General features: G+C 59.7%; 1 protein-coding gene across 1 annotated transcript; it reads right to left on the bottom strand.

Moving 5' to 3' along the window:
- Positions 1 to 489: 489 nt before the first annotated feature.
- On the bottom strand, positions 490 to 35,384 carry INTS1 (integrator complex subunit 1). Its single transcript, XM_055262631.2, has 48 exons — positions 35,300 to 35,384; positions 34,880 to 34,978; positions 33,890 to 34,180; positions 30,613 to 30,809; positions 30,327 to 30,464; positions 29,916 to 30,075; positions 29,699 to 29,804; positions 29,415 to 29,601; positions 29,125 to 29,270; positions 28,729 to 28,870; positions 27,449 to 27,625; positions 26,597 to 26,705; positions 25,875 to 25,995; positions 25,227 to 25,304; positions 24,163 to 24,320; positions 23,447 to 23,543; positions 20,081 to 20,172; positions 19,838 to 19,898; positions 18,286 to 18,483; positions 17,846 to 17,975; positions 17,449 to 17,628; positions 17,152 to 17,301; positions 15,823 to 16,002; positions 15,631 to 15,735; positions 14,575 to 14,742; positions 14,365 to 14,476; positions 13,158 to 13,319; positions 12,097 to 12,243; positions 11,596 to 11,694; positions 10,834 to 10,958; positions 9,997 to 10,251; positions 9,279 to 9,438; positions 8,918 to 9,058; positions 8,068 to 8,251; positions 7,866 to 7,989; positions 7,106 to 7,230; positions 6,881 to 6,968; positions 6,561 to 6,787; positions 6,280 to 6,403; positions 5,044 to 5,177; positions 4,493 to 4,685; positions 3,891 to 4,018; positions 3,436 to 3,548; positions 2,661 to 2,774; positions 1,949 to 2,019; positions 1,372 to 1,463; positions 1,083 to 1,192; positions 490 to 929 (listed from the first exon to the last, which is right to left on the bottom strand). Exons 2-48 carry the CDS (start codon positions 34,935 to 34,937, stop codon positions 814 to 816), a joined length of 6,573 nt encoding a protein of 2,190 aa, XP_055118606.1. The 5' UTR covers positions 34,938 to 34,978; positions 35,300 to 35,384; the 3' UTR covers positions 490 to 813.
- Positions 35,385 to 60,948: the final 25,564 nt, after the last annotated feature.

The raw sequence follows: 60,948 nt of genomic DNA, 5'->3' as shown, positions 1-60,948 counted from the left end.
CCCTCCCCTATGAGCGGGTGCTGGCAAACGCAGGACGAGCAGCACCACCAGCTACTTGGACTCTTCTGGAATGAGACCCCCACACAGCTCCCACAGGGGGACGCCCACAGTTGAGGCTCTCAGGGCCTTGTTGATCCTTTTAGTGCAGGAGAGACCAGTCAGCCGGGCCAGGCCCCCACACAGCCTGACAAGGCTGGACTCACTCAACAGAGGCCGACCCCGTAGGCAGAGGACTCGAGGCCAGGCAGGGCCCAGGGCCGGCACTTGACGGGGAGACCGTGACAGGGTGGGGGGCGGCCAAGCGGGCAGCGTCCCCCGACCCTCGACACCTGCGAGAACTGCTAGCCCAAGGGAGAGCCCGGCCTGGCCTTGGTCTCCGCCTCCCAGGACCCTGCCCAACTCCCTGTGCTGTGGGGCTGGGGAGCCAAGGCCAGGGTCCTCGAGGCTCTCACTGGCCAGAGGGCGACACGGGACACCAGAGAGTACACAGAGAATTCAGATCGTTTCATTGAAAACCAGCCCAGGCCATGCCCGGTGGGATCCTGCACACGCTGGGCCACATCGCCCAACGCTCTGCAGCAGGGCTGTAGCCCAGAAGGTGAATGAGGGCTTCGCAGACGGCCCCCGATGCCAGCAGCCGGCCTGGAGCCACCCCAGGGCTCCAAGTATCGCTCCTGGGCCTGCCTGGCCTCAGGGCTCGGCACCCTCACCTCCTCGGACACACCAGCAACGCCCACGCTTCCTGGGCTTCGCCTCGAGGATCCCCGGGGCCGGGCCGGGCCGGGGCTTGGAGGGAGGTCGGCTGCCACAGGCTCACATCACGGCCTCCATATGCAGCATCCTCAGGGCCTCGGAGATCTGTGCGCTGGGGTCCATCTGGCCGTACATGCCCACCAGGAAGGCCCGGTGCAGCAGCACAGCCGCGTGCTCTGTGGGGGAGACAGGGCCCTGCATATCACACTGGCCACAACACCCTGGTCGCAGTGACCAGACCTCGGGACTCCTAAGAGCCAGCTCTCGGGGGACGCGCCTCTGGACTCCCCGAGGGCTGCCAGGGCCCCGGGCGGGGAACCAGTCCTCACCTTGGCACAGGAGAGTGTACTCGGGCAGGTTCCTGAGGGCCGTCTGCACCACCTCAAAGTCCTGGCTGCCCAGGCAGTACATGAACGTGGGCAGGAAATCTGCTGCGATGCTGAAAGAGCCACGCGCTTCAGTGGGAACCTCCGCCCTGTGCCCACGCCAGACCCCTCCCCGCCAACAGGGGAGCTGAGCCGCCTGGAAGCCTGGTCTGGCCACCAGGCGGGTCAAGCGGTGACCTGGGTTAGCAGGGCCCGGCGGTGGCAGCGGGACAGAGGCCGGCGGTGGCCTCACCTGGGGCTGTTCTGGATGGCGCGCAGGGCCAGGCTGAAGGCGAGGTTGCGGCAACACTCCTCGGCCGAGCTCATCAGCCGCTGCAGGTTGGTCTGATGTGGGGAATGGTGGGAGTTGTGTGACCAGGGAGTCCAGCCCCCATCTAGGCCCCTTCACCTCTTGGTCTTGTGATGGTTGGTGGCAATGGCAGGGACCCTAGGCTTCTATCCAGAAGGCAGGACGCATGTGCCATTGGCCAGTCCCAGCCCAGGGCTGAAGGTGGGCCTGCCCTGGCTCGACTGTGAATACCTGGGCTGGGGCCCCACCCAAAGCCCAGCCTCAGAGGACTCCCTGGGGCTCAGCGCGGGCACCCCGTGTTGGGGCAGCCTCGGAGGACTCCCTGGGGCTCAGCGCGGGCACCCCGTGTTGGGGCAGCCTCGGAGGACTCCCTGGGGCTCAGCGCGGGCACCCCGTGTTGGGGCAGCCTCGGAGGACTCCCTGGGGCTCAGCGCGGGCACCCCATGTTGAGGCGGTGGCCCTGCGGGGTTCTCCACGGGAGCAGCTCCTCCCAGCTCTCCCTCAGCCGCATCCAGCTCACCGAGAAGCAGCCCAGGACCTCGGGTCTCCGCCGGGACATCTCGTCTATGTCACTCAGAGCCTCCAGCAGATCTGACACAGAGACGGCCAGGCCAGAGCTGAAGGGCCAGGCAGATCTCTGCCCACCCCACCCCAGCCACCCAGAGGGAGCAAGGCCCGAGCACCACAGGGCAGAAAGCACTGGAAAGCATGAACCCAGGGACGCCCTGGGCAGCCACCTGCCCCAAGCTCCGCAAATGCCCGGCCCTGCCCCTACCAGTGGCCTCCAAGTAGAGAGAGGGGTTGACCCCTCATGGCAGCCCCAAATCCAGGGTGCTCTCAGCAGCAAGTGTCCCCACGGCCCGACTCCATCCAGGCCGCCCAGCCTTGGCTGTCCTCTGACGATGGCCACCGGTCCTGCCCACCCTCTGGTCCTGCCCACCCACCTGACCTCTTCCTGCCGCCCCCCCCACCACCTTAGGGGGCTGCCCTGCTTTTTGCTGTGTCTGAAGCAGAGCAGCCACCTCCAGCTCCCCTGGGCCCCTGAGTTTCTAAGGCCCTCTCTGGGGGTGCTCCCCACTGTGAGGAATGGCCCACCCACCCACAGCCCAGCATGGGCTGGGCTCACGCCAAAGTCAGTGCCCAGATGGCTGCTGGCTGCTGCCCGCAGCCCCATGGGACCCAGGGCGCCAACCTGGAGCTGACCTCGATGGGTGAAGCAGGGCCTGACTCACCCTCCACCGTTTGGCCCCGGGAAAGCCGCTTCATGTAGGGTGCCATCTCGGCCGCGGTCAGAGGGGTGAACAGGGAGACGCTGACCAGGGGTAGAGAGCCGGCTGAGCTCTCCTCTGGAAGACAGCGGCAGTGCTGCAGGAGGGCAGGAGGGGCAGGACGTGCCACACAGAGGCACCAGGGCCTGCCCTCCCGAGAGCACAGCGGCCACTGCCCAGGCTCCCAAGGTGCCCGCACACAGCAACCCTCCACAAATGGGGTGGAACCAGGAGCCGGGAGCTGCCTTTGGATCCAGCCATGCACCTCTGCGAGTCTCTCCCTGCTGGGTTTCTCGCAATGTGGGCCAGGACCCACTGGGCACAAGACAGGATGGACCCTTGGGACCCGGGCCTAGCACTCTTCCGACGGCACAGGAGAGGCATGCTGCGGTGCCATGTCACCTCAGGCAGGGAAAAACCAAGGACAAGCCCTGCCCAGTAGGACCAGGGGAGGCTTCCTGGGGAGGGACATCTGGTGGATGGTGGATGTGCTGGGGGCGGGGGGGTGGGGAGGGCCATGTGCCGGGGCAGGGCGATGTGCCGGGGGCGGGTGTGCTGATGCTCTGTCAGGCACCAGCCAGCGCTTCGTCCCCGTGAGGTGGGCCAGGAGCCAGCCAGCAAGGTCCCAGGCTCACAAAGCCCCCATCGGGACGCCTCAGACGGCCCAGGGCTGGTTGTGCAGCCGGGAAAACCAGGCCCTGTAGGACTGCTTCCAGCAGCCGCCGCCAGCCCCACTCACCCTCGCCCTCTTCGTCCAGGCCTCGGTCAGTCCTGTCATCCCTGCTGGGCAGGCTGAGCCCTGCAAGGAGGGATTTCAGCATCACCAGGTCACTGTTGTCGAAGGACAGGTCGCTGGGGAGAGAAGATGCTTTCACCTGGGAGGAAGACACTGGCAGGCAAAAGGCTGGGTCAGGGGTCAAACTAGGGCAGCATGGGAGGGCGTGGACACAGGCACGCAGGAGAGGCCAGGACGCTCAGGGGGAGGGCCGGGCGGGGAGGCCACGTGTGCATGGAACGGGACAGAGAGCTGCAGGGGTGGGTTCAGACAGCTCTCGCACAGGGTGGGGCGGCCTCTGCGCCCTGGGATGAGCACCACATTCAGCAGCCCTCCCCCGCCTTCCCAGGAACACCCTCCAGACCCCGCTGGACCCTCGCCGGAGGCCCGAGGCTTCCCTGCAGCCCGTGGACACTCACTGGAGCGGGTCGGCGTGCTTCTGCAGGAAGGAGATGGCTGCTGGGGCATTGTAGGTAATGTACTTATGGATGAACTGCACAAACTTGTTGATGAAGGCAGCCAGGTGGCGGGAGGACTTCCTGTAATTCTGCAAAGCAGAAGCGGCACCCTCGAGCTGCTCTGCCCCGTGGGGCCAAAACAGACCCTGTGCTCCCATCTGCTCCCAGAGCCTCAGGGCACAGACCCCACCGCCAACGAGCCCCCTCTGCCAACCACTGGGGCGTCACGGGCACGAGGGTGGCTGGCATGGCCTGTCAGGGTGTGGACACAGCCGTCTGGGGCACGTGCCCAGATGGATGAGGGGCTCGAGGTGGCACAAGCAACACGCAGAGAGCAGCACGGAGGGTCTGGGCTAGGATTCTGAAGGACATAGGCCCCCCAGGCACATGAGGGGCAGCAGGCAGGGACTTCCCAGGCGGGGAGCGGGTCCCCAGGCCAGGTGGCCTGGCCTGGGCCCTGGCTGCAGAGGTCCTCCCAGTCCCTCCCCGGGTGGATGAGGCAGGCCCAGGCCAGGGCGGAGGGAGTGGAAGGGAGCGCCAGGGCGGGCGGCGGGAGCACACACCAGCAGCAGGCGGATGAAGGACAGCAGGCAGTCCCACAGCGCCCCCTGGTGCTCGCTGCGGAACACGTGCGGCTGCAGCAGCTCCAGCAGGCCCAGCACGTGCAGGAAGCAGCTCAGGTGGTTCTGCTGCCGGAACTCCTGGAAGTTAAGGTGGGTGCGGCCGTGCAGGAGCGCCCCGATCATGGGCAGATGCCTGTGGGCGCAGTGAGGGCCCAGTCAGCCCTGGCCAGCCGGCTCACCTGGCGCACGTCCCCAGGAAGGCCCCACTGCCAGCCCCGGGAGCCAGACCCCGTGCTGCCCCCCAACACTACCCCCTGCCCTAGGAGGTGGGGATGAGATCGCCCCTTTCTGAGGCCCACCCAGCTCCTCCCACCTGAGGCCCAGTTCAGGCCTCTGACTTCCCTCAGTCAACTTCAGCCCATGGGAACATGCTTTTTTTTTTGTCGTTTTTTGTTTGAAACGGAGTTTCGCTCTTGTTGCCCAGGCTGGAGAGCTGCAGACACCCCTGGTTAAACTAGCGTCTGGCGAAGACAGGGCTTCTGGGACAGCACCTGAGCAGCAGCAGCGGGTGCGCCACCGCCAGCTTCCGGCAGGCCATGCTGGCATCCGCCCCTCGGTTCTCCGATGCCCGGGAGTCGCTGGTGTCCGCGAGGAGCGTGATGAAGCGGTGGATGAGACCGTCCAGCTGCAGGGAGGGGCGCTCTGAGGCTGGGGCTGCTGCCTCCCCTCACTTGCCCGCCCATACTCAGCCTGTGGCCACCAGCTGTGGCCGCGATCCACCACGTGGCACGCCATGAGCAGACGAACTGGCTCCTTATGGCTCCCATGAGCACCTCGGGAGGGCAGGCAGGCCACAGCCAGCCTCTGGGAAAACCCCACACAGAATAAAAGCAAAGCTCAAAAACGATACGATGAGCAGGAAACAAGCCGAAACTACACATCAGCCAGGCGGGCGTGGTGGCTCACGCCTGTCATCCCAGCACTCTGTGAGGCCGAAGCAGGAAGATCACCAGAGCCCAGGAGTTCAAGACTAGCCTGGGCAACATGGCAAGACCCCATCTCTATTTTTAAAAATACAAAAAGGTTAACTGGGTGTGGTGGCACGTGCCTGTGGTCCCAGCTACTCAGGAGGCTGAGGTGGGAGGATCACTTGAGCACAGGAGGTTGAGGCTGCAGTGAGCTATGATGGTGCCGCTGCACTCCAGCCTTGGCAACAGACACCCTGCCTCAAAAAACCCCCCGCAAAACTGCACATCAAGTGTGATTTCAATGAATAAAATGACATATAAGTGAAAAAAGCCGCAAGCAAAAATGATTAGAAAAAGTCAGCTGCCCTCTGTGGTACCAGCAGAAGACAGGCTGCAGGTTCCGGCCAGCAGTGGGGAAGCGGGTATGGGAGGCCCAGCCCTCCCCACCAGGGTCACTGGAGAGGAGCAGACGCAGCCGTCCACCAAGACCCATGCACAAGTCCCCAGCAGCTGTCACTGCCCCAAACCGAACGTGACCCCATGTCCACCAGCAGGTGAACAGATAAACTAACGGCCGATCCACACAATGGCAGGACACTGGGTGCCCACACCACCACGACTCTCCAGACTGTGAACAGAGCACCCGCAGGCTCCCTCGGTATAAAACTCAATGCAGACAAACCCACAGGGCGGCGCGGACCGGGAAGGGGCAAGAGGGGAAGCCGGCGATGGCCATGCACACTGTGGCCTCCGCCCTCCCTCCCTGCCTGGCCAGGGCACCTGGGACGGCGGCGGGGAGCAGCAGAGTTGTGCCCTCACCTTGCAGACGCTGCTGCTGGCGGCCCCTTCGCTGTGCAGTAGGACCTCAGGCACGGGCACCCGCAGCTCCGGCCGCTGTAGGTAGAGCTGCAGGAGGAGGTCTCGGCAGCGCCTGCCCAGCACACTGAAAGAGACGGAGCAGGGCTCACCAGGCGGACGGGGCCCCAGTGACAGGGGTGGGCGGACAGGACCAGGCGTGATGGGAACCCACTCAGGGCTGGGCCTCGACCCCCTCCATGGCTCACTCTCAGGCGGCATTTGGGGCCGGGGGGCCTGAGCACCTGTCTCCCCACTGCTGGATGCAGCCTGACAGGTGCTCCGTCACCTTCCTGACACTCTCATCGTCCCCACGGCAGCAGCTGAGCAGCAGGGGCAGCCGGGCCTGGATGAGGCTGCAGGCGGCTGCGTCCCCGTCCTGGCTCCGTGTCTCCGCCTCGGCCAGGATCAGCTCCACCAGGCTGATGAGCTCTGGGCCCTGGACCCGCAGCACCAGCTCCTCCCGCCGCTTCTGTAACGGGTGCCTGCATCAGCCCTGGAGCACCACCCCCTCTCCCCGATGGGCTATCCCCTCTCCCGGATGGGCCACCCTCCCAAGACCTGCCTGTGGGGTGCGCTGGTCCCGCCCCTGCCAGATTCGAGGAACGTGGATGCAGGCCCAGAGGAAGTCCAGAGAGGCGGAGGGGTCGAACCTGTGGGGAGGCACGGGTTCCACTGAGTATGAGGTGTCTCGTCTTAGCATGGGAGATACCAGTCAGAGCTGGCGCTGGGAGAGTTCTGGTGAAGGCCAGCGTGCCGCGGTCCAGGTTGGGGACAGGGAGGCGCCCACCTCTGCTCCCGGCTCTTGCCCAGCAGGACTCGGATGCACTGGTGTAGCGTGGGCCAGCTGGACTGATGCGTGAAGAGGGTCAGAAGGTAGGGGCGGAACGAGGGCACCTGGGCCTGACCTTTGCCCTGGGGAGGGAGGAAGAAGCCCGGTTGGCCTCACCTGGGCCAATGGCAGGCTCTGCTGAGGTCAGCTGACAGCTTTCCCAATGAGCCACTCAGAGAGCCGAGACTTGGGGTGCTGCCGCTGACACCGGCCCCGTCATGTGGTGCTGGAGGGCCCCTCCTGGTGGCCGCGCAGCATCTCCCCACCTCTTTCCATGGGAGCCATGCCGCAGAGCGGAGGTGCCCGGGGCTCCATGCAGCCTCTCTGGTGAGGCCATCCCTCCCCTGCGGGGGACCTGGGGAGCCCAGCACCTGCCCTCCCTTCTCCTGGCCACAGCCCCATTCCCTTCAGGAAGATGGAGGCCCCTACATGATCTACAGGATTTGGCAGGGCCAACCCCACCCCATCCACCCACCCCGTCCCCACATCTGGCTGGTCACAGTGCTGGTCCACAGGTGACTGTGACCCTGGCCTGGGTTCTGCTAGGGCCAATGGGGGACCTGCCCTTCCTCTGGGTTGCTACAGGGACACATGCCTGAGAACAGGAGGGCTGCTGGGGCCCCTGCAAGGCTCGCCCAGGCCAAGGCCGCTGCACTTCAGGTCAGGAAGAGCCTTTACCCTGGGGTGGGGCCCCGTGCTGAAGCTGGGTGCCACCCACCTTCCTCCGGGAGAACAGCAGCCTGTGCTGCAGGTCGGGGCAGCTGCTGACCACCTCAGGGTCCAGCATCTCCAGCCAGTCCACCAGGAGGCCTGACGAGGGCCCCAGCCGCACGGCCTCCAGGCTGCAGGGAGAAGGTGGCTCAGGGAGGGGCAGTGCCGCCCACCCACCCGCCCCGGCCGTGTGCAGCACCCCAGCTCACCTGCCGCCGTCCGCACCCAGCTTTCCCCCAGCCAGGGGCTCCTCCTCCTGCAGCAGCAGGGAGCTCACCACCACAACGGGCTTACAAGCTGGAAATGGGGAGGCAGCGTCCGCAGTGGCAGAGAAGAGCGCAGTCAGCAGCTCCTCCAGGTGGGGGGACCTCACCTCGATCAGCCCCTGGAGGACTGCGCAAGGGACAGAGAAACATGTGGGTCACTCCCAGGTCGGGGGGGGGCTGCTGAGTGGATATGGGCTAGCAGGACTGCGCAAGGGACAGAGAAACATGTGGGTCACTCCCAGGTCGGGGGGGGCTGCTGAGTGGATATGGGCTAGCCATGGGGGGGTGTGGGGTGAGCGTGTGTGGGACACAAGAGCAGAGCCCAGCTGGGGCCAGAGAGTGCGGCCGGGAACGGAGAGTGCAGCAGGGGCAGGAGAGTGCGGCCGGGAACGGAGAGTGCGGCCGGGAACGGAGAGTGCAGCAGGGGCAGGAGAGTGCGGCCGGGAACGGAGAGTGCAGCAGGGGCAGGAGAGTGCGGCCGGGAACGGAGAGTGCAGCAGGGGCAGGAGAGTGCGGCCGGGAACGGAGAGTGCAGCAGGGGCAGGAGAGTGCGGCCGGGGCCAGGGCTCACTTTGCTGGGTGCAGCAGTGATTGGGGGCCCCCCAAGGAGAAAGCTCCAACTCATTCTCAAGAGGCCCCGCCCTGGGCCATCTGGGAGGGGATCTCTGTGGGCACTTTCCGGGGACAGTGCTGAGCGGCCACTGTCCGCCCCCCACTGGTCAGCAAGAAGGAGCCTCAGGTTTGGGTCTTCCCAGGGCCCCAGTGGCCCAAGGGGACGGGGCCAGGACGGTACCTTTGCTGATCAGCTCCGGCTCCACGCTGCACTGCTCCCCAGACCTTAGGGTGGCGATGACAGCACGGACGGTGGAGCTGACCGCCTCCAGGTCCTGACGGAAGGCCAGGGCCTCGGCCAGGCGCAGGAGCCCCCCTCGCACTGTGGGAGGTCTGTGTGAGTGCCCTGTGGCTGCAGCCCTCACCCCTATCGGTGTACCCCATCCAGGGAGGCCCCACGGTAGAAGGGCTCCCCTGGGTCCACGTGGGTACCCACCCCCCAAGCCACTCCCCGGGCCTCGGGGTGCCAGGCAGCTTGGCCACTCCATGTGAGCCCCCATCCAGTGCCCCCCAGCCATCTGCCAGCCTGGCGCAGTCCTCACCGTCGCTGAGCCTGCGCCCGGCCGAGGCCTGGCTGGCAAGCATCTTGAGCTGTGACCGCAGGGGCCCACCCTCCACGCCGGGGCTGTCCAGCCACTGCAGCATCTGCAGGAGCACCTTCAGGAAGAGCGAGGAGAAGCCGGTGTCCTGCGGCACACAGCGCTGCGGGGACAAAGTGGCACGTGGCTACCCTGGCAGACACACGACACACGGGGACCCGGCACCCGAGGCCCAGAGCAGGGGCCATGAGGCTGCTGAGACCTGCCGCGACCAGCACTTGGGGCCTGGGCCAACCTCATCCCACCTCCTGCCTGAAATGGTGCCTCCTCTGCACAGGCCCAGACGACCTCACAGACACCCTTTCAAAACCCCCCCAGCTGGTGAGGGCTCCCATGCGGTTCAAAGCAAAAAATATACACAAACACACAAGTAAAACACAGTCCCAGGCACCAGCAGGTGGGGAAAGCAAGGCAGGAGCGCCGAGCCTGGGTGGTGCGAACAGGCGGATGCCGCACCGCCCCCACCTCCCGTCCCGGGAGAATGTTCACTGAAAAAAAGGGACCCTGCCGCCGCTCCCTGGGACACTGTCCTTTCTCACTTAGAAACTGAGACCCAAGACCCACAGAGGAGCAGTCACAGGACACCCGGGCCATCGTGCGGGAGGCAGAGCCCTCAATGCCCTCCTCCCTCCGCCCACCCGAGAGGCCCACGCCCGGGCACCTGGTACTGGCAGAGCTGGCGCAGCAGCGGACAGGCCAGGAAGTGGCTGCGGTGCATGGACATCACCAGGGCGCCGCCGTGTGGGGAGCTGAGCAGGGTGGCGAGGGCCTGCAGGACACGCACCGTGATGCCTGGCACCTCGGGGTTGCCCTGGACGATGCGGGCCAGCTCCTGGCCCAGGGCCTGCTGCAGGGCAAGGGCCACGGGTCGGGGACTGGAACTCTGCCACCGAGGGTCCGGGCTGAGCGGGAAGATCTGGAACAGGGAAGGCCAGTGTCAGGAGGAAGCGGAGGAGGAGGAGGAGGAGCGCAGTGGAGAAGCTAAGCGCCTGGTGCAGCTCTGTGCCAGAACCGCGTCCCATCATGTCCCTGTTCATTTGTAGCCCCCACCTTGTGGCCTGAGGGGCCCAGGGCCCTTGAGACCTGTGATGGGGAGCGGTGAGGGACCCCAACACCCAGGAGCTGCCCCAGAGGACGAAGGTGTCCAGAGCCTGCCCAGGGACCACCAGGCTCTCCATCAGGAGGCAGTGAGGCCTGCGGGATTCCCAGCTCCAACAGCCAGACCTTAGGCGAGACCTGCAACCTCAGCTTCTGTACACATCAAACCAGGTGCCCCGTGCAGAGGGGTGTGCAAGGATGGCAGGGAGAGTGCAGGGCGACCCCTTCCCCAATGTTGGCCTGAGCCTCCATCTGAGAGCATGGGAATGTGACGTGAAAGCAGCGTGCCAGGGTCAGGCGGTCATGCGTGTAAAGGCCGCTGTACATGCGAGGCAGCAGGGGAGGCTGCACACAGGAAGACGGGCAGCAGGTGGAGCCCCACGTGCAGCGGCATCGCTACCTGGAGGAATATGCCAGCCAGGTCGTCCTCAGGGCCCAGCACCCGGAGCTGGGTCCCCGCCCGCATCCGGCCCTGGCCTGCGGGCTGCTCCGGGCTGCTCTTCGGTTTGGGTGCCTCTGTGCTGTCTGCAGAGACAGGAGAACCGTCAGTGGCTGGACACTTTCTGACGTGCTGCCAGCGGTGGGAACTGTGCAAGCCGTGGCGAGTCCTGCCCGGGGACTGTCACCCAGGAGGAAGAGCTCAGACCTGGGCTCTGTGCTCCCCAAGGACCCCAGGTCTCGCTCAGGACCACAGGGATCTCAAGACTCTGAACAGGAACCTGCATGCTGGCCGGAGGCAAACGCTGCCCAAAGACCGGCCAAGAGCCTCTGTGGGGGCCCCTTTCAGGTGGCATCAGCAAGTGTGCACTGCCCCGTGTGGCTGTGCAGGCCCTGTCCCCCTCCCCAGGCTGGGTCTGTGCAGGCCCCACCCCTCCCCAGGCTGGGTCTCTGTGCAGGCCCCGTCCCCCTCCCCCTCCCCAGGCTGGGTCTGTGCAGGCCCCGTCCCCCTCCCCAGGCTGGGTCTCTGTGCGGGCCCCACCCCTCCCCAGGCTGGGTCTCTGTGCGGGCCCATCCCCTCCCCAGGCTGGGTCTCTGTGTTGGCCCCAGCCCCCCACAGGCTGGGTCTGCGAGCTGGCCCCACCCCTCCGCAGGCTGAGTCTCTGTGCTGGCCCCAGCCCCCCACAGGCTGGGTCTGCGTGCGGTCCCATCCCCTCCCCAGTACCTCGGCGGGGTGGCAGGGAGGCTGTGAGCAGGGAGTGGAAAGTCTGGCCTCCGCAGGCGCCTCGCTCATGCTGGACCTCCACCAGGTGGGCCATGTAATCTGCAAACAGTAGCAGGGTCACGCCTGGGCGTGGCCAGGGGCCAGGGAGCAGGTCCTTCCCTCTCCACAGAAACCAGAATTGGGAATGCCCCCACGGTCACCAATGCTTCCCAAGGACTTCAGAAGCTGGGTGGGCTCAGTCAGCACTGAGGCCCCAACAGCTCCCTCCAAGCTCAAAACACGGCCCGAGCGGGTGCCTGGCCCCAGGGTTGGGGCAGGCCCAGGCTCCCTCCTGACTGTGCCAGCCTCACCAACCCACAGCTCTAAGCCTGCCCTCGAGTGCCACCCACACTCACCCGACCTCGGATCACCCACCCGCTCGCACCCAGGCCCCAAAAGCCTGGCCGGGCTGGGGTTCGGTCGGCGTGTGTGAACCCACTCCGCAGGTCCCCAGCATCTTACTCTTGTCCATGATGTTCTGCTCCAGCGTCTGCGGGTCGTGGGCCACTGCCTGGTCCAGGAACTGTAGGAGTTTGCTCATGCTGGACACGGGGATGCCAAACGACTGCACGAACAGCAGCAGCTGCTGCGGCTCCAGGTCCTGCAGGGCTGAGGGTGCACGCGCTCCGTAACGCCACCCGCAAACCTGGGCAATACGCACTCGGGATCCCACCCGAGACCTGGGGCTGCCTGTGCGCAGTGACCCCACCCACCTGAGACCCTGGGCCGTGTGGGCTCGATGACCCCACCCAAGACCTGGGGCAGTGCACACTCGGCAGCCCCACCCGAGACCTGGGGCCGCACAAAGGGGCAGCAGCCCGGGACCGCCTTGCACCCTGAATGGCAGCTGTGTGGGCCCCGTCTCCGGGGGTGGGTGGGCGCTCCAGAGGGCCTATGGTGGCACGGCACGGTACACTTCCCAAGCTGCACGCAGGCCGCTGTGACTATCTCCTCTCAGCGCTCAGGGCAGCGCTCTTGCCCTGAAGCCATCGGTGGCTCCCAGGGGCACACAACAGCCTAGATCCCTTGGCAGTCATGGATTTCCAGAGCCAGCCCCACTCACTCACCAAGCTGCCCCCCATGTCTCCTCACTGTGAGCAGGCACCAGCCCTACTGACCTACGTGGGCCCAGGCCCCTTGCTCAGCCCTTGCTGGGGTCCCCGGCGGCAGCTCCAACCCCCAAATCCTTCAGGGACTCACCCAGAGGCCCTACCACTTCCCCTCCTCCTCTCCAACCCCAGACCACTTTCTCTTCTTTCTCTCCAGGACCTGTCTTTCACTCTAGACCCTTAAGCCTGACAGTAAGACCCTCTCGGACGGGGCCAGCACAGGCTACTCTAGGTCTCCTAGGGTCCAGCACAGCCTGTTGTGGCCAGGACATAGGATATGCAGGATCCTCCGAGGCTGCCCGGCCAGTCTTCTCCTCTGCCACAGCCAGAGGCCGCCCAGGCCCACGAGGAGCAGGCGAGGGGCCCGGGACCCCCGCGCTGGCAGCCCCCGCCCGAGCCCAGCCTGGGCCGTACCGGCGTCCACCAGGCGGAGCACCTCAGAACGGATCATGCGCAGCTTCAGCCAGTCAGGAAGCAGCAGCGCCTCCTCCGACGTGTCCACCAGGAAGGCGGTGGGCAGTGGCTTCTCCTCCGGAAACCAGATGTCCAGCAGTGCCTGGAACTCGCTGTCGTCGGCTTCAGGAAGGACAACAGGTGAGCAGCCTTCAGACCCACCGGGAGCCCAGCCCCAAGCACAGCTGCTGCCAAGGCTAGAGGCACCTCCTCTCCCAACAGGGAAACTGAGGCTTGGGAGGAGCACGGGGCTCCCGTGCTAGGTGAGCACTTGCTACGTGCGGATGCTTTGCGTAGGTGCACGCATTTGATCCTCACAGACGCCGCAGGAAGGCAAGCAGCATCACTGCTATTTTGTCTTGGCCAAGGGGACGTGTGCGTGTCCCTGTCCAGCCCTCGCCCTTGGGGCTTTGCTTGGCTGAACCAGGTCCCATCCAGCTCTCTGGCTCCACAAAGCCAACGGGAAACCCCACAGGCCCAGGCCCACGTGGGGCCAGCTTCCCCTGCTGCCCTTCCCAAGGGCGACACCTGTGACTGTATCTGCCTCCCAACAGGGGTCACCACCCTGGCACAGCCCACCCACGTCCACCCGAACCCCAGCAAGAGGGTTCTGCCCCCTTCCCTCACTGACAGACACGATGGGGTGAACGTGCGAGCAGCTCCTGGTGTCAGCCAGGAGTAAAGAGGAAGGCTGTGGCCACAGAGGGCGTGGCTGGGTAGGCGCCAGGTTCCAAACACTGTGCTGGCCGGAGTGTCCTCAGGGTCACACGCCTGGGCGCCGGGGAGAGGACCCGCTTGCCTGGCAGCCTCATGTCGCACCTCCACACAGTGAAATCCCGAGTTTGCCACCTCCCAGGCACCGCAGGCCTGCATGGTTAGGCTGGGGCAGCGAGGGCTCTGACCCCAGGCTGTACCAGGCCCTCCAGCTCAGGACTCTACAGGCTGGGAGGTCCCACCACGCAGGGATCTCCCACGCGTCCACCAAGTGCTCAGAGACACGCGGGGCGGACTGCAGCCTCCTCTTCAGGAGAGAAGCCAGGACATAGGGTGCAAGGGCCAGGGGGCTTCCCGCCCAGAAGCAAGGCAAGGACGCGGAAGCCGCTGGGTGTGGTCAGGGCCGTGGCCCGCCTGGCACGAAGCTGCCCCTCTGGCGCCTGTGGCGGCTCACCTCGCGGCGGGCCCAGCGTCAGCAGGATCACCATGGCATGGACCACGAGGATGTGCATGGTGGCTGTCTCCCCACTGCTCCAGCGTAAGAAGACCTGGTCCTGAGACTCCGACTGCAGGAAAGGAGGTGGGGTCAGGGCCGTAAGGTTCGGGGACCCTGGGCCAGCGCCAAGGGCACCAAGCCAGCACCAAGCGCGCCACGCGGCCTCACCCAGCTGTAGACCTCCTCCCCCTCCTTGCTCTGCCGCATGCGCCTCACGTAGCGTGAGAAGATGGACAGCAGAGCGCTCAGCACGGCGTCCGACGCGGCACTCGGGGAGAGCTTCGAGAAGAGGTGGGACATGATGGTGGAGCGCTCCACGACCAGCCGGGCCACGTCCTGGCATGTGGACAGGGGGGCGTCAGAGGCTCTGAGGCAGCTCTGCTCTCCGGCCAGCTGGGGCGGCCTCGTCGCAGGCACACCCTCACTGGGATCTTTAGCAGGGCCCGCGGCACCGCAGACCCTCACTCAGCCACAGGCCGCCAGGGGAGACAACCAGAGCTGGGTCGGACTCTCCAGGGGGGAAGGAGGACACGACCCTCACGGCCAGGGACAATGACCAGGCCCTGAAAGCGGATGCTCCTGCCCTCTGCCCGGCAGCCACCATCTGTTCACCTATCGCTCATTCCCTAAGGACTCGGGCCATGAACTTTCACTAGGTCACAGTGCAGGTTGTGGACAAGAGAACAGTAGTGCAAAGTCAGAAGAAGCCCAGTGGAGAAGGATAGCACCCAGGAGAGAAGTTGGGAGTCAGCGCCACATGTGTGAGCTAGAGATGCTGAGGACAGCGGGCAGGTGCCCAGTGACCTGGGCCCGCAGCCCAAACCCTCCTGGCATCGGGGAGAGGGCTAATGGCTCAGATTCCACCCTGCTGTGAACAAGGCACCCACACCCTCGTGGCTTCGCATACTCAGGGTCTGGGGAGAAAGGCTCCAGGGAGTGAGTGGTGACTAAGGGACACAGGTGGCCACGGGGTCATAGAGGCCCCAGCACAGCAGCCGTGACGACCCTCCCACCCTCAATTCCTCCCTGCAGCCCAAGAAGCCGCCAGCCCAGGGCACTGCACCACTGACCCCATACCCTCCCCAGGGTGGGGTCTCTGTGCTGACCCCGTCCCCTCCCCAGGGCCACACAGCTGGCTGGCCCCGTCCCCTCCCCAGGGCCACACTGCTGGCTGGCCCTGCTGCCTCCCCAGGGCCACACTGCTGGCTGGCCCCGCTGCCTCACCAGGGCCAGGTCGCTGTGCTGGGCCTGCTCCTCCACAGGCGTGTGCTGGGACAGGTAGATCAGGTAGGCGCTGATGGTCTGGGGGTCAGTCTCCATGTGGATTGCCTGGAGGGGAGGGTGGTCTGAGCGGCACCAGGGCAAGGGTGTGGCCCTCTCATCCCTCCCTGCCACGGCCCCGGTCAGTGCCCTCACCTGCTGCAGGGCCAGGGCTGTGGTGCTCCTGACGCTGTCGAACAGAGGCAGGCGGGGCAGGTCCCGCAGCAGCCACTGATAGCCCTGCAGCACATCTGTGTCCCCCGCGTCCTCCTCCGTGGGGGGCTCCTTCTCCTCCCCGTCCCGCAGGCTGCCCTCCGAAAGCACCAGCGACAAACCCTGTGGTGGATACCAGTGAGCTGGGCCAGCTTTCAGGAGCGCGGGCAGGGTCTCACCCTGGCCCCAGGAGCACACGCATGGTGCCCTCAGAGCCCCGAGGAGAATGTGGCGCTTGCTTCCCAGGGCAGATGCCGCAGGTTAAAGGGAAAAACGAGACTGAGCTCTTTCTGTTAAATGCTTCTGTTCAAGTTCCTGAAGCCACTCTGGACCCTCCCATCACCAGCAGGAAAGGAACACCGGGCAGGCAGCAGGGTCCACCTTCACGTTTCACTAGCGCATCCCTCCTACGTGGGGAATGAACTTAAAATACAGTCGGGGTGAACTGAACACTCATTTTATTTTTACTTTTCCTTTTTAAGACAGGGTCTCATTCTGTTGCCCAGGCTGGAGTGCAGGTGTGATCACAGCTCACTGCAGCCTCAAGTGATTCTCCCATCTCAGCCTCCCAAGCGGCTGGGACCAGGCTGCACGCCGCCACACCCAGCTCATGTTTCTCATCTTTTATTTTTTGTAGAGATGGGTCTATGTTGCCCAGGCTGGTCTCAAACTCCTGGGCTCAAGTGATCCTCCTGCCTCAGCTTCCCGAGCAGCTAGGAACACAGGCACACACTACCACACCCAGCCAATGTTTTCAGTTTTTGTAGAGATGGGATCTCCCTGTGTTGCCCAGGCTGGTCTCAAACTCCTGGACTCAAGTGATGCTCCCACCTTGGCCTCCCAAAGTGCTGGGATGACAAGAGCAAGCCACTGCACCAGGCCTACTCATTTTACTTCTTTATTTTTCATTTATTTATTTATTTTTTTTGAGATGGAGTTTCACTCTTGTTGCCCAGGCTGGAGTACAATGGCACAATCTTGGCTCACCTCAACCTCCGCCTCCCAGGTACAAGCGAGTCTCCTGCCTCGGCCTCCAGAGTACCTGGGATTACAGGCCCCTGCCACCACACCCAGCGAATTTTTTGTATTTTTAGTAGAGATGGGGTTTCACCATGTTGGCCGGGCTGGTCTCCAACTCCTGACCTCAGGTAATCCACCTGCCTTGGCCTCCCAAAGTGCTGGGATTACAGGCGTGAGCCACTGTGCCGGGTCCCCAGCCTACTCATTTTAAACACGAAGAGCGTGCGCAGGAAGACCCGCCCACCACCTCACCTTCATGGCCAGCACGCGGGAGGCCACCTGGGAGGAGCCGAGGCGCCGCAGGAAGTAGTCCAGCACCTCACACGTGGTCTGCTCATCTGCCTTCGGGCCCAGGAGCAGGTCCTGCAGGCGGCCCAGCAGCTGCCGCTGCTTCTGCTGCCTCTGCGGGGAAGAGGGGGCTCTCAGGGGTGCAGGTGACGGGCCAGGCGGGTAGGACGTGGGGTGCACGGTGGGTGGGCTCAGGGACGGGCGGCCCTGACAGGGGTGCAGGGTGAGAGGCAGGGGGGCTGAGGGGTGGGCGGCCCTGACCTGCCGCTTCTTCGCCTTCTGCTCCTTGCTCTCGCCCTCGTCGTCCTCCTCCCCGGAGGCAGCATCGTCCACAGCATCGTGCAGCAGGAACTCGCACAGACACTGCACGGGCAGCACGTCCAGGGAGCCCTCGCTGGACTGCACCAGGTCCGCCAGCCAGGGCATGGACTGCGAGGAGGCCTGGGCAGGCGACAGCGGCCCCGCTCAGCGCCTTCCGGGCCCAACACCTGCCGCCAGCCCCCCGGGTGCCCGCGGAGCCGGAAAGGGCGACATGCAGCAGCCAGCTCACGGGCCCCGCATCCAGGTGTGTTGTGCCCGCTTCTGGCCACCAAAGCCTCCGGAAGGTTCCGGGCCTCCCGAGACCACCATCTGTACCTCCTGGAGCCTCAGCACTCACCTGCCGCTGGATGATGTGGAGGAGGAAGTCGGGGTTTCGGCTGCGGCACAAGAGGTGCCCAAGGCGGAGGGACTGGTTGAGGCTTTTCACTTGATCCAGGATGTGAGGGGGAGGCCTCCGAGGGGGCCCTCTGAGGGTCACAGGGGACATGGTGCGTCAGCACGCCCTGAGCGGATCACCCCCAGAACCCCTCCTCCTCCCATCCCTGCTTCAAGGGGCAGCCGACAGCCCGAGAAGGGCAACCCATCCTGACCTGGGATGTCCCCAAGGCCTGGCCCCACAGCAGTAAGCCAGGGATGCAGGGACGGGGCTCAACGGGCCTTTCAGGGTCTGCCGCAGTACAGTCGGCTCCGCCTGCGCCTTCAGCCTCTGTCCCGCCCACACCAACCACCCACAGGTCCTGACGGCAGGCGCGGGGCGGGGCTGTGCGGGCTGCGTACTGGGGGTCCAGGCTAGTGAGCTGCGACAGGAGGAGGCTGCTGCTCTCAGTGATGGTCTGCTTGGTGGACGCGGCTGCCAGGTGCCCCTCGAAGGCCAGAATCTCCTGCTTCTCCCGCTGGGCGGTCTGCAGCTCACGGTTCATCATCTCCGTCCGGGTCTCCTCATCCGTCAGGGTGCATGGCGGGTAGGAGTAGTTGCTAGGGCCAGACGGGGGAGCATGTCACCCTGCCCCCCATGAAGTGGGCTCACTCCCAGTGGACCACGCTCAGGGTCAAGGAGGGTAAAACCCCTATGGCTGCTGCTGCCTGCTGCATAGCAGTCAGGAGCACAGGGAGCCCAGGAGCATCCACAGGGCTGTCAGAGCTGAGACCACGGCGAGAAGCCACGGTGCTGCCCAGAGGCGCGGTCCAGCCACTGCCTCGTCCTCCACAGGCAGCACGCCTGCCCTCACCAGAGCCAACACCGGCAGCATCAGAACCTGGCCTCCTCCCGGGCCACCTCCCCTTCCACGCCACCTATGCTGGGAGCACAGCCTAGTTTGACAGCCACGCAGGCTCCGCCCGCCCCATCCAGGGACAGACCTGCAGGGCAGGGACTCTCTGCCTACAGAGGCACACGTGGCTTCGGTGTGTTCCAAAACCCAACTTCCCATGGCTGCTCTAATCTGAGCTCAGTCCCCAAGGCCCCAAAGTCAGTCTGCTCCTTCACAGGTGGGGGGAAGCAGCTGTGCCTCCCACCTCAGGACACACACGCGCCCACTCCCCACAACGCACAGGCAGACACACACCCAGTCCCCACAAAACCACGGGCAGACACATGCCCAGTCCTCACAGTGCAACAGCCCCACACGTACCCGATCCCAACACCACAGACACACACACCTGGTCCCCACAATAGCAGGGCCACACACACTCCCCGTCCCTATGATGCCACAGCCTCAGGCGCCCCTTCACCTTGGCCACTGCCCTTGGTGTGGTGCCCTCACTGGTGAGATAGGATGCTGGACCCAGAGCTCATCGGCCCTTGCCCTATGTGGGCACCAATGCTGCCAGGCACAGCTGGTGGTCAGCCCTGGGCGTCTCCTAGGCAGGCTGCGCTGACTCTCATCCCACCTGCACTGAACTGTCCTTGAGGCTCACCCACGGCTGATCCCACACAGGGTCACACCTGGCCCACTGGGCCTGGCTCCATCCTGTCTAACCCATCTCTGGCCGGATTCTCTTGCCATGTCCTCCAGCGTCGCACCACCCCCAGCCTGCCCGGTCCCCACTCCTGTCGGCAGCATAAGCGCTGCCCAGGAGGAGCTGGGGGGGTCCTGCAGACCTCCCCGCTGGCCTCCGTGATGCCACCTCAATCCACACCCCCTCTCCCCACAAGGGAAAGAGAAAAGAACAAAGTGCACCAAGCTTAGATCCAGAAGCTCAGGTCCATGAGTCAACAGAAGATGCAGATGCAGCACGGCCCAGGAGACAGCAGGGAACACAGCCCCAGTGGAACAAGACCAGGCCCTGCTCCCCGCCCTGGGCCCGCCGAGGGGACATGCAGACTCACTTGGTCATCACCATCTCCATGAGCATCTTCAGGGTCGGGTACTCCTCCCACGCGGCCAGGCCTAGGGAACCGGAGGGTGCGGAGCTAGCCAGGCTCCCCTGAGCACCAGGCGTGTGACCGCACCCTCTCCCAGCTCCTCCTCTCATCCCCAGCTGGGCTCATCCAAAGTCCCAACAAACTGCCCCAAAGGAATAAGGACCAGCAGGGCCACGTGCGCGCGTGGGGCGGCCAGCAGAGGCTCACCGATGTTCTCCGGGTTGAATGCAGCGACGACCAGCAGGAGGGGCCAGGCCTTCCAGTAGAGGGTAGAGATGGCGAGGTTCGGAGGCTGGTACCTGGAAGGCAGGGGCGCCCTGACTCAGGCCCAGCACACCAAGCTCAGTGCCAAGGATCGGCCGGGCCAGGTGGCAAAGCTGGGGCAGGGACGGTACTGGCTCCGAGCTCCTCCTGGGACTGCCCTCCAGTGACACCTGTCCAAGCATGTGCGTGAGCCTGGCTCTGGGCTCCCTGTCCAGGCCCGACTCCAGCTCTGTCCTTAGCTTTCTAAGTCTCTGTTTCTCATCTACAAAACGGGAGCGGTGGTGGATACATAATAAATGTTCATTAAGTGTCAATAAGTTTTGTCCTCTACATGAGATAAAAGACACCACCCCAGGAACCATTGAGATGAAATTGTAACGATACAATTAAATCAACGCACGGGCCCCTCAGGTGAGGAAACGGATCCTAGCTACGAGACAGATGTGAATCGAGGCACTGCCTGGAGCCACACGCGGAGGCTGCCGAGTGGGAAAGACCACACCAGAAAGCAGAGTGGGCAGCAGCTGCCGACGCAGAGAGAGGCAGGAGAACCTCCACTGCAGCATCAGAGAGCACGTGAGGCTCAGGTGCAGCGCGGGATTCCGAAGTGGGTCCGACCAAAACTCCAAACTCTACTGAAAGGGTGTCAGCTCTGCATAAAGGGACACCCCTGAAAGGGTGTCGGCTCCGGATACACGGGAACCCCTGAAAGGGTGTCGGCTCCGGATACACGGGAACCCCTGAAAGGGTGTCGGCTCCGGATACACGGGAACCCCTGAAAGGGTGTCGGCTCCGGATACACGGGAACCCCTGAAAGGGTGTCGGCTCCGGATAAATGGAAACCCGCCCACGTGCACAGATCGCAGGGCATGGCCTCGCTGACATGGTGGCACTCCCCAGACTGACCCACGGATTCCACACTGTCTCCCTCAAAATCCCAGTCATCTGTTTTGCAGAAATTGACAAGCTCACCCTGAAATTCACATGGAAATGAACGGACCTAGAACAGCCAAAACAATCCTGGGAAAGAACAAAGTTGGAAAACGCACTTCCCAATTGTAAAACTCAGCCCTTATAGAGGATGGACACATAGACAGACAGAACAGACGTGCAGACAGACAGAATGGAGCTGACTCGAGAGGTCAACCCTCTCACCTACATGCAACAAGAGTCCAGAGATCAACCCTCATACTTAGGCACAACAGACCACCGACAGGGCACCAAGACAGCCCAAGGCGCAGGAACAGCCCTCTCAACAGTGCTGTGACAACCAGAACCAACCAACAGAATGAAGCGGGGCCCCACCAAACACCATACACCACATGGATGACAGACTCCGGAGACTGAGCGCCAAACTATAACATTCCTGGGAGAAAACGGGAGGAAGGCTTCGGGAGCGTGGGGCAGCCCCAGCATCCTAGGTACAACGTCAAAGCACACACACCAGCAGCAGCATGAAGATGATCGGGCCTCCCCAAAGGTGAGCTCTCTGCTGCCCGTGTGGGTCCACAGGACGGAAGTGAAGTCCAGGAATAACCCACATGGGTGCGACTTCCGACACGGAGCCAAGAGAACCTCATCAGGGAAAGAAAGGCTTTCAACAGTGGTGCCGGGACAGCTGGATGGCCACACACAGAGGAATGACGCCAGACCCCTGCCTCACACCATAACAACTATGTCACAGCGGCTCAAAGACCTGAATGTAACAGCTGGGACTATAAAACCCTTGACAGAAAATACAGAATTAAATCTCCATGACCCTGGACTAGGCAATAGTTTCTTAGACATGACACAAAAGCACAGAAACCAAAGAAAAATAGATAAAATTGGATTTGCTCAAAATTGAAAACTTCTGGCCAGGCGCAGTGTGGCTCATCACACCTGTAACCCCAACACTTTAGGTGGTCAAGGCAGGAGAACTGCTTGAGCCCAGGGGTTTGAAAACAGCCTGGGCAATAAAGTGAGGCCCCATCTCTGCAAACGCTAAAATTAGCTGGGCATGGTGGCACATGCCTATAGTCCTAGCTACACAGGAGGCCAAGGCGGGAGGACCGCTTGAGCCAGGGAGGTTAAGGCTGCAGTGAACCGTTGATTGTGCCACTGCACTCCAGCCTGGGTGACAGACAGAGCAAGACTGTTCCCTACAAAAAACAGAAAATGCAAACCGAAACCAACGTGAGATACCGTCTCACCCGGGCAGGATGGCTCTGCTGAGAAACATAGGCCATGAGTGCGGGTGAGGATGGAGACCGGGAACCCTCAGGCAGCGCTGGCGGGGACGCGAGCGGGAACTCAAGGTGGGGCAGCCGCTGGGGAGGGTCTGACAGAGCCTCAGTTAAACACATGGCCCAGCAACCCCCACTCCTAGCCATCTGCTCAAGAGAACTGAAGACACGTCCACACAGACTTGTCCACACACGCTCACAGCAGCACTGTCCGTCAGCAAGGGAGCGGAAGCAGCAGACATGGTCTGTCCACACAGTGGGGTGCCCTCAGCCACGAGGAGGGCTTTGACACTGCCTCATGCTACAGCACAGGCGACCCCGGAAACAGCATACCCGGGGAAGGAAGCTGGTCACAAGATCATGCACTGTAGGATGCCATTTACAGAAAACACCCAAAAGGGCCACTCTACAGAGGTGACGGCATGTGAGCAGCTGCTGTGGGCTGAGCTGGGAGGAATGAGGAGTGACAGCTGGTGGGAATGGGGTTCTCTTGGGGGAACCAAAGAAGATTCTACAATTAAATTATAATGAAGGTTGTACAACCTGTGAACATCCTGAAAACATGGAATTGCACACTTTAGATGACACGTCCATGAATTGTCTCTCGATAAAGCCGTGAAATATAGAGCATAAACTCCTTGTTGTGTAAAAAATAACACACACACGTTAAACATAGGAGAAAAAAGCATGACTGAGCTGCAGACATGGGGTAAGAACGGGGAAACAGCCCACTCGAACCCAGGTAATGGCTGGACTCAGGCTGAGCAGGTCAAGGCCCATAGTGGCCTCACTGGTCTCTGGGAACAGGCCATGAGCAGACCCGTGGGGAGTGGGGCGCGGGCTTACCTGGGCGGGAGTGGGGAGCAGGGTGCAGGCTTACCCCGGCGGGAGTGGGGAGCGGGGTGCGGGCTTACCCTGGTGGGAGTGAGGAGCTGGGAGCCGGTTTACCCCAGCGGGAGTGAGGAGCTGGGAGCCGGTTTACCCCGGCGGGAGTGGGGAGTGGGGCACGGGCTTACCCCGGTGGGAGTGGGGAGCAGGGTACGGGCTTACCCCGGCGGGAATGGGGAGCGGGGCGTGGGCTTACCCCGGCGGGAGCTGGATATTTTCGGGGTGATGGTAGGTGCACAGGTTCAGAACGGCGTCGATCAGCTGGGTCCTCCCCACCTTCAGCACCTCCACATCTAAGACAAAGAGCCACACATGGGTTCTGGGGCCGCTCACAGACCATCAGGCACAGGCAGCAAGGGGACCGACCCTGCTGGGGCCGAGTCGGGGTGGGGTGGGGCATGCCGCAGGGTGGGGCGCAGGCCTGAGCAAGAGAGCTGGGGGAAGCTTGGCTTCTCACTGGGAAACGGGGCACTTTGCTCTCAGGGACACCTGGGCTGGGTCTAGAGAGCAGGACGGGGGCGTGGCCGGCAGGGTGGGGACCCGCAAGCCCTCGGGGCAGAGCCATGGACGAGGCGCGAGCTGGATTTACAATCATTCTACCTGTCTCCTAAAGGAGGTGACAGACAGGAAATCCGGCTGTGGCCAAATCACACTGAGAATGTGCCAATTCCAAAAAATGTGCAAATTCCAAAAAACGGGGCAGTGACTGCATCACTGCCAAACACACGTACGCTTCTGAATTCCCAATGGGCAGATGTGGAGAAGGCAGGTCCCCGAGCCTCCCGGGGACCCAGGACCCAGCTGAAGCGCAGCTTTGTGGGGCGCCCCAGAGGTGCGTGCCAGAGCCGGGGTTTCTGCAGGGACGAGGGGAGCAGAGCCCAGCACAGGCACCATCCCCTACAGAAGCCATACCATCCGCCTGCACAGCAGCCGCACGCTTCACCAGGTGGTCGGCGAGCTCCATGGCGTCCGCGGGCCCCAGCGGGAGCTCCCGGGACAGCCCGATGACCAGGATGCGCATCAGCGTGTCCTCCAGGATGGGCACCTCCGAGCACAAGCGCAGGAAGAAGCTACGGGGGCGGGGGAGGCGTGACTTGGTGTGGGCTGCCCACACCTGCCAGACCTGAGGGGCCGAAGACAGGCCAGCCTCTCCCTCACAGCCCATAGGCTGGCGGCAGAGGGCTGCTGCTGCCTCCCACGAGCCTGTCCCCTCCAACCTGAGCCTCCCTTTGCAGGACAGGAGCCCTGGCTCTAAGTCTCGCCTGGGCAGGGGGAGAAGGGGAGGCTACCCCCACCCCAAGGCCTTTGGGGCTACACGCACAGTCACTGGTCCCTACAGTCACCACAGGGAGGCTCTGCCACCCCACAGAGGCCTCGAGAGGGTTCTTGCCCTCAAGGAGCTGAGAGCCAGGTGGCAGAGATAACCCCTACACCTCCAAAGCCTAACAGGGAAGGCTGCAGTGAAGGTGAGCAGAGTGCCCAGGGCACAAGGTGGGGGTAGGGTGAACCAGCAGGAGCCCCAGACGGGGGTGGAGGGGAGTGTGGGCCAAGAACCCATGGGGTCACCCACGGGGCTTGAAGGGGGACAGAGCTATGAGGCCAGCCAGCTGGGGAAGGACAGTGTGCGGCTGTTGGGACAGAAGCAGGGGCAGACAGCGCGTCTGGGAGTGCGTGGAGGGCAGCGTGCCCGTGGATGCCCTGGAAGCAACTGGAAGGCGGGAGTTTGGGGGAGGCTGCGGCTGGGGCTTGGAGTCATGTGGACACAGGCGGCAGCTGAATCCCTACAGTGGCGCTGGGACGCCAGCATGGGAGTGGGAGAAGGGTGGCACCCAGGATTGTAGAGGAGGAACAGGATGGTCATGTGACCATGAGGACAGTGGCCCAACTCCCACTGGCCCTTCCTGCCACAGCCCGCCTGGCACCCCCCAGCCCTGCCCGACCCGGCGCACAGGAGCCCCAGGCAGCAGCGCACTCACTTGCGGTCACTCTCGGGTGGCCAGTTGTCCCACTTGTAGTAGGTCTCCGGCTGCTCTGTGAACAGCACCTTGTGCAGGCTGGGCAGGCAGAGGAGAGCCCTCAGTCACGACGTGGGTGCTCAGAGACCAGCCCCGTTAGCTCCAGGGAAGGGACCCCGCTCCCACGGGCCCAAGCGGTCAGAGGCCGGGCTGCCTGGTGCCCAAGCTTAGCACCTCCTCACGGCACCACCAAAGAACCCAGGGACCACTCACGGGGCTGCCGGGCTGGACAGTGGCCAAGCGACCTTTACAAAATTGCTGCAGAGAAACACAGCCCCAGCCTGACAGCCCCGCCCCAACCAAGACAGAGGCCCCACGGGAGGCTCTGACGCACAGGGCGAACTGCCTGGAGCCTAACGGCTGCTGCTGTCCACAGAGAGGGGACAGACTCCTGTGCGGGTGCCTGGCTTGTCCCGGCTCAGTGGGGTGTGGGGCAAGGGCTGTGCCGGGGCCTGGCTTGTCCCGGCTCAGTGGGGTGTGGGGCAGGGGCTGTGCCAGGGCCTGGCTTGTCCCAGCTCAGTGGGGTGTGGGGCAGGGGCTGTGCCGGGGCCTGGCTTGTCCCAGCTCAGTGGGGTGTGGGGCAGGGGCTGTGCAGGGCCCAGGCCGCACCAGTGCACGTAGTCCTTGGGGGCGAGCTTGCTGATGGAGGGGACCACAGTGTGGAGCCACCACACAGCATCCCGCTGGATGGCGGCAATCTGGTTCTGGAATGAGCGGAGCACTTCCAGGTCTGAAACAGACACGCAGCTTACTGGCCCATCCGAGCCGTGGGCTGTGAGAGGCTAAGGCACCCCTGGGGGTCCAGCTCAAGGCTGGCACTTGGGAGGGGACAACTCGGGGCAACCACAGCTTCTAGACCATTCCCAGCTAGAATAACACCCCAGGAGGCATGGAGCGAGCCTGACGCGTGCGTGGGTGACTGGAATCCTCCTGTTGTGAGTGACTCGCTCCGGTCAATGGCTTAGAGGGCTTCTGCAGCCCAGCCTTCTTGTGAACCCACAATCAAACACCCGGACTGCCCCAAACACCACCTCCCCTCCCCACTCCCGCACGTGGCTGGGGCTACCATGCCTGCAATGCCCCCATGCTGGGCCAGAACTGGAACACACAAAGGATGCTCTGGGAACAGGGTCTAAGCCTGCAGCTGGGGTGAAGTCCGGATGGACAGGAACAGGGACGGCAGCTTCCAGGCTCCGTGTCCCTGAGTGGCCGTGCTGTGGGACCGCTCCTGCCGGGCGCTCAGGGGACAGTGCAGCCTCGGAGAGCCGCCACCCACCAGCCTGGACCTGAGACCCCCATCAAGCAGGGTCAGGCCACCCCCGCGTCCTTACTCCTCTTTTCTCCTTTGTCCCAGGCGATGCCGGCCTCCTTCACCTGTGCCGTGATGCCTAGCATCATGGACACGGCCAGGACGTCAGTGATGTGCACCACGAAGCGCTCCTGCAGGTACAGCACAGGGTCTGATAGTATCCAGAAGGGACACCGGGAGCCCCACTCCACAACACGTGGGCACAGCACGGGGTCTGTAACCAGAAGGGACACCGGGAGCCCCACTCCACAACACGTGGGCACAGCACGCACACACTTGCACACATGCACACATACAGACACACAAGCAGGGATCCAGAGAGCCCAGGACCAGTTGGGAGAGGGGCCTGACAGAAGGGGCACCAGGGCCAGTGGCCCACAAGGTCCTAGTCTGGCCACAGGAGGGAGGTTCAGTCAACAGAGATCCACAAAGTCCCATCCGCAAAACAGGCCACCCCGGCAGGCTGGCTGCGAGTTGGCTGCAGGGACCTGTCATCTCTGTGATCCACCCTCACGGTGCCTTCCAGCGCCAGCTCCCTCCACACCCCTCGCAGTCTCCGACCCAGCCAGGCAGCGCGAGGCCCCACCCTGCCTCCCTGCTCACACGCTCCCCTTGCTCCCGGCAGCAATCCATCCCATCCATCCCAGGGGTTGCCAGTTGCCGTGCGCTTGGTCAGCTCCTCGTGGGTCCTCACACAGGACAGAGCCCATGCTACCCTCTGGGACGCGTCACCGCAGAGAGCCTCACTCATCCCCGTCCCCACGCTCAGCCAGAGCACCCGCGGGACGGAATGTGCATGGGACCCAGGACGAGGGGGACGGCGGCGCGTGGGACCCGCAGTGAGGGAAAGATGCCCCAGGGCGGGGGCTGGCACCTTGAACTCCATCTCCAGGTACTGCGGCTCCTTGCGCTCCTGCATGAGCCCCAGACAGAAGGCCTGGAAGTTGATCTCGTGCTTGGTCTGCTTGATGATCTCCCGCAGCAGGGCCCGTGAGGCCCGCAGGTAGTCGTCCTTGTTGGTCAGCAGGTCCTGGAACACCATGGCCAGGAACTAGGGCAGAGACAGGCCACGTGGGAGGCTGCCCGACGGTGCTGTCCCCGTCACAGGCCCCTTCCAGGAGCACCAATGATATGGTGCCCGAGGGCGCTGCAGCGGGTCTCAGACAGTGCGGGGCGCGGGGGGGGCAGGCTCCTTGCTCTACTGGCTGCCAGCCCTTGGCGAGCAGGGACCACATCTGATTCCCCTCTCTGAGAACCGGCACGTGGGGAGTCAGTCCTCGTGAAATGAGGAGAAGGATTAATTAACGGACGCTGGGGGTGTGGGGCACCAGGCGGCAAAGCCGTAGAAGCGCATGCGCCATCTAAGCCCACCCGCACGCCACAGGCTGAAAGGAAACCAAAGGCCACCACCCAAGGTCTGAAAGGATCTGAAAAGATGCGCTCCTGTCTCAAAATGCCAGGCCGCGAAGACGACCGAGCACGGAGCTGCGAGCGCCCATGCCTCCCTCGTGTTTCACACGCCGCAGAGCCCACTGGGAGGCCTGACGTGCTGGTGGCGACGGGAGCATCTCCCCAGCCCACTTCAAAGGAGACACGGAAATCCAAGGGTCCTACAGCCAGGGCTACAGGGATCCCTGCTTAACCGAGGGACCCACTGCACAGGAGGCGGGTCTGGGCCAGGCACAGGGGCTCGTGCCCATCATCCCAGCACTTTGGGAGGCTGAGGCAGGAGAATCGCTTGAGCCCAGGAGATTGAGGCCAGCCTGGGCCACATAATAAGACCCGGTCTCTACAAAAAATTTTAAAAACAATCTTATTATCCAAAGGCAGGAATGAGCTTGAAAAATAAAAACAGAAGGCAGCAAGTCTGAGTCTTAGCTCAGAAACCTGGGTGGCTTTTAAGACTCAATGTGGCTCCCTCCTAAACGGACAGAGTGTCAGCTTCTGAGAAACACTCTAGGTGCTGTGGCTGCACCTACCCTAGAAATGGCTCAACCTCACGCCCAAGTGGGTTTCAAAAACTCCTTCCCGAGACCCAGGCGCGTTCCCCCACAACGCACTGCCAACCCAGCGGCTTCCCCAGACGCCACGTGCCCTCCAGCTCGGAGCCCCACGTTCCGGCGTGGATGGCAAGGCCAGGGACCCTGGGCCTACCTTGGGCGCCAGCTCCGAGCTGTGCTGCAGCGCGGTATAGAGGACCTGCATGTTGTTGGGGTTCCGGGCGCTGGAGAGCTCATTGAAGATCACCAGCTTGATGGTGGTGCCCAGGTTGTCCTTGTGCGCGCTCAGCAGCTCCCTGGGTGTGGGAGCCAGGGGAGGGGAGGGTACAGGCCCTGTCCTCGCTCCGCCTGTGCCCCCGCTCTGCCCGCCCGCACCCCTGCTCCGCCCACACACCCTCTCTGCCCCCGCTCCGCCCGCCCGCACCCCTGCTCCGCCCGCCCGCACCCCTGCTCCGCCCACACCCCCTCCGCCCCCGCTCCACCCGCACCCCCGCTCCGTCCCCGCTCTGCCTGCGCCCCCCCCTCCGCCCACACCCCGCTCGCCGCGCACCTGATGCACAGCATGAAGTGGTTGAGAAGAACCTTGGGCTTGAGGCGGATCTTGATCAGGTGCGAGATGACGTCCATGTCTTCGGAACCGTGCGTGTTGCAGTTCATGCAGACGGACATCAGCAGGTCCTGGGCCGGCCGGGTCAGCTGCAGGGCCAAGGAGGGAGCAGTGGGCTCATGGCCACCCCGGCAGGAAGGCCATGCTGTGGGGCCACACAGAGCTTGCTCCCAACCCTACCCCACCCGGGCGCCCCTGCCCTGCCCACACCCCCTCCCCGGGGCACCCCGCACCTTGGGGTTCTGCAGCCACATCTCCAGCTTCTGCACCGCCAGCAGCCGCACCTCCTTGTAGCCGCAGGTGGAGGTGAGGAGCCGCAGGAGGTTCCTGGAGACGTTGTCGATGGGCTGGCGCCGGTTCAGCTGGTCCCGCAGCATGTCCAGGACATACTCCTCCACACTCTCTGCGAGCTCTTCGTACCTAGGCCAAAGGAGGGAGCGGAGAGGGAGGAAGGTGGCCCCGAGGCGCCTGCCCCCACCTTCCCCGACAGGGACCAGGCAGGCACGCACGCAGCTACCTGGGCATGAGCTGGCCCTCCTGCTCAGGGCTCAGCTTCTCCTCCGCGATCAGCAACTCCGTCTGGCTGTCCTCCTCCTCCGTGAGGGAGGGGTGTGGGCTGCTCCCTGCAGACCAAGGAGAGGGCTCCATGCAGCACCTCCCACCCACCCGACCTCCCACTCCTCCCCTGCCCTGGGGCTGGACACCCGCCCTCTCCGGCCGGCCGTGTGTCTCACCCGCACCCAGGTCGCCCGCGCCGCGGCCCGCCTCCCCCTGCAGCAGCACGCTCCTGGGGGGCATTCTGGTGTTGAAGGCCGTCTGGATGTTGTCCACAAACGTCTTACAGTGAGGGCTGTCCACCCAGATCCGCTCCCCCAGGGAGTCCTCAATGTACACCTGTGTGGCAGCCACACCCTCAGCCCCGAGCCCAGCCGGGCAGCAGCCAGGTTGGGGAATGCCCACCTGCTGCCCGGGGACTGGGCGCCCAGGTGGCCCTCTCCAGCTTCTGGGTGCAGCGGGGACCGTGCCACGACCAGCAGGGCTGTCAGACACAGCCCTCTGGAGAGAACACACTTCTGCTGTTCTCTCGCCCCTGCTCCACCCCGTGGCGCTCTGCCGTCTTCACCGTCCCGGGAGAGGCCACTCACCTTGACAAAGATCTCGGGCCAGTTCTCGTCCTCCTCATAGGCGGCCATGAGGAGGTTACAGGCCAGCACGGACACCAGGCTGTTCCCTTTGGCCTTGAAGTTGATGGAGGCGTCCCGCCGCAGGAGGCTACACAGAGCCTGCCAGGGAGGGCGCATGTCACGTGGGAGCCTTCCTGGCCCCAGAGGTAAAGCTGGGGTGGGCAGGGAGGGACACCTAAGGGGGAGATGAGGAGGGGAGCCGACAGCCCCAGTCCTGCTCGCCTCCCGCCAGGGGCCCGGCTCGAACCTCGATGACGCCCTCGGTGGCGAAGATGTTGGGCTTGATCTTGGCCAGGTACATGAGGCTCAGGTAGAGGGTGCTGTCGGGCTTGGCGCGGGTGACCTTCAGCTGCTTCACGGCCCCGCACAGCACGCCCTCGATCCTGTCGTCGTTGCCCTCCAGCTCGGCCGCCTCGATCTCGTCCAGCAGCACCGTGGGCAGCACTGGCCGGGGCAGGCAGTACGGTCAGAGCGGGGCCAGGGCAGGGTCGCCCCAAAGCCTTGGGACACCGGGAAGACCACGACGAACCCGGAGCTCTCAGGGTTGGCCCTGCCAGGGACCAGCGATCCACCCTCAGGAGTTCCCACAGGGGACAAGCACCCCACGAGATGGTCCCCTCAACACAACAGGCTGCCCCACAGGCCTCAGCACCGGCTCGCCAGCCACTCCAGTCCTGGCTCCGCTGTGTCCCACACGGCTACCCCGAAGGCTACAGACATTTTCCAGCAAGCCGGGCCACCTGCAGCTTTACTTTCCACTGAATTGTGGCTCCGCGTGGCGGCTTCTTTCTCACTGTGGACTGCAGCACGGTGGCACAGTGGCCCTCTCTCCACACCCATCCCAGCTCCAGTCTCCAGCATACCCTTCTCCCCGCTTTTCCAGTCTCCAGCATACCCTTCTCCCCGCTTTTCCGGCCTCCAGCATACCCTTCTCCCCGCTTTTCCGGCCTCCAGCATACCCTTCTCCCCGCTTTTCCGGCCTCCAGCATACCCTTCTCCCCGCTTTTCCGGCCTCCAGCATACCCTTCTCCCCGCTTTTCCGGCCTCCAGCATACCCTTCTCCCCGCTTTTCCGGCCTCCAGCATACCCTTCTCCCCGCTTTTCCGGCCTCCAGCATACCCTTCTCCCCGCTTTTCCGGCCTCCAGCATACCCTTCTCCCCGCTTTTCCGGCCTCCAGCATACCCTTCTCCCCGCTTTTCCGGCCTCCAGCATACCCTTCTCCCCGCTTTTCCGGCCTCCAGCATACCCTTCTCCCCGCTTTTCCGGCCTCCAGCATACCCTTCTCCCCGCTTTTCCGGCCTCCAGCATACCCTTCTCCCCGCTTTTCCGGCCTCCAGCATACCCTTCTCCCCGCTTTTCCGGCCTCCAGCATACCCTTCTCCCCGCTTTTCCTCCCTCTTTCCATGGGTGCCCAGCTCACAGCCTTCCTCCAGACGAGTGCCTGACCCTCCCACACCCTCCGAGGAGCGCCAGGGCCGGCACACACCTTTCCTATTGCCCTGTTTGTCACCGTTGGATCGGAGGTTTTCTCATCCTCATTCTGATTCTTCTCTGTCCCAAGAGTTTTTAGGACTGTTTTTAAATAGCCACACACGGCCAGGTGCAGTGGCTAGCACCTGTAATCCCACCACTTTGGGAGGCTGAGGCGGGTGATCACCTGAGGTCAGGAAATCAAGACCAGCCTGGCCAATATAGTGAAACCCTGTCTCTACTAAAAATATACAAATTAGCCAGGCGGGGTGGTGCATGCCTATAATCACAGCTACTTGGGAGGCTAAGGCAAGAGAATCATTTGAACCCAGGAGGCGGAGGCTGAAGTGAGTCGAGATCGTGCCACCACACTCCAGCCTGGGGAACAGAGCAAGACTCCGTCTCAAAAAAAAAATAATAAAAATAAATAAATAAATAAATAAATATCCACGCACACACGTGGACAGAGGCGTTGTGATCCACTTTAACTGCACCCGGGACAGAGACTTGGAAGAAATTTCCCGATGCCCTGAGACAAGCTGGGGGACAAGTGGGCTGCTGGCACGGAGGGACACCGTGGGACATTTACCACAAATGGCTGGATGCAGCCATCTCTCTGTTTTGCTGAGAATAATACTGTAAAGTGATCTACCACTCAGAATATGCTTTTCATAGCCACATCTCCTTTCATCTTCAAAATCTCCTTGCTACAGGAGGTGGTGCTAAAAATAAATAAAGCACCGAGCAGCCGGCAGCCGAGAACCTGGGCCAGGGTGGGGCCTGTGGTCTCCGTCTTCGATCCTCACCGGCACCAGCTGCCCAGGGACAGGCCTCGTGGGAGGTCTGAGGCTGGACCTCCTAAAGCAGTCCCCCAGCTGTGCCATCCTGTGCCATTTGCCCCCAGGGCTCCCTGATGCCAACTGAGTCCAGCACAAACACTGCCCACAGTGCCCAGCCTCGGCTCTCACTAGTGTGTGCTGCCCAGGCCAGGCCAGGCCTCCATTCCCTGGGCACGGTCCATTCTCTGCTTGGCATCTCCCTTTCCTGCCTGCCCCGGTTTCATCGCCTGTGCTTCCAGGCCCAAGCCCATACTGCAACTCCCTGCCAGGCCTCATCCCTTCCAGGGCCGTCGGGGACTCACTCACAGGCTTGCACTGCAGCAGCCTGGTCCCTCCCTGAGGGCAAGGCCACAGCCCACAAGTCCCCTGGGTCCTGTCTGGCACAAAACTCGGTAACTAGAGGTGGCGTGGCTTGAACAGACACCTCACTACCAAAGTCATCAGGACGCTTGTTCTTTTTGACTCCCACAAAGAAATTACCCAAAAGAGATGCTCCCACAGAAACAAAACACTGCAGACCATGAGGCCTGCTGGGGCTGGTGTGACAGCTGCAAGAGCCACTCCCGGGCAGTCACGGAGCCTTGAAAAATGGTCGTTGGGAAAATGGCGCAGAAGGGCAGGGGCGATTCTAGGCACACAGTTAAAGGCATTTCTGCGAGAACGGGACGGTGGTGAAGTTTACATTCCCCGTTGATGTCTTTACTGTTCTGCTGCTTTTCAACTGAAAACAGGGAGGGGATCAACTCTTCCCTGTTGGTAACTAGGAGGGAAGGAGGAACCAACTCTTCCCTGTTGGTAACTAGGAGGGAAGGAGGAACCAAGTACACATCGCTTCCGCTCAGGTTGAGAGGAACGCACCAGGATGGGCAACCTTGAGGACACACACCTGGGGTGTCACCATGCCCGGATTACCCCCAGGGCTCAGACAGTGCCCATCACAAAGGGGGCGTCCAACAGACATATAAGACGAACAACTCAACGGGGGAGTGACCCGGTTCTCAAAGGGCAGCCACCGGCAGTCCAGGACGCAGACGGACACACGGGGTAAGGGCACCTATGTGAGAAGCACTTCCAACAACAAGCCACAAACATCCGCTCTCCCAGAGGACCTCGGCCATAAGGGCAGCGCTAGGCCTGGAGGGGGCCTTCCTTGAACACCTGATGGATAGCATGCACTGAGGGGTGTTCTCGGGGGACATCCACAGACTCATTACCTTCAATTGGCACCACAGATGGCTCTTTAATTGACGGAGAAATGGCTCGTTTTTCTGCCACTGCAGCCTCAGCCAGGCGCCCCAGGGCACTCAGCGGGGGTGTGGAGGAGAGTTTGGGGCGTTTGGTGAGACCGGTGAGGGCCGAGGCACCGGACAACGCAGCTGCCGCATCCCGCTTGCGCTCAGAAGGCAGGCCGGAAGGGGCTGGCTTCAGCAGGGTGGACGCCGTTTTCGATTCATTGGCCTGACCCTTTGAGCCCAAAGCAATGAAGTCTCCCGGGGGAGGGTGCCCTGCAGAGAAAGGAGAGAGAAAGCCGGGCACATTGGCAATACCCAAGGTGGAAAAAGACTAACTCCAACCTCCTGTTATGTCAGAGGGGATTAAACCAGGGTCAGAGAAGGCAAGGAAGAAGCCAGAGCTCACTCAGCAGCCAACAACAGCAGAGCTGGGACCAGCAGGATACGCACAGGTGATGGTGGACAGTCACATAGCGCTAACCACAAACCAGGCCATCTCTGGTCTATCCAAATCAGTGTGCTTAGTACCCTATTCCCGCCCCGAGTTTCCGCAAGAGGTGCTATTACTCTAACTTTACAGGGGAGAAAACAACACAGACAGGTTAAGCGATGTGCCCAGCGTCACACAGCAGGCAAGTGGCAAAGTCCGGAGGATCTGAGCCGACAGTCTGGCTGCAGACCCCGTGCTACGCTACACTGTGCTGCCTCCTGCCTCCTGGCTGGGGAGACCCTTCCACTACTGTCGGCCGCCTTGCAGCTCAGCCTGAAAAGAGATCACCGTGGTCCCGAAGGAAGCCGCCACTGTTCCAAGCCTCCCAGGGACGCTCAGAGCCGCTGAGGACCGAGAACAGTGTTTCCAGACCGAATTCCTGGGAATAGCCGCGGCTGCGGAACAACCAAGCCCAACGCAGGATCCGAGGCAGCTGAGATCCCCAAAGACCCCCGGGCTGCAGAGCGGGGAGTGAGACGCACCTGAGGGTTTGGCCGCGGCGCTGGGCCTGCGCACCGTGGTGGGCTTGGCCCGGTTCATCCTGCCCCGTCCCTCGCGGCTCCAGGCGGCTGCGGCGTCACCTGCGGAGGAGCCAGCGTGCGGTCATTCATTCATTCATTCGCTCGTTCGCTCGCTCATTCGCTCCCTTACCGCATGGGGGTTGGGCCTGGGACCCGGGGACAGTGGTCCCGCGCCCGCCCGGCGGGGCGATGCTGCAGGAGCTGCAGGGACCCCGCCTCCCAGCCGCCCGGGAGCGGCTCTGTCGGGCGGCAGCAGGCGGCGCGGACGCCGGGCTGGAGGCGGCAGAACCAGGGGGGACGGCCCCGAGGCCGGGCGGGGTAGCCGGGAGAACCAGGCACTCGCCCGGCAATGAGGAAGCGCCAAGGCCGCGGCTCACTTACCTCTGGCCCATCGCGACCGGAGCCCCGCCGCCGCCACCCGGCCACCCCGGAATCGGAAACCGATTTCTTCGCACTCGAGGACCCGACTTCCGGAACAACCGGAAGGAAAACAGTGCGGCGGGAAGCGGGCCCACGGGGAGGCGCGAGAGGCCCTCGGCGCCGGCCTGATGCCTGCAGCGCCCCCTGGCGGCGGGAGGCGGGCTGGCCGGCGCCGCGTGCACGTGGTCCGGTCCAGGTGGGTCCGCGGCGCCGGGCTGGCGCCGGCCTCTCCGTGCACAGATGGTGCTGGCGTTGCGAAGGGACATACTCCAGGACGCACGGCGGGGAGGGGTGGCGTCAGGGATCCGCGGATGCGTCAAGTGGCAGGTTCTGCACGTCCCGGAGGGCGGGGGCGGCCGGGGCGCAGGCACTGGCGAGGGGGCGCAGCACGGGGGGCCCCTGGGAGAGACACTGTCTCTAATAATAATAATAATAGCTTTATTGAGCTAGAACTCGTGTTCCACAAAGTTCACCCTTTTCTTTTTTCTTTTTTTTTTTTTGACACGGAGTCTCGCTCTGTCGCCCAGGCTGGAGTGCAGTGGCGCGATCTCGGCTCCTGCCTCAGTCGCCTGAGTAACTTGGATTACAGGCGCCCGGCACCACGTCTGGCTAATTTTTTTGTGTTTTTAGTAGAGACGGGGTTTCACCATGTTGGCTAGGCTGGTCTCGAACTCCTGACCTCAGGTGGTCCGCCCGCCTTGGCCTCCCAAAGTGCTGGGATTACTGCGCCCGCCTTGCCCCCCTACCTTTTTTTCTTTTTTTGTTTTTTTTAAATAGAAACACTGATGGGAAAAAAAATCAAAAGACACAAAAGATCATACAGTTGCCAGGTGTGATGCTCATGCCTGTAATCTCAGCACTTTGGGGGATTGGTTGAGTTCGAGACCAGCCTGGGCAACATAGCAAGACCCCCAGCTTTACAAAAAAATAAAAATCAGCTGGGCTTGGTGGCATGAACCTCTAATCCCAGCCCTTTGGGAGGCCAAAGTGGGAGGACCACTTGAACCTAAGGAGTCTGAGACCAGTCTGGGCAACATAGTGAGACCCTATCTCTACAAAAAAAAATCAAAACTAAATTAGCCAGGCATGGTGGTGCATGCCTACCGTCCCAGCTACTCAGGAGGCTGAGGTAAGAGGATCTCTTCAGCCCGGGAGGTCAAGGCTGCAGTGAGCTATGATGGTGCCACTACACTCCAGCCTGGGCGACAGAGCGAAACCCTGTCAAAAGAAAAAAAAAAAAAGGCAGGGGAATCATCTAGTCAAAGGGTGGAAGGTCTCCCGCGACCCCTGAGCAGCTGGCCCCTCCCCTGGAGTCAGCCTGTGTTCTGATTCGTGTCCATCTTCCCGGCTTGTCCGTGTGCATTCAGGCAGCCACCCATGTGCCTCCCTCTGCCTTGTCACCCTGCAGGTAGCGCACGGCTCCTCTTTTCTGCACCTGGCTTTTGCCACTTAACCACATCTTGGAGATCTGTTCCCAGCAGGGCACTGACTCAACCCTGCCCCGCCACCGAGGGAGTCCTGAGCGCCGCCTGCCCAGTGTGTACCATCTCCCCATCCAGGGACGGCAAGGCAGAGAGATGGTCCTCCTGTGTCCCTGAAGTTGGGTGTGGCTGTTCGACCACGGCCTCAGTGAGGCTCATGGCCCCAGGCTGCAGCCTGAGAACTGCTGTGTGATGCGCCGCGGTCTCGTCCCACTGCTGCGCGTATCAGCCGGGTCCCCGCATGACCCCAAGGGCTCCAGGGCCCTGCACCCTGCGCTGTGTGGGCAGCGAGTCCGGAAGGAGACATCGGTGGGGCCCATGGGAGCAGAGGCGGGTCAGGAGAGGGCTGTGCAGCTTCGTCCCTCTACCGTTTCTCAATCTGTCCCTCAGGGTAACTCTCTAAGGGGAGATCGATGGGGTAATGCTTCCTCCTCCTGTCACCTGAATAGGAGCAGCCTGCACGGAGCTTCCCCTGCCCCTCCACCTGCCTCTCCTCATCCTCTGACCAGCATCGCCGCCCCTGCATGCGGGGCCTGTGCCTTCGGCAAATGCCCTCACCCTGGCCCAGGCCAGAACCTCAGGGTCAACTTTGACAGCCTCCTCCCCCTCCTCCTCCCCCTCCCCCTCCTCCCCCCTCCTCCCCCTCCCCCTCCTCCCCCCTCCTCCCCCTCCTCCACCTCTTCCCCCTCCCCCTCCCCCTCCTCCACCCCCTCCCCCTCCCCCCTCTCCCCCTTCCCCCCTCCTCCCCCTCCCCCTCCTCCCCCTCCCCCTCCTCCTCCCCCTTCCCCTCCCCCTCCCCCTCCCCCTCCCCCTCCCCCTCCCCCTCCCCCCTCCTCCTCCCCCTCCCCCTCCTCCTCCTCCTCCTCCTCCCCCTTCTCCTCCTCCCCCTCCTCCTCCTCCCCCTCCTCCTCCTCCCCCTCCTCCTCCTCCCCCTCCTCCTCCTCCTCCCCCTCCCCCTCCTCCCCCTCCCCCTCCTCCCCCTCCCCCTCCTCCCCCTCCTCCTCCTCCTCCCCCTCCTCCTCCTCCCCCTCCTCCTCCTCCCCCTCCTCCTCCTCCTCCCCCTCCTCCTCCTCCCCCTCCTCCTCCTCCCCCTCCTCCTCCTCCTCCTCCTCCTTCTCCTCCTCCTCCTCCTTCTCCTCCTCCTCCTCCTCCTTCTCCTCCTCCTCCTCCTCCTTCTCCTCCTTCTCTAAAAACTCAGGAGTCAACCTTGACCACTTCCTCACTCTTCTCTTTCTCCTCTTCCTCCTCCTCCTGCAAAAACTCAGGAGTCAACCTTGACCACCTCCTCCTCCCTCTTCTCTTTTTCCTCCTCCTCCTTCCCCTTTTCCTCTTCCTCCCACTCCTCTACCTCTTTGCCTTCCTCCTCCCTCTCCCTGCCTATTTTTGAAAACAGCTTTTTTGAGTTATGATTGACGTCTGATAAACTGCAGGTGTGTAAAGGGTGCACGCTGATGCGTGTTGACATTCCCACGCACCTGTGGTCCCATCCGCCATCCCTTTCAACCCTATAACGAACATTCCCAAACCACCCCTGCCTTGTCCCCAGGCCGCCAGGGTGCCACTTTCTGTCCCTGGAGAGGTGCTGTTTGCTCTCCTGGAGTCTGTGTGAATGAAAGCACACGGGGCATGCTCCCTGGCCGGCTGCACTCGTTCTGTCGCTCAGGCTGGAGTGCAGTGGTGCGATATCAGCTCACTGCAAGCTCCGCCTCCAGGTTCACACCATTCTCCTCCCTCAGCCTCCCGAGTAGCTGGGACTACAGGCAACTGCCACCACGCCCGGCTAATTTTTTTTGTATTTTGTAGTAGAGACGGGGTTTCACCTTGTTAGCCAGGATGGTCTCGATCTCCTGACCTTGTGATTGGCCCGTCTCGGCCTCCCAAAGTGCTGGGATTACAGGCGTGAGTCACAGCGCCCAGCCTAATTTTTTTTTTTTTTTTGTATTTTTAGTAGAGACAGGGTTTCACCGTGTTAGCCACGATGGTCTTGATCTCCTGACCTCGTGATCCACCTGCCTCAGCCTCCCAAAGTGCTGGGATTACAGGCGTGAGCCACCGCGTCCAGCCTGGCGTCATTATTCTGAGACTCACCCTGGCGCTGCGTGCACCGGTGGCTTCTGTCGGCTGCTGAGTGGCACCCGCCGGATGGATTCCAGATTCCAATGATGGCTTCTCCGCTGATGGCCCAGGCAGGACCGCGGGCGTTCCGTCATCCTGGGGGGTGTGCAGCGTCTGCCCTGTGCTCTTCATCGGCGTCTCCCTGATGAGTAATGATGAGCATTTTCTCATCTTTTTGTCAGCTATGTATCTGCATTATTGGTGTCTGTTCAAATTGTTTGCTCACTTTTTAAAAATATTTTTTACGCCCGGGGCAATGGCTCGCGCCTGTAATCCCAGCACTTTGGGAGGCCAAGGTGGGCAGATCACCTGAGGTCAGGAGTTCAAGACCAGCCTGGCCAACATGGTGAAACCCAGTCTCTACAAAAATACAAAAATTAGCCAGGCGTGGTAGCAGACGCCTGTAATCCCAGCTACTTGGGAGGCCGAGTTAGGAGAATCACTTGAACCTGGGAGGCGGAGGTTGCAGTGAACCAAGATCGTGCCATTGCCCTCCAGCCTGGGTGACAAGAGTGAGACTGCATCTCAAAAAAAAAAAAAATTATTAGAAATTTAATTTTTAGGCCAGGCGCCATGGCTTTTAATCCCAGCACTTTGGGAGGCTGAGGCAGGCGGATCACCTGAGGTCAGGAGTTTGAGACCAACTTGGCCAACATGGTAAACCCCATGTCTACTAAAAATACAAAAATTAGCTGGGCATGGTGGCGGGCGCCTTTAGTCCCAGCTACTTGGGAGGCTGAGGCAGGAGAATCACTTGAACCCAGCAGGTGGAGGTGGCAGTGAGCCAAGATCGTGCCACTGCACTCCAGTCTGGCCAACAGAGCGAGAGTCCGTCTCAAAAAAAAAAAAAAAGATATAATCTAATGTTCCTCCCCTGCTCAGAATTCTGCAAAGACTCTGCTTATCGCCCAAACAGTAAAACAAACACCTGTGGTTGTTTCCCACAGCAGCTCTTACAAAACACCACAGACTTGGTGGCTTAAAGCCACAGAAATGTCCTCTCTTGCAGTTCTGGAGCCCAGAAGTCTGAAGTCAAAGTGTGGGCAGGGCTGCCTCCCTCCGAGAGCTCTAGGGGAGGACCCTGCCTACCTTGACCAGCTCCTGGGGACACCAGGGGTCCTCAGCTCGTGGCCACATCCCTCCAGCCTCTGCCTCTGTCTCCATGTGGCCGTCTTCTCTCTGTGTCTCTGTGCCTCGTGAGGACACCTGTCAAGGGATTTAGGGACCACCCAGATCCAGGATGATCTCATCTCAAGATCTTTACCTTCATTAGGCCTGTGTGGTGGCTCACGCCTGTCAACCCAACACTTGGGGAGGTTGAGGCGGGTGGATTGCCTGAGGTCAGGAGTTCGAGACCAGCCTGGCCAACATGGCGAAACCCTGCCTCTACTAAAAATAGAAAAAAATTATCCAGGGCCGGGCACGGTGGCTCACGCCTGTAATCCCAGCACTTTGGGAGGCCGAGGCGGGCAGATCATGAGGTCAGGAGATCGAGACCATCTTGGATAACACGGTGAAACCCTGTCTGTACTAAAAATACAAAAAAATAGCTGGGCATGGTGGCAGGCGCCTGTAGTCCCAGCTACTCGGGAGGCTAAGGCAGGAGAATGGTGTGAACCCGGGAGGCGGAGTTTGCAGTGAGCCGAGATCACGCCACTGCACTCCAGCCTGGGCAACAGAGCGAGACTCCGTCTCAAAAAAAAAATCAAATAAAATAAATTATCTAGGCCTGGTGGCACGCACCTGTAATCCCAGCTATTCAGGAGGCTGAGGCACAAGAATCGCTTGAACCTGGGAGGTGGAGGCTGCAGTGAGCCAAGATCACACCATTGCACTCCAGCCTGGGCGACAGAGCAAGACTCCATCTCAAAAAAAAAAAAATAAAAAAAAAATTATATCTGCAAAGACCTTGTTTGCAAATAAGCTCCCATCCTGTGGCTCCAGTGGACGTGGGCTATGAGGCCACTGTTCGCCCCATCCCAGCCCCACGCTGAGGACTGCCGGGTCCTGCAGGGTCTGCATCTCCCTCTCGCCTCCCCCGATGCCACCCCACCCCACACCTCAGCCTTCTCACTGTTTCCGGAAGGTGCCTGCCTTTCCATGCGCTGTTTCCTGTGCCCAGAAATCCCCCAGCTGGTCCTGGGACTCCCTGTCCACCCCATTCTGGTCTTTGCTCAAGTGGCCTCCTTCTCTGGTCAGTCACTGATGCCCCAGCCCCCTGCACCTGGATGTCACCTTCATGTCTTTTTTTTTTTTTTTTTTTTTTGAGATGGAGTCTCGTTCTGTCACCCAGGCTGGGGTGCAGTGGTTCAATCTCAGGTCACTGCAACCTCCGCCTCTGGGGTTCAAGCGATTCTCCTGCCTCAGCCTCCTGAGTAGCTGGGATTACAGGCACCTGCCACCACGCCTGGCTATTTTTTTTTTTTGAGAGTCTTGCTCTGTTGCCCAGGCTGGAGTGCAGTGGCGTGATCTCTGCCCATTGCAACCTCCACCTCCTGGGTTCAAGCAGTTCTGCCTCAGACCCCGCCAGGAGCTGGGATTACAGGCACCCGCCACCATGCCTGGCTAATTTTTGTACTTTTAGTAGAGACGGGGTTTCGCCACGTTGGCCAGGCTGGTCTCAAACCCCTGACCTCAGGTGATCTGCCTGCCTTGGCCTCCCAAAGTGCTGGGGTTACAGGCGTGAGCCACCATGTTCAGCCACACCCAGCTAATTTTTATATTTTTAGTAGAGATGGGGTTTTGCCATGTCGGCCAGGCTGGTCTTGAACTCTTGACCTCAGGTGATCCACCCACCTCGACCTCCAAAAGTGCTGGGATTACAAACATGAGCCACCACGCCTGGCCCTTCCTTCACGTCTTTTTAAAAAATATTTTAGAAACAGGGTCTTGCTCTGTTACCCAGCTGGAATGCAGTGGTGTGATCATGGTTTACTGCAGCCTCAAATTCCTGGGCTCAAGCGATCCTCCCACCTCAGCCTCCTGAGTAGCTGGGACCACAGGTGCACACCCACCCCTGGCTGGTCTTTTCCCTGCCTTCCTGCCTGACAGAGCCAGCCGCAGAGCCTGGTCTGCCCAGTTCCCTGCTGGGTCCAGGTGGCTTGCCATGTTCAATGAGGGCCCGTGGACAGGTAAGTGATATCTGAATTCCCCGCGGGGAGGAAGCCGATGCTAAAAGCCTCGGCTGTTAGGAGAGCTGGGCCTCAGCCTGGAGGGACGCCATCAGACAGGCAAGCCCAAGCCTCTGACTGCCACCATCCCGGGGTCCCCTTTGCTGTGACCCCAGAGTGCAGTGAGTGCCAAAGGTGACCCTGTCCCCGCAGGACCCGACCTCGTGACCTGATCGGTGTGGCAGGTTTGGGCTCCAGGGCACCACTGCGGCCCCCCCAAGACCCACCAGCGCCAGAGGCTGGGGGCGGCTGGCAGGGTGGGGGCAGGGGGAGCAGAGGCCCGGGTCTGGCCCAAGGGGAGACGGGCACGGTGGGCAGCCTGCAGCTGCATGTGGTTTAACTGCCCCGTGCCAGGAAGCAGCTGCTGCTCTCTGTGCAGCCTGGGCCTAGACCGGGGACTCCAGCCTCCCTTCCTGGACCAAGTGTCCCCAGCGCAGACCAGGCCTGGCCTTCTCGTTACACACAGGGGCCCTTGCGGGGAACCTGTGGCTCTTCTTCTCAAGTGACCCCATCCTGGGGGCGCAGCCCCGGCCCCTCCCTGAACCTCCCTGAAGCCTTCCTTCCCCATCCACCCCCAGGCTAGCCCCTGCTAGGAGCCTGGTCTACTGGGGAAGAGCTCAGACCCTTTGGCTTCAAAGAGCAGGGTCAATCCCGGTTCCAGCCCCAGGCTGCACAGGAGAGAGGTGAACCGACAAAGAGATTCGGGAGCCGTGAGGAAGGGGAAGGACTCTGGGAGGCCCAGACCCCCAAAATGTCTCCTGTGACCTGCTTCGGATCTCAGGCCCTCCCCTCTTCTCTCCTCCTGCGGTGGAAACCACCCCTGCTGGGTCTGCCCGCCCCGTCCTCTGGGCCCACACCTCAAACCTCCGGCTTCCATTGCCCCTTCCCCAGAATGTGCACTCACAGCCCCTTCTTTGTCGGCTCCCTCCCAGGGCCCCTCAGGGTCTCCTAGAACACAAACATGCCGCTCTCTGCCTCAGTTTCCCTCCCGGGTCCAAGCCCCCGGCCTCCCCACTTTGAGTCCCAGAGCCCCAAGCTTTGTCTCTGCAACTCCACTTCCCCGCCGTCCACACGCCTCTCCACTTCTCCAGCCCCAGGCACTTCCCTGAAACGGGCGCCACTCTGAGGACCCCAGTGGCTCCCCCCGGAGTGCCCGGTCCTGTGGCCACACAGAGCACCAGTGCTTTGTGCCTTTGGTCTCCGTGACATGGCGGTCCTGGTTCTCTTTTTTTAAGTTTAGAGACAGGCCCTGGCTCTGTTGCCCAGGCTGGAGTGCAGTGGGATGATCACAGCTCACTGCAGCCTTGACCTCCTGGGCTCACGTGATCCTCCCACCCCCGCCTCCTGAGCCACTAGGACTACAGGCATGTGCCACCATGCCTGGCTAATCTTTGTATTTTTTGGTAGAGTCGACGTCTCACTATGTCGCTCAGGCTGGTCTTGAACTCCTGGGCTTAAGTGATCCACCTGCCTTGGCCTCCCAAAGTGCTGGGATTACAGGAGTGAGCCACCACACCCAGCCCAGGTGCCATTCCTGTTTTTTTGAGACAAGGTCTCACCCTGTGGCCCAGGCTGGAGTGCAGCGGTGCAATCTCGGCTCACGCAACCTCTGCCTCCTGGGTTTAAACGATTCTCCCACCTCAACCTCCCAAGTAGCTGGGACTACAGGCGCGCACCACCACGCCCGGCTAATTTTTGTAATTTTAGTAGAGGTGGGGTTTCACCATATTGGCCAGGCTGGTCTCAAACTCCTGGCCCCAAGTGATTCACCGGCCTCAGCCTCCCAAAGTGCTGGGATTACAGGCGTGAGCCACCGCGCCTGGGCCTCATTCTTTACAGGGAAACTGGCAAGGAGGGAGGGATGGGGCAGGAAGAAGCCAGGCTAAGGGGTGCTTCTGTTGAAGCCTCCACCTGACCAGGAACTCTCTCCTGCCCGAGGCTGTGGGCTGCCCTGGGAGCATGTGTCAGGCTCTGGCAGGGTGGTGCCCCCCAGCCCAGGCCATTCTCTGGAGAAGAGGCAGCCAGGGGCTGTTCACCGTCGCGGGCTGCCGCTGCCGGGCCCGTGCGCCACCTGCATGGGGAAGCCGCACGCCCACAGTATCCGCTGTAGGCACCTTTTTTTTTTTTTTTTTTTACATTTTGCAAGTAAGGAAATTTAGAGAACTATGGGGAACGGCTCTGCCCCACGCCCAGGATGGGGTCTGGCCTCCAGGGCCTCGGGCCATGTGGCACAAAAGGCCCAGGGAGATTGATCTGGAGTTGAGTTCTGGCGGCTGGCTCACTGGCTGTCGGGCAGGTTTCCTCTCTGGGCCTCAGTTCACCCACCCAGAAAATGGACGCAGCAGAAGTCCCGCTCTCCTGGGGCTGCTGAGGGGCCTCGGTGAGAAGCGGCCCTGACTCTGGTCGGGGACCCGGGCACACGGCTGGGCAGGCGGCTGCCACGGTCACTGGGAGTGGGCACTCAGGGCCAGGGATTGAGAGATTCCGTGTTCCTCTGATTGACAAGTGGCCACAGGGTGCCTAGGGGGCTGGCCACCTCCCAACCACCCTGCCCACTAAATTTAGAAACTGCCTCATCCACCCTGGAAGCTCCTCAGTGCGGTGATGAGCGTCAAAGCCGTGAGTCAGCAGTTATGAGGGCGTCGATGCCCGTGGGGCAGCTCGGAACCCATCAACGCACCAGTGGAGGTTTTGTTCTCTGCTAAACGACATTCTTATATGGAGGTTTCGAGCTGGATTCTGCCAAGAAGGTGCCCTGCAGCAGGACCCACTGGCAGCTCAGCAGGTCGCAGGCGGCCCCTCACGGGCTGGTGCCCAGCCGGACTGGTGCCCCGGTGGCCTGGCCTTTTGGGGCTGATATTCCAGCACCCACTGGGCAGTGAGCCTCCTAACCTATGTAGACCCCGCCAGCAAGCAGAAGCTCTGGGGGAGTGGAGTGGGGGGGCAGCTTCTGGCTGGGGACTAGGAAGTGCTTTCCAACAATTGTCTGAAAATAGAACGGCCGGCTCACGAGGAAATGAGTCCCCGTCACGGGGAGCAGGAGGCGGGAGCAGGAAGACTGCGGCGCAGGGAGGGGGTCCGTGGCCTCTGACCCCGAGAGACCTGAGTCCTTCCGTTCCTCACCCCTGACATCCCAGACATCCAGGAAAACGCGGCGTAGAAGGCCGCCCTGGGATCACGAAGTCAGGAGATCAAGACCATCCTAGCCAACATGGTGAAACCTCGTCTCTACTACTAAAATAAAAAATAAAATAAAAAAATTAGCTGGGCGTGGTAGCATGCACCTGTAGTCCCAGCTACTGCAGAGGCCGGAGGCTGAGGCAGGGGAATTGCTTGAACCCCAGAGGCGGAGGTTGCAGTGAGCTGAGATCGCTCCATTGTACTCCAGCCTGGGCGACAGAGCGAGACTCCGTCTCAAAAAAAAAAAAAGAAAGAAAGAAGGCTGCCCTGGGCTGCAGGTGCCAGCTCTCAAATTCACTGCCAGGAGGAAAGGTGGGTGCTGGTGACAGGACAGCCTCCCAGGCTTGGATGTGCTGGGCAAAGGACTGGCCGGGCTGGGAGACACTGTGGTCCCATCTGGAACCCTCACTCTTCTCAGCAGGGCACCCCTTCTCTAAGCCTCAGTTTCCCTTTCTGTTCAGTGAGAGGCAAGCTGCTCTGATGTCCCGCGATTCCGCAGCCCTCACTCTGAAGACCCCCACGCGGAGCTCCCACCCCTCCAGGATCCAAGCTTGCCGCTGCGTTTGGCCAGGCCCGTGGCTGAGCTCAGGCTGCCGACCTGTGGGCTCCGGGGGCGGAAATAAACGCACTCGGCCTTTTTCTAACTGTGGTTTAGAAAAGTTTTCTGGCTGTGGTTTTCCCATCTTCGAAAAGTCATGAACGCCAGGCGCAGTGGCTCATGTCTGTCATCCCAGCACTTTGGGAGGCCGAGGCAGGAGGATCCGTTGAGCCCAAGAGTTTGAGACCAGCCTGGGCAACATGGCAAAACCCCATCTCTGCCAAAAAAAAAAAAAAAAAAAAAACCCACAAATAATAATAATAATACAAAAATTAAATTAGCTGGGTGTGGTGGTGTGCACCTCTAGTCCCCGCTACTAGGGGAGCTGAGGTGGGCGGATTGCTTGAGCCTGGAAGGTCGAGGCTGCAGTGAGTTGAAGTTGCACCACTGCACTCCAGCCTGGGCAACAGAGTGAGATCCTATCTTCAAAAGAGAAGGAAAAGAAAGAAAAATCACGACGATGCAGAATATTCTTGTCAATCACGAAGTGCAGGGCAGATTGAAGCTGGGTGCCCTTGGAGTGTAGGGAGGGGCCTGGAACCCCTGCTGGGCTCAGCGACACAGAACCCACTGGGTTCTGGGGAATGCAGTTTGAGAACCAGTGCAATGGTGGGAAGGAACTGAGGAGCAGGGACTCACACAGGCCCAGCCAGCTTCTCACCCACATTCCAACTGTCTCCCTGGAGAGGCTGAGGCCCTGGAGGGGCATTGACGGTTTTTTTTTTGTTGTTTTTTTTTTTGTTTTTTTTTAATATAATTTTTTTTTTGAGGTGGAGTCTTGCTCTTATCGCCCAGGCTGGAGTGTGGTAATGCTCGGCTCACTGCAACCTCTGCCTCCCAGGTTCAAGTGTTTCTCCTGCCTCAGCCTCCCAAATAGCTGGTATTACAGGCACACGCCACCACACCCAGCTAATTTTTGTATTTTTAGTAGAGACGGGGGTTTCACCATGATGGCCAGGCTGGTCTTGAACTCCTGACCTCAAGTGATCTGCTCTCCTCGGCCTCCCAAAGTGTGGGGATTACAGGCGTGAGCTGGCCTAGGCTCTTTGTTTGTTTGTTTGTTTTTGTGGTGATGGAAGCTTCCGGGGGCACCTTGTGACTGGTGAGCAATGGTGGAGAGAGGAGGGCAGAGGTCAAGGGCGTGGGCTGGGAGAGCTGAAGGTCACAGCCAGCATACAGTGGGGCTGTGTGGGGAGGCTCCCTTCTGCCATGCAGAGCGCTTCTTCTGGAGGGCAGAGACCGAGAACCTGAGCTCCAGCCCCTCTGCCCCTGCCTCCTCCCCTCTCCCTTCCTAGGCTGGGAGGAGCGAGGTGGGCAGGCACCTGAGCCAGGACCTTATCCTGCTGGCCCTGTCCAGGGCAGTCCTGATTTTTTATCTTGTGTCCCACTGTCCCCGTAAACCATCAAAATCTCCCCAACACTGCTGGGGATTGTACAGGGCATTGTTCAGATTTTCTGCAATGAGCCAAGACATTATGTTGGAAAGGGGGAAAAATAACCTCATGAACTTTCCTTTATTTTTATTATTTATTTATTTAGAGACGGAGTCTCGCTCTGTCACCCGGGCTGGAGTGCAGTGGCGCAATCTCCGCTCACTGCAGGCTCCGCCTCCCGGGTTCACGCCATTCCCCAGCCTCAGTCTCTTGAGTAGCTGGGACTACAGGCGCCCGCCACCATGCCCGGCTAATTTTTGTATTTTTAGTAGAGACAGGGTTTCACTGTGTTAGCCAGGATGGTCTCGATCTCCTGACCTCATGATACACCTGTCTTGGCCTCATGATACACCTGCCTTGGCCTCCCAAAGTGCTGGGATTACAGGCGTGAGCCACCATGCCCGGCCGAACTTTCCTTTAAAAAAAAAAAAAAAAAAAAAAAAGCCAATACATGTCCCAGAAATTCCAACCCATGTCCTATCGCAGTTCCCAGATGGCATTTTTTTCACTGAGTCGTGCCACAACAAACTCACACCAGATCATGTGTCCTGACTTTTGGCTCAGACATTACAGTCAGAGACAGAGCTTTCCAGGTTGGGTTGGTGCAGTGTGACATTCCCAGGCTGGGGAACCACCAGCATAGGGAGAAGAGGGCAAGCTCTCCAGGAGTTCTGACTCCAAGTGCAAATCAGCGTTCGTCATCGTAAGGGTTATTTACAATGGCCATTCGCCACGACCTCTCATGGTTCTGGCTTGACTGGGTGAGAGGGGGGTTCTTACCCCGGGGACTTCTGTCCTGCAGGTGCAGACGACATGGCTGGGGCTGGTGCATCTCACCGGCTTCCCGCCTCAGCATTCCTGCTTAATGCCAACTACAGGCTGGGACCTGACAAGGAGGGTCTACAGATGGCGTGGATGTCCTTACCACATGGCGCTCTTGCTTCCAAGGGGAAGAGGCCCTGGGGACAGTGAGCCATATTTCCGTATAACACAGCATAATAAAAAATACAGGCTGGGTGCGGTGGCTCACACCTGTAATCCCAGCACCAGGGGGCCAGGCGTGGTGGCTCACGTCTGTAATCCCACCACTTTGGGAGGACTAGGCGGGCGGATCACGAGGTCAGGAGTTCAAGACCAGGCTGGTCAACATAGTGAAACCCCGTCTCTACTAAAAATACAAAAATTAGCCGGGTGTGGTGGCATGCATCTATAGTCCCAGCTACTCGGGAGGCTGAGGCAGGAGAATCGCTTGAACCCCGGAGTCAGAGGTTGCAGTGAGCCGAGATAATGCCATTGCACTCCAGCCTGGGTGACAGTGAGACGCTGTCTGGAAAAAAAAAAAAAAAAAAAAACGAGCCAGGTGCAGTGGGTCGCACCTGTAACCCCAGCATTTTGGGAGGCTGAGGTGGGGGAATCACTTGAGCCCAGGAATTTGAGACCAGCCTGGGCAGCATAGCAAGACCCCATCTCTATTAAAAAATGTGTATCTTTATAGATAGATAAGGTTTTTGTTCTGGGTTCCTGGCACCAGGAATTTTCTGAGTGGCAGGAGTGTCTTTTGTTATAACAAGCCACCTATCTGAGTTTCTGCTAATGAGGTGGCTTAGGGTGAGGTCCCAGATGGCTCCAGGACAGGGGCTGGTCCCCAAAGGAACCAATCGTATGATTATTGTTCTTATTTTATTTTATTTTATTTATTTATTTTTTGAGATGGAGTCTCGCTCTGTCACCCAGGCTGGAGTGCAGTGGTGCGATCCCGGCTAACTGCAAGCTCCGCCTCCGGGTTCACGCCATTCTCCTGCCTCAGCCTCCCGAGTAGCTGGGACTACAGGTGCCCGCCACCACGCCCGGCTAATTTTTTGTATTTTTAGTAGAAACGGGGTTTCACCGTGTTAGCCAGGATGGTCTTGATCTCCTGACCTCGTGATCCGCCCACCTCGGCCTCCCAAAGTGCTGGGATTACAGGCTTGAGCCACCGTGCCCGGCCTGTTCTTATTTTAAATAGAGACAGGGTCTGGCTTTGTCGCCCAGGCTGCGTATTTGTGGCTCACTGCAGCCTCGAACTCCTCAGCTCAAGTACAGCACATTCCCACCTCAGCCTCCCAAGCAGCTGGTACCACAGGTACGCACCACCACACTGCCCTGGCTTTGTTTTGTTTTGTTTTTGAGATGGAGTTTCACTCTTGTTGCCCAGGCTGGAGTGCAATGGCGTGATCTCAGCTCACTGCAACCTCCACCACCCAGGTTCAAGAGATTCTCCTGCCTCAGCCTCCCGAGTAGCTGGGATTACAGGCGCATACCACGACGCCCGGCTAATTTTTGTATTTTTAGTAGAAACGGTTTCGCCATGTTGGCCAGGCTGGTCTCGAACTCCTGACCTCAGGAGATCCCCCTGCCTCGGCCTCCCAAAGTGCTTGGATTACAGTGCCCAGCCCCTAATGTTTTATTGTTTTGTTTTGTTTTTTGTAGAGATGGAGTCTTGCTAGGTCGCCTTGGCTGGTCTCGAACTCCTGGCCTGAAGCAATCCTCCCTCCTGGGCCTCCCAAAGTGCTGGGATTGCAGGTGAGAGCCACCATACCCAGTCGCCATGTGATTACTGAGTTGGAACCTTCACTCTATTTCACCTACCCACTCCTGAACTCCGGGGAGGGGGAGCTGGAGATAGAGTTAAATCACAATGGCCAGTGGTTTAACCAAGCATGCGTGTGTCATGAGACCTGGATACTGAACTCAGAACCACAGGGCTCAGGGCTCAGGGAGTTTCTTTTCTCTTTTCTTTTCTTTTTTTTTTTGAGACAGAGTCTCACTCTGTCACTGAGGCTGGAGTGCAGTGGTGGGATCTCAGCTCACTGCAACCTCTGCCACCCAGGTTCAAGCAATTCTCATGCCTCAGCCTCCAGAGTAGCTGAGACCACAGGTGCGCACCACCACATCTGGCTAATTTTTGTATTTTTTATAGAGATGAGGTTTTCACCACGTCGCCGAGGCTGGCCTTCCAGGTGCACGGTGCTCCTGGGTTCAAGCGATCCACTCATCTCAGCCTCCCAAAGCGCTGGAATTACAGGTGTGAGCCACCGCACCCAGCCGCTCAGGGAGCTTCTGAGCTGTATCCTCGTGCCAGTAGGCGAAGCTCCTGGAGGGGGCGTGGGTGCCTGTGTGTCCCACTTCCCTGCCTTATGTGGTAAGTCCACATGGCTAGTCCTGAGTGTACCCCTTATATTAAACTCTAATCATAACTCACAACCCATGAGTTGTCCTGTGATAGCGAATTATCACACTGGATAATGAGTGGGGAGGTCATGGGAAGGCCCATGTTTGTCCTCAGCCAAGTGAAGGCCCCCAGACCCCATCCTGAAGCTATCTAGTATTCTGGGGACCCCTTCTGTGGCTGGCAGCTACAGTGAGGATAGTGTGGGGGGACCAAGTCCTTAACCTGTGGGTTCCACACTAACTCCAAGTAGTGACTCGTAGGACACCAGTTGGTGTTAGCTGTCATGGTTAATTTTATGTCAGCTTGACGGGGCTAAGGGATGGCAGACAGATGGCGTAACAGGTTTTTTTTTTTTTTTTTTTTTGAGATAGGGTCTTGCTCTGTTGCCCAGGTTGGAGTGCAGTGGTGCAATCATAGCTCACTGCAGCCTCGACCTCCTGGGCTCAAGCAATCCTTCTACTTTGGCCTCTTGAGTAGCTGGGACCACAGGCATGCACCACCATGCCCAGCTAATTTTTTTAATACTTTTTTTTTTATTATTGAGATGGAGTCTCACTATATCACCCAGATTGGAGTGCAGTGGCACAATCGTGGCACACTGCAACCTCTGCCTCCCCGGTTCAAGCGATTCTCCTCTCTCAGCCTCCCGAGTAGCTGGGGTTACAGGTGCACGCCACCACGCCAGGCTAATTTTTGTATTCTTTGTATAGTTGGTTTTACCATGTTGGCCAGGCTGGTCTCGAACTCCTGACTTCAAATGATCTGCCTGCGTCAGCCTCCCAAATGCTGGGATTACAGGCGTGAGCCACCGCGCCCGGCCATTGTTTGATACTTTTTTAGAGATGGGGTCTCATTGTGTTGCCCAGCTTGGTATTGACTTCCCAGGCTCAAGCTCTCCTTCTGCCTCAGCCTCCCAAAGTGCTGGGATTACAGGCATTAGCCACTGCACCCGGCCTAAAACCTTCTTTCTTGCTGTGTCCATGAGGATGTCTCTGGAAGAGATCAACACTAGATCAGTGGACCCAGTGAAGAGGTGCCCCCCGTCCCCAGTGAGAGCAGGTAACATCCGATCCACGGAGGGTCCAACTGGAACAGAAGGTGGAGGAAGGCTGAATTCTCTCTCTCTCCTTCTCCTGCCCTTGGGCATGAGAGCTGCTGGTTCTCAGGCCTCTGGATCTGAGACTTTCCCCAGTTCCCCCTTGGGCCTTCATCCTCAGACTGGGATTTCCACCATCGCCTCCCCTGGCTCCCAGGGCTTTAGGCACAGGTGAGTTTCACCAGCAGTGTTCTGGGATCTCCGGGTTGCGGACGGACTGCGTGAAGCGATTCCTCATAATACATCTCCTCACATCCCTCTCTCTACGTCCTCTTGCGTCTGTTTTTCTGGAGACCTCTGACTAATGCAGTTGGTGTTTTGAAAAAACAAACAATTGCCTTTTACAGACCCAACCTTGGACGTCCCATGACATCACCTTCATTGTCCCCTGCTGGCCAAGGCTGTCGTAAGTCGGCCCAGGTTCACGGGGTGAGGGCCCCACTCGGCCTCTTGCTGGAAGAATGGTGAGGTCACTGTAACGAGAACATGAGGACGGGAGAGATTGCTACAGCCCTCTCTGGAAAATGCCACGTGTGACATCATGAAAGGTGATGTGGCTATTGCCCAGGCTGTGGACCGCAAACGTCCGGGAATGAGGCATGTCTCCCGGGTGGTGGACACCTGGGTGGTTTCTGTCTGGGGCGATTATGAACAAGGCTAGGACAAGCCTGATTTCACCTGCACGCACGTCTACAGGCCACGGTCCTGGCTCTCTGGTCCTCCTGGGAGACCACAAAGCTGTTGTATTAGTTCATTCTCATGCTGCTGAAAAAGACATACTCTGGTTGGACACAGTGGCTCATGCCTGTAATCCCAGCACTTTGGGAGGCTGAGGCAGGTGGATCACTTGAGGTCAGGAGTTCGAGACCAGCCTGGCCAAAATCATGAAACCCCGTCTCTACTACAAATACAAAAATTAGCCAGGCATGATGGTGCACACCTGTAATCCCAGCTACTCGGGAGGCTGAGGCAGGAGAATCACTTGAAACCGGGAGGTGAGCTGAGATTGTGCCACTGCAGTCCAGCCTGGGCGACAGAGCGAGACTCCATCTCAAAAAAAAAAAAAAAAAAAAAAAATGCCGGGCGCGGTGGCTCAAGCCTGTAATCCCAGCACTTTGGGAGGCCGAGGCGGGCGGATCACGAGGTCAGGAGATCGAGACCATCCTGGCTAACACAGTGAAACCCCATCTCTACTAAAAATACAAAAAATTAGCCAGACGTGTTGGCAGGCGCCTGTAGTCCCAGCTACTCGGGAGGCTGAGGCAGGAGAATGGCATGAACCCGGGAGGCGGAGCTTGCAGTGAGCCGAGATAGCACCATTGCACTCCCGCCTGGGAGACAGAGCAAGACTCCGTCTCAAAAAAAAAAAAAAAAAAAAAAAAAAAAGACATACCTGAGTCTGGATAATTTATAAAGAAAAAGAGGTTTAATAAACTAACAGTTTCACATGTCTGGGGAGGCCTCACAATCATGGCGGAAGGCAAAAGGCACATCTCACGTGGTGGCAGACAAGAGAGAGAATGAGAGTCAGGCACAAGGGGTTTCCCCTGATAAAACCATCAGATCTCATGAGATTTATTCACTACCACGAGAACAGTATGGGGGAACCACCCCCGTGATTCAATTACCTCCCACGGGGTCCCTCCCACAACATGGGGAAATTATGGGAGCTACAATTCAAGACGAGATTTGGGTGAGGACACAGCCGAACCGTATCGGCTGTCTCACCAGGCCCTTCGGAAGAGTCTAATGGAGGAATGTCGAATACCTGACCCAGTGACTAGCACCCAAAAGCAACTCAACCTCGGCAGCTCTTAACTTGCTTCTTGCTGTTGTCTGAGCTTGAGGGAAAGGCTGTCACAGAGGGACTTGGGCTTCCCCGGAACAGGTGCCCCAACCCCAGCCCTTAGGTGGAAGATTCTTTGCTGTGGGTCTGTCCTGTGCACGCAGGTGTTGACCAGCCTCCCTGGCTCCCATTTACTCCATGCCAGCAGCAACTCCCTGTTAGAGAAAAAGAAAACATCATTCAATGATGCTTGTGGAAAATGGGAAGGCAGCCAGGCGCCATGGCTGATGCCTGTGATCCCAGGCCTTTGGGAGGCTGAGGTGGGAGGATTGCTTGAGCTCAGGAGGTCGAGGCTGCAGTGAGTGATGATCACGCTGCTGCACTTTAGCCTGGGCAATAGAGTGAGACCCTGTCTTTCTCAACACAAAATAAAAAACAAAAAAATTAGACCAGGCGTGGTGGCTCACGCCTGTAATCCCAGCACTTTGGGAGGCCAAGGTGGGTAGATCACCTGAGGTCAGGGGTTTGAGACCAGTCTGGCCAACATGGTGAAACCCAGTCTCTACCAAAAATACAAAAAAATTAGCTGGGTGTGGTGTTGGGCACCTGTAATCCCAGCTACTCAGGAGGCTGAGGCAGGAGTATTGCTTGAACCTGGGAGGCAGAGTTTGCAGTGAGCTGAGATCACGCCATTGCACTCTAGCCTGGGTGACAGAGCGAGACTCTGTCTCAAAAAAAAAAAAAAGCAAAGAAAGAGCCAGAGAAGCCTGATTGGGGTTTGCTCCGGGAGAGAAACTTGGTCACCTCCCCCACCACCAGCATGACAACCAAGGATGCAGGAAGCTGTCCAGGCCGAGGGGCCCCCAGAGGCCAGGTCACCACTGGGTGGGAACTACTGTATTTTTGTTTGGTTTGAGTGTTTTTTTTGGAGACAGGGTCTTGTTCCGGCGCCCAGGCTGGAGTGCAATGGCACCACTGTAGCTCACTGCAGCCTTGACTTCATGTGCTCCCGTGATCCTCCCACCCCAGTCTCCTGAGTAGCTGGGACTACAGGGGCACGCACCACCACGCCCGGCTAATCTTTGTATTTTTAGTAGAGTCGGAGTTTCGCCATGTTGGCCAGGCTGGTCTCGAACTCCTGACCTCACGTGATCTGCTCACCTCGGCCTCCTAAGCTCCTGGGTGTGAGCCATTGCGCCCAGCCGGTCTTTTCATTTGAGAATGCTTTCAGTTTACAAAGAACTTCCCCATGTCTGGCCCTCAAGTTGATCCTGTTCCTATTTTAGGGATGAGGAGCAGGCTCAAGGGTGGCAGCCATGCCCTCAGGGCAAGTGGCGAAGCATTGGGAAGTCAGATCCCACCTCCTCTCTCTCCGGGGCCCTTTGTACCTCTTCCAGATTTGACATGCACAGGGACCCCTTTTCCCTCTGCTCCCCACACAGGCAGAGGTCCCCCGCCATCCCGACAGCCCCGGCCCATCACTGCTTCCCGGGAGGAGCCTGAACACTGGGACCCAGCCGGGGGCCCCCACACTCCTGGGAGGGCCTTTGTTCAGGTGGAGCCTTCCAAGGGCACAGCACTGACCCAGCCGCACCCAAGACAGCCCTGAGTGTGCAGGCGGACCAGGTCAAGGTGCGGCCCTGCCTCTGCCGAGAGAGTCACATCCCCTCTCCTCCTCACCGGGGCAGGGAGTGCTGGAGATGGACAGGTGCTGCTGAGCCCTGCCGTCCTGCAAAGAAGCATGCATCATGTGTGTGGCGGTCAGCAAGCACCTTTCTGCAGAGGCTGCCCCTTCCCGAGGCGTGGGGTGCAGACACTGGGCCCCCTTCAGCTCCCAGGGAGCCACGCTGAACTTCCTGAGCTGGGGATGGGATGTGACCGGGGGTCCTGAAGTCCAGCCTGTTCCAGGCTCCAGTCTCTACTCTTCTGGGATCTGAGTCCCTGGGGGAGAGTCTGTGGGCATCCTGAGGGTAGAACTGCTGGGGCCACCTCCCACAGTCCATGCTCAGGGCTCCTGCCTGTCTTCTCCCTGCAGTAGAATTGATCCTGGTGGTCTCCGTGTCCCTTCCTTTCCCCAACCTCAGCCGGGGCCACCTGAGTCCCCCCGGTTACCCTCCATACCTCCAACTCTCAGGAAGAAGTGAGGGTAGGAGGGACCCTACCCCTCTCGGGGCGCCCCAGGCTCATGGTGCGATTGGACTCATCTCCCTGCAAGAACCAGCCCTGCACCACTGGGGTCCCGGGGCAGGCCCCGCTCTGTACCCCAGTCTCAGAGCCCTGGCTGTCACACAGCTTTTCCCAGGGCAAACAGGGACAGCCTATCTGGGCGTAACTAAGGCTGCCTCTGCCATAAAGCCGTAATAACAGGGACATTCACCAAGGCACGGGGCAAAGGTCTGCACGGCCCCTTAGAACCTGAACCCATATAACCACCCCACGAGGCAGGCATTCCTTCCTCTATCTCACTTTACATTTAATTGTATAGTTTTGAATATGTGGCCTGACGGCAGCCAAAAGAACATAAAACGTGTTTTCCAGAGAAGTCTGGTTTCTCACCCTGCCCCGTCCACCCGCCAAAGGCACCTGTTTCTACTGGCTTTTTTTTTTTTTTTTTTTTTTTTTTTACTTTTTAGAGACAGGGTCTCACTCTCTTGCCCAGACTGGAGTGTAATGGCACAATCTTAGCTCACTGCAGCCTCATACTCCTGGGTTCAAGTGATCCTCCCACCTCAGCCTCTTGAGTAGCTAGGACTACAGGTGCACACCACAGGGCCCTAATTTTTTTTTTAATGTTTTTGAGACCGAGTCTTACTCTATCGCCCAGGCTGGAGGGCAATTGTGCGATCTCAGCTCATTGCAACCTCCTCCTGGGTTCAAGTGATTCTTCTGCCTCAGCGTTCTGATTAGCTGGGATTAGAGGTGCCTGCCACCACGACTGGCTAGTTTTTCATATTTTTAGTAGAGACAGGTTTCACCATGTTGGCCAGGCTGGTCTTGAACACCTGAGCTCAAGTGATCTGCCTGCCTCAGCCTCCCAAAGTGCTGGGATTACAGGCATGAGCCTAGCTATTTCATATTTTGTAGAGATAGGGTCTTGCTCTGTTGCCCAGGCTGGTCTTGAACTCCTGGGCTCAAGCAATCCTCACACCTCAGCCTCCCAAGCAGCTAGGACTACAAGCACGTGCCACTATGTCTGGCTAATTTTAAAATTTTTTATAGATATGGGGTCTTGCCATGTTGCCTAGTCTGGTGTTGAACTCCTAACCCCAAGCAATCCTCCTGCCTTGGCCTCTCAAAGTGCTGGGATTACAGGCATGAGCCACTGTGCCCGGCCTCTATTAGCTTCTTATTTATTTATTTATTGAGACGGAGTGTCGCTCTGTTGCCTAGGCTGGAGTGCAGTGGCGTGATCTTGGCTCACTGCAAGCAAGCTCCGCCTCCCAGGTTCACGTTATTCTCCTGCCTCAGCCTCCCAAGCAGCTGGGACTACAAGCGCCCACCACCACGCCCGGCCAATTTTTTTGTATTTTTAGTAGAGACAGGGTTTCACCGTGTTAGCCAGGATGGTCTTGATCTCCTGACCTCGTGATCCGCCCGCCTCGGCCTCCCAAAGTGCTGGGATTACAGGTGTGAGCCACCGCGCCCGGCCCGGCCTCTGTTAGCTTCTTGTTTATCCTTGTAGTCTTCCTTGTACCGGTGCAAACACGAATCTATGTTTTTCTCTCCTGCCCTTTCTTAACACTCAAGGTAGCATGTTATACACCAGTTCCGCACCTTGCTTTTTCATTAACAATGTACCGCAGAAGACCTTCCAAATCAGCATGCAGAGGGCTTCTGCTTTCTTTTTCACTGCTGCATAGTACTCCACTGTGTGGCTGTGCTAAGTGACTTAGTCCCTCAACAATGGCAACTTGGCTGTTTTCAGTCAGTCACAATGACCGTCGATGTCACCGCAGTGATCCTTGCACCTGTCCCTTTCACACATGAACAAACAGATCAATGGCACAAGTTTTAGAAGTGGGATTTCTGAGGCTGAGTGTCGTAGCTCACACCTGTAATCCCAGCACTTTGGGAGGCTGAGGCAGGAAGATTGTTTGAGCCCAGGAGTTCAAGACCAGCCTGGGCAACATAGGGAGACCCTGTCTCTATCAAAAAAATATAAAAATTAGCTGGATGTGGTGGCACACACCAGTGGCCCCAGCTACTCAGGAGGCTGAGGCGAGAGGATCACTTGAGCCTGGAAGTTCAAGACTGCAGTGAGCTAGGATTGCACTACTGTACTCCAGCCTGAGCAGAAGAGAGAGACTTTGTCTCAAAAGAAAAAAGAAGGAGGAGGAGGAGAAGGAGAGGGAGGAGGAGTGAGAGGAGAAGGAGAAGAGGGGAGGGGAGGAGGAGGAGAAGAAGAAGGGGGAGGAGAAAGAAGAAAAAGAGGAAGAGGAAAAAGGAGGTGGGGGAGGAGGAGGAGAAAGAAAAAGGAGGAATAGGAGGCAGAAGAAGAAGATGATGAAGAGGAAGGAGAAGGAGGAGGAGAAGGAGAAAGAAGTAGTGGGATTTCTGGGTTCTAGCACAAATCGGGGCCATGGTCTCACGGACAGTGTGGCCAGACTCCTGCCCTGGGGCCCCACTGCCTGGCCCCTCTACCAGCAATGTGTCCAAGGACGCGCTCCCTGAGCCGTGCCACTGGGGCACCAGGTCTGATTTGGGTATTCCCCTGGATGAGAAGCAGAACTGCAATGTCTTTCTCTGATGTGCATTTCTCTGATTATGGACACCTTTTCACGTGTTTGTTCTGTGCATTTCTTTTTCTGTGGACAATCTATTCACCCCCTTTGCCTTCTTTTATTGGTTGTGTTCTTTCACGCGTGTTTAGGAGCCCTTTGCCTGGTAGATCTGAGTTGCAAGTATTTTTCCTAGTGTGTGCTTTGTGTTATGACTTTACTTGCGAGGATTTTTGCCTTGAATCTGTTTTATGGTATTTAGATTTTTAATCATGATTAGAGAAACCTTTTCTCACTCTGAAGTTATAAAGAAAGTTACGCATGTTTTCTTCAAGGCTGGGCACAGTGGCTCATGCCTGTAATCCCAGCTCTTTGGGAGGCTGAGGCAGATGGATTGCTTGAGCCCAGGAGTTCAAGAACAGCCTGAGCAGCCTAGTGAGACCCTATCTCTATTTAAAAATATAAAAATTAGCTGGGCACGATGGTGCATGCCTATAGTCCCAGCTGCTTGGGAGGCTGAGGCAGGAGGATCACTTGAGCCTAGGAGGTCTGGGCTGTGGTGAGCCAGGATTGTGCCACTGCCCACCAGCTTGGGTGGCAGAATGAGATCCTGTTTCAAAACACACACACACACACACACACACACACACACACTTTTTCTTTTTTTTGGAGACAGAGTTTCGCTGTTGTTTCCCAGGCTGGAGTACAATTGTGCAATCTCGGCTCACTGCAGCCTCTGCCTCCTGGGTTCAAGTGGTTCTCTTGCCTCAGGCTCCCGAGTAGCTGGGACTACAGGCATGCATCACCACACCCAGCTAATTTAGTATTTTTAGTAGACATGGGGCTCTCCATGTCAGTCAGGCTGGTCTCGAACTCCCGACCTCAGGTGATCTGCCCACCTCAGCCTCCCAAAGTGCTGGGATTACACGCATGTGCCACCACACCCGGCTAATTTTGTATTTTTAGTAGAGACAGGGTTTCTCCATGTTGGTCAGGCTGGTCTTGAACTCCTGACCTCAGGTGATCTGCCCACCTTAGCTTCCCAAAGTGCTGGGATTACAGGCGTGAGCCACCTTGCCCCGCCAGAAGTTAACATTTTTTACAAAAGGAACTACTAAATGATGAAAAATTTCTGGAGATGGATGGTGGCGATGTTTGTACCACAACGTGAATGTACTTAACGCCACCGAACTGTACACTTAAAATGGTTAAATTGGCCTAGTGTGACGGCCACCGTGCCGAACCTAATCATCTAATCACACCTGTGATCCTAGCACTTTGGGAGGCTGAGGCAGGAGGATTGCTTGAGGCCAGGAGTTCAAGACCAGCCTGATCAACGTAGCAAGACCTTATCTCTGAAAAAATATTTTTTAACTTAAAAAAAATGGTTAAAATGGTAAATTCTATGAGATGTTTACTTTACCACAATAAAAAGTAAACTTTGGCTAGACGCAGTGGCTCATGCGTGTAATCCCAACACTTTGAGAGGAAGAGGCGGGAGGATCACTTGAGCCCAGGAGTTCAAGACCAGCCTAGGCAACAGAGCAAGATCCTGTCTCTACAAAAAAATCAAAGAAAATTAGCTGGGCATGGTAGCACCAGCCCTTGGTCCCAGCTACTTAGGAGGCTGAGGTGGGAGGATCACTTGAACCTGGGAAGTGGAGGCTGCAGGGAACTGTGATTGCACCAATGAACTCCAGTATGGGCGACAGAGTGAGATGCTATCTCATAAAACAAACAAATAAATAAATAAATAATTCAAAATTTTAAAAATTAGGCTGGGTGCAGTGGCTCGCGCCTGTAATTCCAGCACTTTGGGAGGCCGAGGCGGGTAGATCACCTGAGGTCAGGGGTTAGAGACCAGCCTGGCCAACATGGTGAAACCGTCTCTACTAAAAATACAAAAATCAGCCGGTGTGGTGGCTCACACCTGTAATCCCAGCACTTTGGGAGGCTGAGGCAGGTGGATCACTTGAGGCCACGATTTCGAGACCAGCCTGGCCAACATGGTGAAACCCCGTCTCTATTAAAAATACAAAAATTGGCCGCGCGGTGGCTCATGCCTGTAATCCCGGCACTTTGGGAGGCCGAGACAGGCAGATCACAAGGTCAGGAGATCGAGACCATCCTGGCTAACACGGTGAAACCCCATCTCTACTAAAAATACAAAAAAAGAAAAAAAAAATTAGCCGGGCGTGGTGGCAGGCACCTGTAGTTCCAGCCACTCAGGAGGCTGAGGCAGAAGAATTGTTTAAACCTGGGAGGCAGTGATCCGAGATTGCGCTACTGCACTCCAGCCTGGCAACAGAGTGAGACTCCGTCTCAAAACAACAACGACAGCAACAAAAACAAAATTTAACCAGACGTGGTGGTGGGCACCTGTGATCCCAGCTACTCGGGGGGCTGAGGCAGGAGAATCACTTGAACCCGGGAGGCGGAGGCTGCAGTGAGCCAAGATGGTGCCACTGCACTCCAGCCTGGACGACAGAGCGAGACTCCATCTCAGAAATAAATAAATACAAATTAAAAAATTAAAAAGATAATAAAAGTGTGTGATTAGTAACAAAAGCCTGCTATGGAAAGAATGCATTTGGGTTAGAGGAGTGACACCATGAGTAACGTAAAGAGTCCCGTGGAGACGGCCACAGCTTCTTGGGAGGCTCCCAGTGCATCCCAGGACCCTGAGTGCAGAGTGTGGGCTGGGACAAGGGAAGCACCCTTCCCATCCCCGGGGGATGTCTTTCTGCAAACATCCTGGAGACGTGGGACATTGTCGCTACTGCTGCTGAGTTATTTCTTGGCACCTGTTTCTGTGGCCAGGT

This window comes from Symphalangus syndactylus, chromosome 22 (assembly GCF_028878055.3).
Source record: "Symphalangus syndactylus isolate Jambi chromosome 22, NHGRI_mSymSyn1-v2.1_pri, whole genome shotgun sequence".
NCBI lineage: Eukaryota > Metazoa > Chordata > Mammalia > Primates > Hylobatidae > Symphalangus > Symphalangus syndactylus.
The sequence above is the reverse complement of the archived record's forward strand: the minus strand, read 5'-3'. Positions and strand labels throughout refer to the sequence as shown.

What these genes read in the sequence shown, in the direction of transcription:
- INTS1 (XM_055262631.2), bottom strand. Translation starts at nt 34,937, where the DNA reads ATGAACCGGGCCAAGCCCACCACGGTGCGCAGGCCCAGCGCCGCGGCC. An exon ending in GCAGAACATCATGGACAAGA is followed by an intron (nt 11,695 to 12,096) that starts GTAAGATGCTGG and finishes TACTGTTTGCAG; the next exon opens with ATTACATGGCCCACCTGGTG. An exon ending in AGGTCCTGGGCTGCTTCTCG is followed by an intron (nt 1,464 to 1,948) that starts GTGAGCTGGATG and finishes TCCCCACATCAG; the next exon opens with ACCAACCTGCAGCGGCTGAT.